Genomic DNA, 72,089 nt, shown 5'->3' with positions numbered 1-72,089 from the left:
CCGCCCAGCCAATCGAATTCCGCCATTGGTGCCCTGCTGACCGTAGACCTAAGCTGTGATGACCAGAACCTGACGGTCCAATCTTAATTTACAGTGGACTGTAAGTAGCAATAAGAATCCTAGTGAACTAGAGAATATTTGCCTTGTCCAAACCCTTCTCTCAACCTATCCCATCTTTAATTTAAGAACCTCTAATATTGTCAGATCCATTTTTGCAACCCTGTTTGTAATCCCGAGTGTTAGCGCTGATTTTTCTCATTTGTTTTGCAAGACCATAAGCCATTAGTGATTTGGATTAAATAAAGTAATTCCCATAAAGAAAATGTAGTATCAGCCACTTGAAGAGTTACAAGCGGCGATGCGTAACTGTGGAGATTCACGGGTGGCATTCTCTTTTTCTTAGTCATTCATATAGTTTAAATAAAACCAATCTGTCATTTAAAAAAACAGATTTTCTGTTTTTCTCTGTTGTATTATTTTCAAAAATGGCTCACATTAAAACTTACATAACTTCTTCAATTTTATAGCTAGAGACTCAATTTAAACCTAAGACCTGTAGCTACATCCACAACCAAAAACAGTGTATTTGACCAGTTTTTATTAAAAATCGCATTGTGAAATTTAGGTGCGAATTTCCATTTTTGCACACGTTTTACACAGGTCTTTTCCCCTTCAAAGTGTTTCTTAACTTCCATTCTGACTTCTAGTGTGTTCTGTTGCTCATCTTGTAGCTCATATTTGTTAGAACCTGTTCAGTGTTGCTCCCATAGGAATTGATCTCAATTTAAGGATTTTTGCACACTTTTCATTGTTTTTCAAAGCTATTTTCAACTGTCATTTTAAAAAGTGTCAATTTCCAAAAGCGCTTTTCTCTCTTGTTTGGGGAGGGAAGACTACATTCAAACCCTATACACTGTTCTTAATTTCTAAATACCTGCTGCTTATTTACATCTGTTTAGAATTACTCATTTGTGAATTGAGAACTTTGCAGGGGGAACCTTTAACCGAAGCGCTATCTTTTCACAAGCCAAAACTGTTTTTTTTTTCCTGTGTTTTCTATTCTGCATTGCTATACATGAATTCAATTGATTTACTTACTTTCTGGGTTGTTTTGTCACCACATTGGTGATTGCTGCCCCATATAAATATATTAATTTGTGTTTTATTTGAATTCTAAATCAATAAATACATATTTACCTTTGCCAAGCAGCCTGAGTCCTGGTCCACTGTGACCTTGGGGGTATTTTGAGAAGGGTGTGATATGAGTGGTATATCACTCAGAATATTTAACCTATAGACATAATAAATAAATGTTTCATCTGTGCATTACATGCTAGGCAAGACCCGGGTGTGTGCCTGATTGTAATCCTTAACAGTCTGCCCGGTGAATCCCTGATGCTGTGCTGAAACTCCAAATTCGTTTTGACTAGAGAAGCCCTGCAAGGATGACTTCTCCCCTTGAGCTGGTGGGACCAATCAACTCCAAAGTGAACTCATTGGCCATCCTCTCAGAGCTGGCTGTACTTCCACTGATGCTGCTGCTGAATCAGAAGTGCCAGGAAGTGCCTCACTTTTAAGTCAGACCCCAGCTTGTGGAAGATCCACCGGACTCCCAGTAAGCAGGACTGACCAAGCCTGAGCCACCTCAACAGAGTCCTGGACCCCAGATGCAAGGAAAATCCAGAGTGGTATCAGAGAGTCCACAGTTGTGCTATTTGCTGAGACGCGAGGAGCTGAAACCACAAAGTGCCGCTGAATTGAAGTTTGTTCTTTTCTGCTGATGACTGTCCCATTGCAGTGCAGGAGTCCCCAGACGTCCTCCCTCTTGTCACCACGACTGAGGCACAGGAACAACAGGATCTGCAGAGCTGCACAGGACCAGAAGTCATCTGCGACCATTTCTTCTAACCAAAGGTACTGTAGAGTTTGAGAGGACTTACCTCTTGTTGTTGTAGCCTTACTTGATCTCAGTTGAGACTGGTCTTGGTTGCTTCTGTAGAGTTGCTTGCATCTTCTACTTCTCACAAGCCTCCCAGCTTGTGGCCCTACATTGATTCTATTTTTTTTACAAAGACTTCTAAAACATTGTGCTAGACTTTTACTTTCCTGCAAGAAGTGCTTCAGCTCACCTAGACTTTTGATCAATTGAATTTGGCTGGCCTTGCTCCCTGAATGACTCTTCTCTCCTCTTTTTCTGTCTTACCGTCCCTCCAAGAAAGGGTTAACTTACTTTGCATTGGAGGTTCAAAAGTACTTACCGGCTTCAGAATATTTCTGTGATCTCTTGTGTTATTCTGAAACCTCTTGACTTTAACACTCACCTCAGTATTGCTCTAAATGTACGAGTGATATATTAATGTCCACAGTGTCCTAGCTATTTAATTCACCTGAGGGTGTAGAAAGTGTCTGTATGCCATCCATATGGGCACTTGCTGATTAAGAGAAACTAAGAGTGTGTACTTTTAAGTGTATTTGTGTGTTACTGTTATATTACTCCTTCTGAAGAAGGCTTATTCAAACTGACTGTTAAATAAATTAATAATTGTTTAATCAAGAAACCTTGAGTATAAGTGTTTATTTGGATACTTGTCACTGTGAATCTCTTTGTAACCACCCTACTGCTCACATTGACCCTCTTGAGATAGGCCTGGCTGCTCAGCCACACTACCGACCTGTGTGGTACGGACTTATAGCAAAGGTTGGCTTCCTATTGCCAGGAGGTCAAGGTTGTTGTGCACCCAAAGGGAACTGCACACAATCTTGCCTAACACTTAATGTGTGTCCTTTTACATTTGTTGGGACTGATGGGCTACTTTGTGTTACTTCCAAACTAGTGGGTTACTGCTGTTGACTAGTTACCAGCGGTATGTTACCACCCTTAAGGTGTGGCTTAACTTGCCCCAACCGGTTAATCACCAAGTTTAATTGGCACAAGCAAATGTACTTCCAAAAACGGTTTCAAGAGCGCTCAAGCACAATCCCTGATGTGTGACCACAACTCCGCCCCTCACTCTCTTTTCTGTGTTCAATTGATAATGTTTCTCAGGCTCTGTATGGCTAATCAACCAGAAAGAAAAAAAGAAAAAAATCTGTTTGAAGGTCTTAGCTGTATTTTAGAGGGGAGCAGTTAACAATCACTCTCAGGGTCGAATACTCTCTGACCCACACAGTCACCAGTACCTATTAAATAGGAAGAGGCATATCCATATTCCAAATAAGTAATAACTAAATCACACTCCTAAGCTATTATACATTAAATCAATAGTGCTTTGGGTTCAAAGGCTTTTACCCGCAGTCACCTGAGCACCTATTACAGGAAGGTGAGCACTCCTACACTATATCCCCAAAAGACATTTGAGGTTCAATTGTAAACACTTTTGCCTGCAGTCAATGGAACGCCTTGTATTTGAACAGGCAATAGCTAGTAACCATTTTGCACAATAAATCAATTAAGCATGGAGTTCAAAGGCTTTTACCCAAGGTCACTCCAGCACATTTCATCTGATGGAACACAACACCCGTTCCAAGCTAATAAATGAGCAGACACAATTTAGTGCTTAAGGATTCAACTTAGCTTTTGAGTTCAAGGGCTAGTAGCCCACAGTTACTCAAATACTTTTTGATCGAAAGAGGATGTGCCGACCATGTAAAGTAATCTGTTCCTCCTAAAGTGTATGATGGGAGGTCCTTTTGACATTCAAGTTCCGAGACTTTTGCCCACCAATCTGCAGAAAGTCCACAACGGTCCATACAGCAACAAAAAAAAAAGATCAGTTTAGAGCTATTACTTACAGCAAGAAATGGCTCTACTTCACAGAAAATAGTATGTATGTCTTTCAAATATGTTTCCGGGGCAGGGAGCTTAGACAATATACCCACAGTCGCTCCACCGCCAAAGTATTCCACGGCTTACTGGAGTGATTCCTTTTCCCCAGGAGGCAGTGAAAGGCAGTGTGCTGTGCTATAAGCCACAAACACCAAACATTGAGTGTGCACTCTGCACCGCGATGCAATGTCCTCTGCACAGCACTGGCGGCTTCTCATTTCATCTCTTAAACTCAAGACATCCTGTCCTCTATCTCTTTCTCTCCCCTTAATCCCTCTTCTCCTTGCTCTTCCTCTGGCCCTTCCTGGGCCACCTCTCCTCCCTCCTTCTCTGCCTTTCCCCTGTTCCCCCAGACGTGGTTTCTAGACAAGTCTGATCTATGAAAGTCTTGTCAAAACAGGTTCATCCCTATTCCTCCCAAACCCGGGAGCATCAAAGAACACATTGACTCCCTGGCTCCTGCTCTGTCCGATGTCTGCAACCATTCAATTTGCCACTGGAGTCTTCCCTTCCCCCCTGAAGCACTCCTTTGTGCATCCTCTTCTTAAGAAACCCTCTGCTGACCCTTCCTGTCGGCTAACTATCGCTCAATCTCTATCACTCCTTTCCTGGGCAAACTGTTAGAAAAGCTGTTCTTCTCCCAGCTCAGTCTTCACACTGAATCTGTTGGCTGTCTCCATGATCATCAGTCTGGCTTCAGAGTTGCCAGAAGCATGGAAACTACTCTCCAGAACATCCATGAAGATCTGCTCTCCAACCTTGATTCCAACACCCCCTGTGTCCTCATCTTAATGTAACGCTCACCTGATATCCACAGGGACGCCTCCCAATTTGGTTGGACTGCCTTCGACCTGGATCCTCCTCCCCTGGATTCTCACTCTGCCAAGGATCTGATCAGAAACACAGAAGTTTGGATTTAGCCCACAGTCTCCTCCTCTCTGGACCCACCTCCCTTGTGACCCCACCGATTCCCTGAGAGCCTTCCTCACCTTGGATTTGGATATGGTGCGCTCTCCGTCCTGCAGTTCCGTGCAGAAGTGCGTTGTGGTTGGGGCGCTTTGCCGCCGAGTTGCTTCACTGGCGCAGGCCTGTGAGTCCAGACCTGCTGCGACTAAGTTCTTCAGGTAAGTCTTTGTTTTGCTTGTTTGTCCTTATTTGTTATTGTCCCTGTTAATGTCTTTTACCTCCCTCAGGTGTGGGAGGAATGGCAAATTCACCGAGTTGGCTGGAGCTGTGCCTGAAATGGTAGGTGAATGCACTGAGCGCAGGCTATGTGCGCTTTTATGATGTGCTACCCTGTTATTCTTCTTTACATGTCGTCTTGATGTTCCGGATGGTTGCTACCAAAAGGATGCGGAGCAGTGAGAGGAAGATGTCCGAAATCACCGTCGAGTAGTCTGCGGCAGATTGATGGAAGACCGGAATGAGAATAAGCCAACCGCGACTTCCACTCAGGTAAGCGTGCTTCTGAATTACTGTTTAAATGCGAAATGCGAACGCTTACCAATGCCGTCTTTCGTTTCCTTCCTTCCAGGTTGATTTCCAGAAGGAGCATCCACCTTGAAGCCGGAGATTCAGGATACTGGAGTGAACAACGGACACTAGAGTACTCGTAGGCAAGGCTGAATAATGATGTCTCCTTCTTCTTTCCACAGGTGCAGGCCCGGAATGCAGAGAACAGACATCTGTAAACGTCACGCTGCGAGTGCAGAGCAACGTGAAGCGTGTTCTGCAGCTCGGGCGTGGCTTTTATAGTCTGTAGGTATCCCAGGTGTCTTCAGGCCTGACGACACCCAAAGAGCTAGACCGCATGGACCATGCGGGGGCATCCATGTTGTGCTATTCCCATTGAAGGTTACAGCCCCTCTTTCTGCAACATGAGTCTGGCACCAAAGGTGCCAGGCCTGACTCCAAGAGTGTCTTTGGAAGCATGATTGGGCCCTTGGGGCCATGCAGCAATACTGCGATGTGGTCCAGAGGCCCCGAATGCCAGGGCCAGGGGCTATGGTCGTGACAGCACTCCCCCCCAAGGCCCCTCTCAGGGTGGTTCTTCTGTCTTGTCCTGGCTTGGTGGGGTAATCACAATGAAAATGTTGTATTAAAAGTGGTGCATGGATGTACTCGCTAGGTTCTCATGTTCTGTCCTACGGACCATATCCCTTCCAGTAGACTAGATAGTATAGTTTTGCTCTGACGTACTTTGAGTCCAGAATGTCCTTGACTTTGAATTCCTGTTCTCCATTGACCATTACAGGTTCAGGTGGTGTGGTCACCTGTGTTCCAGGTTTGACTGGTTTGAAGAGGGATACATGGAACACAGGATGAATATGCATGTTGGGTGGCAGGGCCAGTTTAACTGCAGCTGGATTTATGATGGATTCAATGGTAAATGGTCCTAGATATCGTGATCGGAATGTCTGAGTCCCTTTTAGAGGTACATGCTTTGATGTTAGCCACACTCTGTCTCCGAATTGGTAGTTGGGGGCCTTTTCACGACGTAGGTCTGCGTATGTCTTCTGGCGAACCTTGGCTTGACGTAACTGCTCTTGGGCACTTGTGAAGGCTTGAGAGATTATGGTGTGTAAGGTCTCGACGGCTGGCATTTCCAGAGTCGTAGGGATGTCCAGTTCAGACGTACGTGGGTGCCTCTCTTACATAGTATAAAATTAAGTCTGTCCAGTACTGCTGTGTTGGGAATTATTATAGGCATACTCGCAATCCACAATAAGTCTTTTCAATTCCCTTCCACTTGGTGGAGCATACAGCACAGGTACTGTTCGAGTGTTTGGTTTGTTCTTTCCGTTTGGCCATCCGTTTGGGGATGGTGACTAGTGGATAGTCTAATGTCGATTTGGGCCATTGAACAACATTTTCTCCAAAAGTTGGATACAAATTGGGTACCTCAATCTCAAATCAGTACTGATGGGAACCCATGGAGTCGTACGATGTGTTCCAGGAATGTTTTCCCAGGCTGGATGCATTTGGGAGACCTTTAAATGGCAAGAAGTGGGCCATTTTAGAAAACAAGTCTATGACCACTAGGATGGTATTGTATCCTTGACTAGAAGGTAGGTTGTGATAAAGTCAAGAGATAAGGTATGCCAATGAGCCGGTGGAATGTCCAATGGTCTAAGGTGCCCAGCTGATTTCTTTTTCGATTACTTATTCTGTGCGCAAATACTGCAGGAGAGAATTAACTGAATGATGTCCGTGCACCACGTTGGCCACCAGTAGCTCCGTTTTACCTTGGCCAGAGTTTTGGTGATTCCAGGGTGGACTTCCATGAGGGAGTCATGATATGCCGAGATGACTGGTTCCTGAAGCTCTTACTTGGGCAAGAATAGACGGTTCCTGAAGTACAGTAGTTGGTCCTTGACTGCATGGTGTGCTCCCGCGACCCCATTCTCGTAATGATTCAGGCGTCATTGCACATCAAATTTCTTGCAGCAATTTGTCTTGTGTCATGGCGGTTGTAATGCCTAAGAGTTTGTTGCTCGGGATGATAGCCACAGGATCCGGGGCCGTGTATACCTGTTCATTTATACCCATGCGGGAAAGGGCATCGGCTTTGCCATTTTTGACGCCAGGTCGAAACGTAATTACGTAGTCATACTCCGCAAAGAAGAGGGCCCACCGTAGTTGTGAAGATTGAGCCTTCGCACTCTTTAGGTATTGTAGATTTTGATGGTCTGTTATCACAGTGATTGTATGCCTAGTGCCTAGCAGATAATGTCGCCAGGCCTTAAAGGCTGATTTTATGTCCAGAAGCTCTTTGTCCGTGATGGCATAATTGAGTTCAGGTGGTGAAAACATACACGACCAGGAGGCTACCGGATGTAACTGGCCGGAGTGGGTCTCTTTGCAACAGAACTGCGCCCATAGCCATACTGGAGGCATCCATTTCTACCACATACGGAAGATCGGGATGGGGGTGTCGCAGAATTGGAGCAGAAGTGAATCTCGCCTTGAGTTCCTGAAAAGCCTTTTCAGCCTCCTCTGTCCACTGGAATTTCTTGTTGCACTTTCTCAATAACGACATGATTGGGTGTACTATTTGGGAGAATCCTGGGATGAATCGGCGGTAAAAGTTTGCAAAGCCCAACATGCTCTGGACTCCTTTGAACAAATTTGGGGCTGGCCAATTTAGAATGGCATCAACCTTGTTCACGTCCATTCGGATTCCCTTTGGAGTGAGGATAAATCCAAGGCAATCTACCTCGGTAACGTGAATGGAACATTTTTCAAGTTTGGCGTAAAGGTGATGTTGGCGAAGCATGGCAAGGACGGAACAAACATGTTTGACATGGTCCTGTTTTGAGGCCGAATATACTAGAATATCGTCTATATAGATGAGGGCACAGACATCAATCAGTTCTCTTAAGACATCGTTCATGAAATACTGAAATGCGGCGGGGGCATTGCAAAGGCCAACTGGCATCACTTGGTATTCATACAAACCATATTTGGTATGAAACGCGGTTTTCCACTCGTCCCCCTTTTTGATTTAAACAAGTTGGTATGCCCCCTAAGGTCCAGTTTCATGTAGATTTGGGCTTCTTTGACTTGGTCTAACAATTCCAGGGTAAGGGGTAACGGTTTTTAATAGTGAATTGATTCAGTGAGCGATAGGTCCTCAAATCACCTTTCATCTTCGACACAAAGAACAGGGGAGACGCTGCAGGTTACTTCGAGGGGCGGATGAAACCATTGGCCAGCTATTGTTCTAAGTAGGACTTCAGATTTTGATTCTCTGGTTCTGTAAGCTCATAGATTCGACCACAAGGGATTTGTGCACCGGGTATCAGGTTGATCTGGCAATCGTAGGACCTGTGGCGAGGCAAGGTATTAGCTTGTTCCTTTTTAAACACATCTTGAAAGTCCTGATATTGGCGTGGTAGGGTACCAACCACGCCTAAGGTATTTGCCGCCCCTTCCTGGACAGACATGCCTGTGTTCATTGGTTTCCTTCCGTTATAATAGCAAGTGTGTGTACAATCTTTGGAAAAGGTCACTTATCTTGTACGCCAGTGGATTCGTAGATTGTGTGCGACCAGCCATGGCATTCCTAAGATCAACCAGAACTGGGGTGCCTTGATGAGATCAAAAGCGATTGATTCCCGGTGACCGTCCTGACATAAGAGGGTTAAATCAGTGGTACATTCAGATACTGGGCCGGAGGCAATTTCAGTACCGTCTACGGTGGTTACAGTCTCTGTGTTTGACTTAGGGCAAAGTGAGAGCCCCATCTTTGCTTCAAGATCCTGGTCCATGTAATTCCCCACGGCTCCACTGTCAATGTTGCTTCAACGGAATGCATCCTTAACGGCTGTTGGTGGCTGATCAGGATCATGGCAACGCAAAATGGGATGTCTGGAGTTGAGTTTCTTCGCTCGACAAATGGACCACTACATTTGCCGGGCCTGGTAGTTTTCCGACTCCACACTTGGTTTCTCCTTATCCGTGGCTCCTATGGTCCTTCTTGGTGGCTTTACTGGGCACTCTTTGAGAAAATGACCTGCTTTTCCGCAGTATAAGCATAAACGCTGTTCTCTCCTCTTGTCCCTTTCAGATTTGGTTAAAGGGGGTCGGACCCCTCCCAATTGCATTGGTTCCGTGGAACTATCCGTCCCTCGTTGAACATGGTCCTTGGAGCTCACGAACATGGGGCGTACATCCAATCTACTTCAATCTGCTCTTCGATCTTGCAACCTATGATCAAGTTGAACTACCATTCACATTCCTGCACTACCTGCACATTCTTTGGGTGGATCCACTACCTGGGCAAGAACGTCCTTTAGCTCTCCCCTTAAGCCCTGATGGAATAATGTGGTCCTTTTGTCCTCCGGCCACTCTGTTTTGACCACTAACCTGTTGAAGGTCGCTATATAAGTCAATAGGTCTTGGTTTCCCTGAGGGAGGGACAAGAGTTCATTTTCTAAGGCTTGCCCATGGGAACGGCGGGCAAAGAGCTTTTCCATCTCCTGCTGGAAACCCCCAAAATCGTGTAACAGTGTGTCACGACCACAGCCCCTGGCCTGAACTACCTAACCAGATGGGCTGCATCTAGTACACCCATCAAGGCCTCAGGGGCCTTAACATTTGCTCCCAGACTCACTTGGAGTCAGTCCTGGCGCCTTTGGCGCCAGGCTCATGTGATAAGGCAGTAGTCTGGGCCTATAGAGCTTTGCGCAACAACATGGAAGCTTCCACATGGCTCAGTTCCTGAACTGAACCATGCGGTTTAGAATTTTGGGTGTGGCAGGCCCAGGGATACCTGGGATACCTGAAGGTTATATACTCCAGCACACGCATCGCGTTGCTCTGCCTGTGGCAGCATGATGTTCACCACGGTCAGCTAGCATCTTTATCCACACGCCGGCCCTGATCACCTGCGAGAACAAAAGGAGACATCATTTGAGTTTGCTTACCTCCTGGGAGCAGCCCCAGCATTCCGCTCTAGGATCTTGAACAGACAACATCTCTGCGGATCTCGTACATCAGAAAGCTGCTACTCTGGAAGGAAAAGACAGAGAAAAGCAACTTAGTAAGCATTTACTTGGACATTCAGAAAACATCTCTTACCTGCATTGAGTGTAAGGCCCGGTCCCGAATCCAGAGTACCAGCAAGCGGTCCACTCTTTTCTACTTACCGCTCTTCATCTGCTCAAAACACGCATTCCGGACAGCATTGCTACCTGCAGAAAGACAAAAAGGTTAGCACAAAGTAGCACATAGTGCCGCGCTTTGCGCTAATTTACCATCTTCTGCACAAACCTGCGCGACATCATAAGAACAGCATCCACACCTACAATATAAGGAAGCGAGAGAAGGTGACAATTATAAAACAAGAACAGCATCCACACCTACCATTTAAGGAAAGGAGAGAAGGGACAATTACAAAACAAGAACACATTCACAAGACAGACTTACCTGAAGAAACTGGAGTCGCAGATGGCCTGGACACGTAGTGTTGCTGCAGTGAAGTAACTAGGCAGCGACAACTAACCCAATGCGCCCTTGCTCAGAGAGGCAGGACGGAGAGCGCTCCAAATCAAGAAGCAAGGTGAGAAAAGCGCCAAGGGGAATCTAGGGTCCTGGGCCACCAGAGACAATTAAGCAAAGTTGTACTCCTGTATTTCAGACCTGGGCTTCAGCCACATGAGGGTCAAAGGGGAAAGGTCCAAGAGTGCAACAGTCCAGACTGGGTGACGCCCCCGTGGATACCAGGTGAGCGTTACACAGTAGGTCATCCCGGCTAACAAAAGGTACAGACCAATCTGCAGCACTACCACTCAGATTAGACAGTACAAAGGCCACTCGTGATTGGTCATTAGGAAATGCCCCAGTCCTGCAAAGGAAATCTAGGCAACACTGATTCATAAAAGTTACGTACTTCCTAGGGTCCTCCGAGAAACGCTCTGGTGGGGCTAAAGGAACTGCTCTAGGAAGGGTGATCTGCACCAGATTAACTGATGGTGCTGGCATAGATGGAATGGCCCCGGCCTGTGCTTGAAGGGGTTGTCTACTTAGATCATCAGTGCGTTCCTTGGCCACCATTAGTTCTCTCCGCAATGCATTGGTCTCTTGTCTGGCTGAATGCGCTTTGGCACATAATTGCACCAGCACCTGGGCTAACTGGTCAGTTTCCGAGATTTCCATACTGGACGCCCGGGTGGATTATGATTTTTGAGGCTTTGCGTTCTGTAACGCTCACCTGGTATCCATAGGGACGCTGCCCGATCTGATTTGATTGCCTTCCACCTGGATCCTCCTCCCCTGGATTGAGGATCTGATCTGAAACACAGGAGTTTGGATTTAGCCCACAGTCTCCTCCTCTCTAGGCCCACCTCCCTCATGACCCCACTGATTCCCTGAGAGCCTTCCTCACCTTGGATTTGGATATGGTGCACTCGCCGTCCTGCAGTTCGTGAAGTTGTGGTTGGGGCGCTTTGCCACCGAGTTGCTTTTCACTGGCACGGGCCGGTGAGTCCAGACCTGCTGCGACTCCGTTCTTCAGGTAAGTATTTGTTTTGCTTGTTTGTCCTTATTTGTTATTGCCCCTGTTAATGTCTTTTACCTCCCTCAGGTGGATGGTGAATTCGCTGAGTCGGCTGGAGCTGTGCCTGAGATGGTAGGTGACTGCGATGAGCACAGCGCTATGTGCGCTTTTTTGATGTGTTAACCTGTATTATTCTTCTTTACTGGTCGTCTTGATGTTCCGGATGGTTGCTGCCAAAAGGATGCAGAGCGGTGAGAGGAAGATGTCCGAAATCACCGTCGAGTAGTCTGCGGCAGATTGATGGAAGACCGGGATGAGAATAAGCCAACCGCAACTTCCACTCAGGTAATCGTGCTTCTGAATTACTGTTTAAATGCGAAATGCGAACGCTTACTAATGCCGTCTTTTGTTTCTTTCCTTCCTTCCAGGTTGATTTCCAGAAGGAGCGTCCGCCTTGATGCCAGAGATTCAGGACACTGGAGTGAACAACGGATGCTGGAGTACTCGCAGGTAAGGATGAATAATGATGTCTCCTTCTTTCCACAGGTGCAGGCCCAGAATGCAGAGAACAGACCACGGTGAACGTCACGCTGCGAGTGCAGAGCAACGCGAAGCGTGTTCTGCAGCTCGGGCATGGCTTTTATAGTCTGTAGGTATCCCAGGTGTCTTCAGGCCTGACCACACCCAAAGAGCTAAACCACATGGTTAAGTTCTGGAACTGAACCATGCAGGGGCATCCATGTTGTGCTATTCCCATTGAAGGTTACAGCCCCTCTTTCTGCAACATGAGCCTGGTGCCAAAGGTGCCAGGCCTGACTCCAAGAGAGTCTTTGGGAGCATGATTGGGCCCTTGGGACCACGCAGGAATTCTGCGATGTGGTCCAGAGGCCCCGAATTCCTGGGCCAGGGGCTTAGGTTGTGACACTTACTTGATCTCTCTTCTGCCTTTGACAAAGTCAACCGTTCCATCCTGCTCAACCCTCTCTGTGATACCCTGGGGATTACCGGTTAGGCCCTAGCATGGCTGACTTCTTTCTACTCTGTTCGAGCCTCCCAGGTTCAACTTGGGCCCTTCCTCTCCTCTATCTCTATCTCTAGCTGTGGTGTTCCCCAGGGGTCTAACCTCTATCCCTGGCTGTTCAACCAATACCTGGCACTTCTTGCCCACTGCATTGCCGCGCTCTGCTCCAACTTCCAGTGCTACGCAGAAGACGCTCAGTTCATGTTCAGGCTACCCTCAGCCACCTCTTCTCTCTCTCTCATCTCTGACTCTCTGTCCTCCATCCAGGAGTGGTGTGCCACCAATGATCTCTGCCTTAATGCCAGCAAGACCGAGATTCTCCTCATCGGCACACCCACACCCTCCTTTCCTGTCACTGTCTGGCCGGCCTCTCTTGGCCATCTTCCTGCTTCCCCCCGTGAGGCTGAAAACCTCAGGGTCATCTTCGACTCCACACTCTCCTTCGCTCCTCACATCTCCGATGTCTCTAAAAAGTCACAATAGCAGCTGCACCTCTTCAGAGGTATTCTCCCTTTCCTCTCCTTCCCCCAGCAGCTTATTGTCTCCAGAGCTCTGTTTCTCTTTAGGCTGGACTATTGCAACAGCCTCTTTCTAAATCTGCCTGCTTCTACTCCCTGCCCTCTGCAACTCATCCAGAACAGGACTGCGAGACTTGTACTTGGCCTCAAACCCAGGGATCGTATCTCTCCAGGACTGAAATCTCTGCACTGGCTCCCAGTGGCTGCAAAGATTAAGCACAAAACCCTCTGCATTGTCCACAAGGCCTTCTGGGGCTTGGGGCCTCAATACCTTCAACTCTCTCTTCCTAAATACCTTCCTTCACGAGCTCTTTGCTCATCTGCCTTCAACGCCCTCAGGGTCAGTCGCTTCTCTAAGCAACGAGTTGGTGGTAGTTTTCTGCCTTCAGCTGTGGCCTCTCTCTGGAACAGCCTCCCTGCGACTTGAGGAGAATCATCTCCGGTTCTGGAAGCACCTCACAACCTTTCTCTTTGCTTCTGCATTTTCTCCTCCCCTCCCCTGCTGAATTCCTGACAGAAACGGAAACTGTACTGGTTACATGGCCACCCTCAGATCTCGGGCCCAGGTCCTTTCCCCCGCCAGACACACAACTGCACTGCAAGCATGATCATCACAAACAAATTCTTTGAAAACAGTATCATGCAGAAATCATAATGAAATCAAATCAGTAACCCACAAAAGATGGAATATTGGACGACTGCACAGCCAGGACACAATTTCTTTTGAACTGGTTCAGAGCCTAGAATATAATGCACAGATGACAGGAATGCATGCCCCCCTCATTTGACTACATTAGGCTCCATCTTTTGTGGGTTACTGATTTGATTTCTGCATGATACTGTTTTCGAAGACAAGTGGCACTCAAATCAATGCCTGAATATGATATCTGGGGCCACACTGGAAGATGTGGATTGACCGACTGGATATGTACTTTAGAGCTATGAAGAGTATCGATAATGACAGCAGGGAGGCGATGCTGCTTTCTTCAGTTGGGCCTTAGGTGCTTGAGGGGTTCCGGCCTCTGCAACCTCTCAATACCTCTTATGATGCAGCTAAGCCTGCTCTATGGGAATATTTCTTGCCACTGGCGAACACTGAATATGAACATTTTGTCATGGGCTCCTCTCGTCAGAGGATGATGAGACCTTTGACACTTTCTATGGCAGGCTGTGCCGGCTGGCTCTACCGTGTGCTTGGGACAATCCAGACATAATGATCCATTACCAACTGATCCAAGGGTCCGTGTCAGGCAAGTTAAGCAGGGAGATGCTGCTTGAGCCAGGTATTCCGCTGCCTCGCATCTTGGAGCAAGGATGGTGTCAGGAAATTTCAGAGGTGAAAGTGTCCACAATGGAGGCAGGGGTGTGCCCAGGGAAGTCGGAAGATGTTTGTGCAGTGGGCCGTGGCCAGGGCAGCAGAGGCACTAGACGCCCAGGTCTTAACCAACGTGACCGGGGCACTAGAACAATGGACTCATGCATGAAGTGCAGTTATGACCTCCTGTACACTGCAGAGTGCCCTACACAGGGGAAGTCATGTGGCCGCTGTGGGGTGTCAGACCATTATTCCTGCATGTGCAGCAGTGCTCCAATGCCCGTTGTAGTCCCAAGGGGGCCCATCACAGTGGGATTCTTCTGGAAATAATGCCCACCCAACGTTTCCCAAGTTGATCTGGAGGACGATGACGAGGAAGAGGAGGAGAATGTGTTCTTTGTGTCAAGCGTGGGTGTTCTGCGGTCCAAGACCAGGAGGCAGCCACAGTGCCTGGTGAATGTGAATGGGTCATCAGTTCTGGTGCTGGTCGACACAGTGGTTTTGGTGAATGTCATGGCGCGGGAACACTATGACGCCATGGAATGCCCACCGAAGCTGTTGACTCCCAAAGCTTGCATCTTTACATTCGGTGGGGCAAAACCCATCCTGTTGGATTGGGCATTTTTGGCCAGTGTGAGACATGGTGAGGCATTGATCGGAGACTATTTCTACGTGACGACTGTCAGAAGTAACACCATGCTGAGCTTTGCGGCGGCAGAGGCGCTGCACATTGTCAGTTTCGCCTACTCTGTGTACGTGGAGGATGCGCAAGAGCTACTGGCGAAATACAGCCATCTGTTCGAGGGCATTGGATGCATGGCAGGTGACACGGTGAGGCTCCACATCGACAAGTCCATTCAACCGATTGTGAGGAAGCATCGCCGAGTCCTATTTGATCTGCGGGACTTGTTTGACAAAGAGTTGGACAACCTAGTCACATTGGACATCATCGAGAAGGTGGAAGGCCCGACACCTTGGGTCTCTCCTATTGTCATCGCCCGGAAGCCGAAATACCCAGACTCTTTGCGGATATGTGTGGACATGAGGCTTCCAAGCAAAGCCATTATTAGGCAACACCATCTGACCCCCACCATAGATGACAGCATCACTGAACTGCAAGGAGCCAGGTTCTTCTCAAAACTGGACTTGAGAGCTGGATACCATCAGGTGGTGCTGCACCCCGAGTCACGGTATATCACAACGTTTACCAGGCACCGTGGTCGCTATCACTATAAATGCCTGAGTTTTGGAGTGTCATCAGCGGCTGAGGTCTTCCAAAATATCATCCATAGGGCCCTTGCTGATCTGGACAGAGAAATAAACATTAGTGATGACATCTTAGTGTTTGCACACTCTGAGGCGGAACATCGGGGCAGACTGGAGAAGACCTTCGAGCTGCTCCAAGCTCTTGGCCTGACACTACATAGGGACAAGTGTGACTTCCTGAAAACGAAAATCGAGTTCTTCGGTTTTGTCTTCAAAGAAGATGGTGTGTCACCAGACCCTAGGAAGGTGAAGGACATTATTGAGGCATGTCCTCCTGAGAACGTGTCCGATGTTCTACGTTTTCTAGGAATGATCACGTATTGTTCATCAAGAACCTTGCGTCCCGATTGGAGATGTTGTGAGCGCTGATGAAGAATGATGTCACCTGCCATTGGGGGCCACTGGAGCAGGCCGCTTTTGAGGACATAAAAGGGGCTCTGACAGCCGAGTACACCATGGCCTTCTTTGATCTGTCTCTTTAATCCGTGATTCTGGTGGATGCCAGCCCATTTGGACTGGGTGATGTGCTCACTCAGATCATTGACAACTCAGAAGTCCGGCCAGTTGCGTACGCCAGCAAGGCCCCAAAGGAAACAGAGCGGAGGTACTCTCAGATCGAGAGAGGCCTTGGCGGTTTTGTTGGGCTGTTGTCATTTCCGGCTGTACATCTGGGGAGGCCAGTAATGGTGGTCACTGATCACAAGCCCCTGTTGCCCATACTGGCAGGGTCACCCTCGAAGCCGCCAGCCAGGATTGAGTGGTGGATGCTGGCCCTACTGGAATATGGGGTATGCCTCATGTACAGGCCCGGCAACAACAATGCAGCCGACTACCTATCCAGACACCTGAGGGGGGAACCATGGGGGCCACAGAACATCAGTGTGGAGGAGGCTGATAAGCATGTCTGGCTGGTGGTGGAGGCGCCCACACCCAACTCAGTGCTGATTGGTGAACTGGAGCAAGCGGCAGCGCAGGATGAGTGCTTCATCATCCTGAAAGCAGCCCTACAACAGGGCTTGTGGAGGGCTGTCGTGGACACGTGACCCTGATGACCCAGGAAGTAAAGGCAGCATTGTAACAGCTATGGATGGTCAGGGATGAAGTGGCATTCTCCGAAGCCAGACTGTTGCTCAGGGGTGACTGGATTGTGATCCGGAAGTAAAGGTCTCGCAGGTGATTGAGCGGGCACTCACAGGACATCAGGGCATCACCAAGACTAAGGGCTGCCTGCGCCAATAGGTGTGGTTCCCAGACCTGGAGAAGTGGGTTGAGGAGTTTGTGGCGGCCTGTGTGTGGTGCCAGGCAGCATCCCCAGCTCGGAGGGAACCGGTCAAAGAGACCATGCAGGGAGGCAGCAAGCCATGGGAAGTGGTCCACGCTGACTTCCGGTCCACAGACTGGGACACCCATTTTCTTGTGATCGTAGATGAGTGGTCGAGATACCCGGAGGTAGAGTTTGATGGTGGCTTTGGAGAACATTGCTGTCGCGGTCAAGAAAATCTTCAAGATCCACGGACTGCCTCAAGTACTATGCTCGGAGAATGGTCAGCCTTTTATGGGGATTGTTATGCCCACATGATGGAGGAATACAGGGCCCACCACTGAATGATCACGCTGCTGTGGCCCAGGGTAAAAGGTGAAGTAGAACGCATGATGAGGACCCTGAACAAGGTCTCTCGCATTGCTCAGGGCCAGGATCAAAGTCTGAGGAGGGCCGTTTACCAAGAGTACTGTGCCACCCCACACACTTCCATGGGTGTGGGGCCGGCTGAAACAATGTTCAGGAGGTGCCTGAGGGGCCTCATCCTGGAAGTGGGCAAACGTGAGCCAGTAGTCATCACTGATGAGTAGGTGAAAAGGGAGAGCAAAGTAAGGACTGAGCAGGAGAACATACAAAAGGGACTTCACCCCCAGCAGTTCATACCAGAGGATGAGTGCTGGTCAGGAACCATCATCCACAAGGAAAGATGTTGTTGACCTATGAGCCGGGTCCCTTGGACGTGGTAGCAGTGCACGGCTCAATGATAACAGCATTGGATGAAACTGCTTCTGTGACCCGCCATGCTAGTTTCTTTAAGAGACTGGGAGAACTCAGGCCGAAGGCAGCTCATAGAAGACACATGACGGAGATCCCGGACAAGGGCAGTGGCCTGGTCAATCCGCCAAGCTCCCCAGCACAGGTGAGCTCAGGTGAGGAGGGCCCGATTCGGGAGGCTGGCAGGAGGTATCCCCAGAGGGTAGGGAAGGGGAAGCCTGCCCACCTGAGTGGCTATGTTTTGGACCCCTGAAATGGCGGGAACAACCCGTGGACTGGAATTTACATGCAGGACAGGGGTGGCTGTGATTAAAGGGGTCTGTTATTTGATGTTTAGTGTGTTTGGATGTTTTGTAAGTAGCCATCCTTTCTTCTTTGTTTTGTTATAAAAAAGGACTCACACACTCAGCAGAGTGATGTTGCACTCCACCACGTGCACTATAAAGAAAGTGGGCATTCCCAGCTGCGGCAGTGCGACTGGGGAGCCCAACCAAGCAACAAGTGTGTCCATGTGCCTTTGTTAGCGGGGGGAGGGGCATTGAGGAATAGGTGCACAAGAGGGCTTGGGAAGGTACAGCAGAGGTAGAGACTGTGGCAGGATTGGCCAGTTCATTGCTGATTTTAACAAGTTCAGCCGAGTTGTTAGATGCCACAGAGATGCGCGCTTGGATGTGAGCTCTCTTCTAGGTGAGGACAGAGAGCCGTTATTGCCTTTGGAGCAGGCGGCAGGCCAGTTTGTCAGGGCATGTACATGAAGCACTCCATTTCCTCTCAGCTGCCCTGCACTTGCATTTAAGGGTGACAAGGTCAGAGTCGTAACAGGAGTTGCACTTGGCTTTGGGCTTCAGGTGGAACCTCATGACGGGGGAAAGAACATCGAGAGTATCAGATATAGCAGAGTGGAGCATGGAGAGGGCAGTGTCAGGGTGTGAGTAAGCCAAAGGGGAAAGAGGGGGTGAGAAAGTGGCAGCAAAAGCCTCAATTGACACGCGATTCATGGGTCGGATGACTGAGAAGGTGGGTGGTAGTGATGGAGTTGGCTTGGCCTGAGGTGTAGAGATGGTGAGCTGGGAGGAGAGGAGAAAGTGATCATTCCAGGATAGAGGAGTGGCGAGAGGAATGGAAAGGGGAAGGTCTGAGGAGATCAGCACATCAAGAGTATTCCCTGCAGAGTGAGTCAGGCCAGAGGGGAGAATAGAGTGTGAGAGAGAGTGAGAGAGAGTCACAAATGTCACAAAAGAGTCCAGAGGAAGGACAGGAAGCATCTAGGTGGATGTTGAAGTCTCCAAGAAGGAGGAGTTGAGTGGCCGAGACCAGGAGGGAAGAGGAGAGGTCTGCCCACTCAGATAGGAAGGAGAAGATCTGACCCGGGGGCCGGTAGATAGTAGCCACAGTAAGGGAATGGCTAGGAGAGCGAGAGAGAGCCTGCAGACAAGGCATTCGAAAGAGAAGTAGGCCTGCGTAGGAATGACAGAGGCAGGAATCCACTCTGGGAAGATCGGGCTACACCTCCTCCTACAGGTCGGTTGGACCTGGGTGCAGAGAGGGTCTTGTAGCCGTCAGGGACGAGAGTGTCAAAGCTTGTGACATAGCTGGCGGTGAACCATGTCTTGGTGAGACAGAGGACAACAAGGACAAGCTCCTCCAGAAGGTGGCAGATGTCGGAGGAGTGTTTGACAGCTGAGTGAGAGTTAAGAATGGCAATATGGAGAAGATTGCCGTCCTTGAAAGACTCCCGTGGAGGGGTACAAATCAGTGGTACGCCCTGCGGAGGTGTAGAAGAAGCCTGAGGAGGGGCAGAAAGGGAAGGAGGAGAGGGCAAGGTAGCCAAGGAGGAGGCAGCAGGGGGAGGCGAGGAAGCTGTGGAGTGAGGAGAGGGGACAGCAGCAGATGAAAGGAAAGGAAATTGATGAGGCGCGGGAATCGTCTATCGAAGAGGAGAAGGTTGGCCTGAGGGCCTTGGACCAGGACGGTACCATTCACATAAAAATTAATGATGGCCTCCCACCGGGTGCCACCATTAATGGGAGAAGAAGAGAAAGGAGGGAGCACAGAGACCATATGTAGGGTCCACAGGTCTGATGAGGGAACGACAAAGAGGATGTCAGTGAAAGATTGCCTGGAAGAGACACTGGTATAGGTGTCAGCGATAGGGAGGCCTGGGTTGCTGACCAGGATATCCTTTTTAAACTTCTTCCTACCAGATTTAGTGAGGAGAGCAGGACAGTCAATAGAGAAACAGTTAGAGAAAATAGGAGAGACAGAGAGCACCATAGAGTAGGTAAGGAGAGGAGAGAAGAGGAAAGGAGAGGGAAGGGAAGGGGCGAACACTAGGGAAGGACACAGGACAGGGTGCAAGCAGAGGAGACAGAGAGGCGACACAAGTGGTACAATTGGACAAGAGGGGTCTAATGCAGGGAGGGCCTTTTTGCCATCTACTGTGCCAAACAGGAACGGAACATGGGAAGCAGCCAGAAATTACTGCCAAATAATGTCATGTTTCTGATTGGCTGAGTCATCACAAAAGTTCTGAAAACAGTGCTAACAACAGCAAATCCAGTTGATTTTATGCAACAAGATTACGAGCCCAGATGAGGGGTCCGTTAAAGTGCAATAAATGTGCCAACTTTGTCTATGTCAATAAGGTTGCATGATCCTGATGTCTATTTATTAAAAAAGTTATAGATGTTAACTCGTCAACCATACCTGTTACATAACTAAAATGCAATATTTTGTAAAAATTCTCAATCTAGACCTCTACATTCCTCTGGAAACAACTCTGTGTATATGAAGCGTTTCGCTAAACAGAGGGCCGGAGACTGATCTCTAGCTTCTGCCTGCTTCCTCTTGTGGAACAACCTTCCCCTTCCTCTTCGTCTTGAGCTGGACCACCTCAAATTCCTGAAGCTCAAGACTTTCCTTTTCATTTCCTTCTTCCCCTTCTTCTCTCCTCTGTTAATCTCACAGTTGTTGTAATTTGTGACCAGGGTCTTATGTGTCCTTCGGGGCCCTGGCCTCCCACACCCATTCGCCTCAGCTTCTGCCTATGCACAGCACTTGCCTCGGCACCGACTGGCTTACACCTACGCTAATGCAGGGCTGAACTTACCTGTATATGTCAGCTCAATGCTCCCTAGCATTTACTCTACTTGGCACTTACATCTGCTACTCACCCACAACACTTCAGCACTTCTCTCGCTGCTCTTGCACGTTTTGAATACTCACAAGGCATAGTATGTTCGTTTTTAACCTCCAGTGAATATATTGTTTTTCAATCCCATGTTCCCTCCCTGTTGCCATGTGGGCGCTTTGAAACACAATTTAATTGTTGTATACACACCTAACAAATGCACAGTAAATACAAAAATAACAATGTGAAAACCAAGTGCAAGACAGCACATATCTACTAATGAATGTAATTTAAATCATTCTTTTGACGTAGTGGTTCATAATACTCTGATATATTGTATAATGAGAACAATGGGGATCTATTCATAAATGCATGGTGGCACTAAATAACTAAAATACATCTCTGATATGAAATGGTTTTAGCAATTTATAAAGACCCCCGCCAACTTAAAGGGATTTATTGTTAACGCGTTGACGTGGTACGTGGTACTCAACAGAAGGCCAACTTGCACTCAGTTAACTTCATTTGTATATATGTAGCCATGGTTACCAGACATTTGGTCGAAAAAAATTGGTCGACCAGACAAATGGTCGAACCAATTTGGTCGAAAACCAAATGGTCGAATTTTTTTTTTTTTTATTTTCACCTTTTTTTTTTTTTTGGGGGGGGGGGCCCCCCCAACCCCCTTTTTTTTCTAAAAACCCATTTTTGTAAAAAACGAAAACCCGAAAAATAAATATATAATCAAAAAAAATAATTCGACCATTTGGTTTTCGACCAAATTGCGTCGACCAAATGTCATTCGACCAGTTTTAGGTCGACCAAATGTCTGGACACCTGTAGCCATTAGTGCACCAGAAATGTTATGGTGGATTTATAACGGTTTTGAAAAAAAGAAATCACCAGATAATTGAAAATACACTAAGCTAATTCCGCCAGGTCACACATACCACAGCACTGCTTTTATGTATGAAGATTTGTATACATTTCCATACCTCCTATTCCTGTAATCCTGTATTCCTGAATATTTTTTCTCAGGAGTACCTGCCTCTAACAGCCCTGTACATATTTGTATATCTGTATATTTACCCTTGCATAGATATTGACTTTGTATGTATGAAGATTTGTACACTTCTTATTCTGTAATTTTGGTTATCTCTATCACTACCTCAATGTGTATATTTCTGCAACATTGTAAGCTTCGAATTATCTTCTGCCTGCGCCCTGTTGCCCCTGGGTAAGGTGTGCCATATAAATAAATAAACAAACAAACAAACAAACAAACAAACAAACTGCTTAGTAGCCATCAGTGGAAGTGTACCTCCAATTGAGCGCCACATGAGCAATGCGTTGGGGGAATGCAAATTAGCTCAAATGCAACCTTTTCACTGCAGAAAGCTGTATTTGTCTTAGTGGCATTGTATGCAGATTGGGGCTGATTTACAAATGTGTTTTAAAATGGGTCACTCCTATTAAAAAAAAAAACGGGTTGTAAATCAGGCCCATTTTGTTTCAACCTAAGATAGACAGGTCTCAAGAATTCAAACATCTGTGTGCATATGTCAAGCTCATTCTAGATCAATGCAGTATAGTCCGACGCACTTGAGTTTGGAGCATTGGGGTATTACATTTCTAGAAACCCCATTATGAACTGTATATATCTTGCAACGTGGCACCCCCTTTAAACTCCTCGTTTTTCAGACTGATATACCAGAATACCACTTTACATTAGAACATTATAGTGGATATATGCAGCAATTTTCTTTGCATTTCTTTGATGCTATGTAGGGCAAAGTGAATGAACAAAGCTTCATTATTATGTGCAGCGTATTACTATTTCGACGCTATTACACATTTTTGTTATCAGTTATGAGATAACATATTTGCATTTAAAGCAGCTCATTATACTCATTTATCTCTATAGAATGGTAACAAAGAGTTTTTGTTGGTTCAGTCTCATACATGAAGAAATGAACTGTATACATTTAGAAAAAGAACTGTATTACGGTTTTACAAGAAAACTATATGTTGCATACTTATAGTTTAGCAGTGTGGGTATTGTTTGTTGAATTATTTTTTTAAGATAAATTAGTGTAATCCCTACTTCATTTCTCAATGTTTCCCATTAACAATCAGTGTAAAACATTTAGGGCCTAATTTACAAAAAAAGTGCTAAATCTGCACTAACTACTTTGTGCGAGAAAGAACATTGCACAGACGAAAAGATTGATATGAAATGATATGGAATTTATAACGCGCCTGTACACAAGTGTTTCTAGGTGTGACAAGACAAGGAGGGGGAAACAAAGGGAGGACAAAACAACTATCTTACTAGACCTTGTGTCATTCAGATTGCACAAGAGCAGGGAAGTGGGAAGGGGAGAAGTGCAAAAAGGGGAGTTGGAGAATTGCAGGTAAAAGAGTGCAGCCAGCATGTGGCTAAGTGCCGTTAGTCCGAGGGTGCAGCGAGCAGATGGTTCATAAGTACGCATGTAGGGGACTCTAGGGTTACAGATAAAGACCTCAAGTGCTGGCAGGTGGCAAAGGCAGTGTGAGGTGCAACTGGACAGGCAGGAACCTGGGCCCACATTCATAGGGTGGCCAGGTGACCAGTGCGTGGAACAGACAGGTCATCAGCAGGGTAGAGGAAGAGAGAAAGTGGAAGCAAAGAGGAAGGTCTTGTGTTGCTTCCAGAACTGGAGATGGTTCTGCTCAAGTTTGAGAGAGGCAGTGAGTCTGTTCCAGAGGGAGCCCCCAGTCGAAGAAAGAGGACTGCCCCAACTCTCTGCTTGGAAAAGCAGCTGACCCTCAGGGAGTTGGAGGTGGATGAGCGGAGAGCTCGCAAAGTTAGATACTTAGGAAGAGAGAATGGAGGTAGTGCTTGCCCAGGCCCCAGCAAGCCTTGTGGACAATGCAGAGGGTCTTGAACTTGTTCCTTGCTGCCCCTAGGAGCCAATGAAGATATTTCAGAGATGGAGAGATATGATCCCTGGGCTTGAAGCCAAGGACAAGTCTTGCCGTCCTGTTCTGGATACGTGTAGAAGACAGAGTAGAGGCAAGAACATTTAGAAAGATGCTATTGCAGTAGTCCATCCTTGAGAGGACCAGAATTCTGGAGACAGTGAGCTTCTGGGGGAAAGTGAGGAAGGGAAGAATACCTCTGAGGAGGTGCACATGATAGTTTGACTTCTTAGAGACATCAGAAATGTGACGAAATAAGGAGAAGTTGGAGTCGAAGATGACCACCAATGATCTTAGCTGGTGTTCCGATAAGGAGGGTCTCCATTTTACTGGTATTGAGGCAGAGAACATTAACGGCACACCACTCCTGAATTGCAGATAGTCAGGAATGAGAGAGGGAGTAGAAGCGGCTTAGGGGAGCCGGAAAGAGAGCTGAAAGTTGGAGCAGAGAGCAGCTATGCAGTGGGCAAGAAGAGCCAGGTATTGGTTGAACAGCCAGGGAGAGAGGGAGCAGATTCATAGACTCAAACAATGCGGAGAACCAATTCATAGAATCAAAAGTACAAAGAAACCTGCTGTGCAAAAAATAACGAGTTGCATTCGGAATGCTCACAACACGCCACTATGGCAAACAAAAATGTGCGTTGTCAATCTTTGCGCCGGACCCCTGTAAAAAGAAATCATGGATTACTCACAAGTAATCACTCCACTAATCCTCTGAAACTGCACCCCAAACTCTAAGCAGTACCCACAAATCCAGGCACAATTGCGCCTCATTCCCCTAAACCAAAGCAGCACCCACGAGCCCTGGGAAAACTGTGCCTCGTCACCATAAGCCAAAGTATCACCCACGAATCACAGAAAAAAACTGTGCTTCCTCCCCTAAACCAAAGCAGCACCTGTGAACCCCAGTGAAATTGGACCCCATCCCATTAACCAAAGCACCACCTGCAAAACCCAGTGAAACTGCACCTCATCCGCCTAAACCAAAGCAGCACCCACAAACCCAGGCAAAACTGTGCCTCATCCCCCTAAAATATAGTAGCACACAAGAACTATAGCAAAACTGTGCTTCATCCCCCTAAACCAAAGCAGCACCTGCAAACCTCAGAGAAATTGCGCCCCATCCCCTAAAACAAAGCAGCACCCGCAAAAAGCAGCAAAAACTGCACCTCGTCCCCCTAAAATAAAGCAGCACCGGCAAACACCAGTGCAACTGCACCCCTAAACGTACCCATGAACCAGAGGAGCAAACGTGTACCCCAGGAAAACTGTGCTTGATCCCCCTAAACTAAAGCAGCAGCCGCAAACTCTGGCAAAATTGTGCCCTGGCCCTCTAAACTAAAGCCGTACCTGTAAAAAAACCTGTGTTTTTTTTTTCTTTTTGGATCATTGCCCCTGCCCCCTGCCGAAGGTGGACCCTTTTATTTTGTTGTCTTCATTCAGGGTGGACTTTTTTTGATTTGTATACCTATCATAGGTGGACTATTTTGTGTTATTTGGTTTTATGGCAGGACCATTATCCGGTTGTCCTCTTGTGCTCTTGAGTGCTTTTGGAATTGGATGACTGCCAATGCGGCCATGCGCAGTGGAGTAAACAGATATGTTGTGGACAGCTAAAGTCTGGCACATACAGCTGTGCATCCCCTTCTACTTTGATTCTCATATGCGCAGTCTGTATGACTGACCACTTTAGCTGGTCCAAACAATGTTATTATAGGTTTTTTGGTTCATCCAGTGCCTTCAATCCCTCAGAGGACCACCAAGCTTCCTATTTCCACCCTAGTCCCCATTCCCTCTGCCGGACACAGGCCCTCTTTGCACCAATGCAGAGGCCAAGTGTTAGTGAGGTAGTGAGGGATTCACAGCACCATAGCAGTACCAACACGCAAGGTTGTGCACCATCAATCTTCTTCATGGCTGGTGATGTTTGTACCCCAATAGAGGCATGCAGTGACACATGTTGGGTTTGCATGGATATGTGTTTTGTTGATGTTTGGGTGATGGTCACTGTTGCTATAGTTGTGAGTTTCCTTACATGTCTGTGTGTGTTCATATCTCCTTGATCAGCCATGCATGTGCTTTGGTTTTCTGGTTGCACATCCCTGACTTGCTGCTTACAGCCAGTCTCCTTGGGATGTTCCTTGCAAATGCTTCTTGTGGGCTTATCCAGTAACTCAATTTCATGTGTGTCTTTCCATTTGCACTTCTGTAATGTCAGCCGTGCATGCTGTTTCCTGTCATGTGTCATGTTCAGTGGCAACTCCATGATCAGCTGTGGACTGGCCTATTGGGTACTCTGGTGAATTCAGAGTCAGCCTCTGCACCCGGGGCCTTGTTTGTGTGGTGCATGCATATTTTCTTATTGAAATAGGGTTGGCCTTGTAGTTGAAGTGTGACATGGGGTCATTTTGTGTATCATTTTTATGGCCTCTTTTGGTTCCCAGTGCACCCCTGTCCATGTTGCATAGGCATGCATAACACCTGACTGTCTCATTACACATATGTGGATGATCCAGTTTACATGTGTGCATTTGGGTGATGTGTGTAGTGTGCGTTGCATTGCTTCTGAGGTGCAGGTGTTGGATGCTGGTATGTCCTTTTCAAGGGTCATGTGTCATGTTTTTGGTGTGTTCCCATTAATATGGTCATGGAATCTTGAGGGAGAGGGGTGTGCCCCCTTAATATTTCATGTATTTTTGTGTATCCTGTGGTTGGCTAGTTTGCTTTCTGGTATTCCTGGAGAGCATCTTCATGATTGGATGGGGGACATGTTCAGGTCATTAGAGACATGCATGTGGAGGTGGTATGTGGGCAGCTGTTGATTTTCCCCATTTCATGAGCATGTACATGACTGTGATGTTTGAAGATGAGCAGGTCCCTCAGCAATGGTACAGAGGGAGACATCATGAACAGGGCTTGTGAAACCTTCTCAACCTCTCAAATAGGCATGCATTGTGGAATGAAAGAAGGACTGGCTGGAGGAGTCCTGCATGGAACTTGAACACTTGACAGCTATGGTCTCCCCAGCAGCACACTCGGGCCCCAGCCCTGCAAAGCTCACAGGAGTTTGGCCATTGCCCACTCTGACAAGGGCCTCATGGTCTCCACGCCCCCAAACCGCCTAGTTGTTACCTCCTGGTGCCAAACAGCAAGGGAGGTAGTATTACAAGGGCACCAGGGGCCCTTCCTGGGCCCATTGGAATGCATTGCACTACCATATGCAAATGTACAAGCCCGACCATCTGGTAATAGGCCATTTGTATGGATAGAAGGACCAGATGGCTTGCCAACTCTGGAAGTCCAGATGTTCAACAATTAGTACTTTACTCAATGTGTGCCTATAAGGAGGCTGGACACTTTTACCAATGCCTCCCCTCTGTCACCCAGGGTACACAGACAACGAAAAAGCTTAGTCGCCGTGCCTCAGAGTACAGTAGACATTGTATATGGGTCCTATCTGTGCTCCACTTGGTTCTCGCAGCCCAAACCAGTCCCTGTGGCAAAACCACAGTACGCCCCAAGCCAGACAAGGGCCATGCCCCAAGCGATGTCCCAGCAGAGCTTAGCCTCTTGGGGGCACCCTGCTGGCCCAAGGCAATGGGAATAAAAAGCATAAAAAGCCTGTCTGCTTCTTTTCCGAGAGTCCATCATTTATCAGGCCAGCAGGTTGCCCGGCGGAACGAAGAACCTCAGCTGACTGCATGCTGACAGCAGGGTGGCCTGCCCTTGTGCCTCCCTGCCCTTCAAGGGATCGATTTGGTGCACTTGGACTGTCTAAGATTGGACTGCTTGGCCGGCCTCAGCTGCTGTTTTGAGCGGCTCCCACCCGCCTTGGGACCTTGTCAAGGGCATGTCTCCTACGGGAGTGTCCCCTAATGTGGGTGACTACCCCCTCCAACAGAGAAAAGGCAGAGCAACCTGGAAGCTCATTAGTGGTCAGATCAGAGTAAATGCTGTCAGGTAATGTTAGCCCCAGTGTGGGCCCCTTAAGTCATGCTGTTACCTCTTCTCTGCCATGCATGTTTCTACAGCAATTTCAAAAGACTGTTCCATTGGGTACCAACCCCCCCTGTCTCCACACCAGTGGTGGCGCTTGGAGAAACCCCTCGTTCTTTAAATTGCACCTGGGCCCAGCCTCTCCTCAGTGCAAGCTAGGCCACCGGTGCCCATGTGGTTGACTTTTCCACCACCCCAAGCTTTGGTGGGGGCACACTCTGTTGCTTGTGTCCCGCAGATGACCCTGAAGGCATGAAAGTTCATCCGAGGCAGGTGCAAGGGTGCACGCATTGCCACTCTTCAGCATATGTGGCTACCGGGTTGATCCTGCCGATGGCATATGCGTGTCCCAAAGATTGAACAGTACAAGCGTGAGTATATACGGGCACAGTGACACTACAAATAGCTCATTGAATAAGTGATGGTTCCTTTGATGGGCCCATCTATTATTTTGATAACTATGGTAAATCTACAGAAAATATATGCCAACCATTACTGATCTACCTGGATGTGTATATTTATCAGACCACAACTAATACGACCTTGCAAGCCCTATTTGGTGACTTGAGCTAAACTTGGTCAGATCACACACCCCAGTGACAGAAACAATCCATTCTGATATCTGCCCTATACACTTCCATTGGTATTTCCTGTGTATACCATGGTGATCACAGGTAAGGGGGATTTCATTTCAGCAATGGAGCCTGAGAAACGAAGGCAGCAGGAGTGCAAATTACCCACTCCCCTTGTGGGGAGGTAGTGATGGGAAATTAATAATAGAGGACACTTTTGAAGCCCTTTAATTGGAATGTGTACACTTTAAATCATTTAACGAGGATTCATCGGAGGGCATGCCCGGTGCCAGCAGACGCAGCATGTCCAGATCCAATTGCATATGTTAAAGTTGCTGAACTTAAAACAGCTTGTAGTTGGATCTTGTGATCCGGTGGTCTGGCTCAAGGTGCTCTAACACCTTTCCCCTGATTCAAACTCCTTGGGAAACTATGCACTTTACCACAGAGGACAGTGGGTGGGCTTCACAAGCTGAGCACCTGGAAGCTGTTTGTTGTAAACCACAATGGTCGTTGCCGACTACCAAGTGGGGAAGCTAGACAGGGCAAAGGCCTGCCTCACCATGCAAGCAGGATGGGTGGTGTTGCCTCCCCCCAGCCTCTCCTGCACCGGCAGGTTCAGGCTGACGTCTGGATAAATGAAAGTTCTTGTGACTCTTGTTTTTGGATCACTCAGCTTCTGCGTTAATGAAGAACGCAGGTTGCTGCCATGCTTAGTGTGATTTGCAGGACACATTGATCATTGAAACTCCAAACTCAACTTGCAGCCCCAGGTTCTTCCAGGGGCTACAACTTTGTTAAGCTGGCTTGAACATCAATCACCCCGGGCACAATCCCCTCATATGTGCCCGGGGCGATTGATGTTCACATCTGCTATGCCACATCTGGCTGTCTATGGTGTTCCATGGCTGTCTGGATGGGGCAGCCATTCGTACAGGCCTTGCAACCACGTCCATCAGGCAACCTCTCTCAGACAAGCTTTGATGCAGATCGGGAAAGCGCACACTCGACCGCACCGGAGGCACCATGCTGTGGCAGCCCCCCAACTTGGCTAGCCACCCAAGCTTCGGCTCCTGAACTACAGCCTCAGATCAGATGTGACAACCTGCTGAATGTATGCATCTCACTAAGCAGAGTTATAGAAACTAACTAGGATTCCCTCAGTAACAGTTAGTGAAGAGGGAAGAGTCCAGTGCTGAATCCACATCCAGCAGCAGGTGCAAGAAATGTGGCAAACAGAAGACCGACTCCCAGCAAAAATCAGGTGGCCCAAGTCCTTCTGTTCGTGGTCCATCAAGTAGATGGTGTGAGGCTGGTAGCAGACCCTGCATGCTGGGATTGGATCTCATCTGAGTCTGGCGCTTGGAAATTCAGCCCAAATTGGGTGATAGGCTCCATCTAAGTCTATGTATGGGTGCCAAACCGATAGCCAAAAAGTACCTTAAGGGAAAGTTGAAAAATTGAGAAGTACTTTAAAGAGAGATTACAAGAGGGCTTGAAACCAACGAGATGTAAACGGTTGGGGATTCAACATGGTGTGGAGTTTGGACACCTGGAACATGGGATGCCCTTGCAGGACTGCCACCAGGGCACACCAGACCCTGCAGGTCACATTTACTCCTTGGCGCCCTGGGGTGCATTCTGTTTTTTTTTTTTTTTTTGTGTCGGGCAGGGCACCTTGGAAATGGTTTTCCCCTAGAGAAGCGCATGAGCCTTGGAAATCATTGAGATGCAGGTGGCATAAAGGGAGCTCTTGCTGGTCCTTGTTAATACAGGAGATATGGTGTAAATCTCACACAGGCCGTACCCATAGCCACACCAGTGCTCCAGCAGTGAACACCTCTGGCATGCTCAAACAATGTAGGTAAGGCTGGTGCACCAAGCAGGGCTGGCCACACACCACAGCTGGACAAGACATCTCCACCCACTAGGGCCCCATCAACTCTAGATGCGAGTGGGGCCTTTTCGGTGTTATGTCATCTCATTTATGGCACAAATGAATGGATGATCAGGAGTACCTCTGTCCCTACCTACTATATAGTAAACCATAGCAAAGGGAATGGGCTTGGCCGAATTAGCAGAGATAGGAGATCCTGTTGAGCTGGGTTCTAGTCTGGCACTTTGAGGAGACTTGAGAGGTGTAGGATAGGTGATAGGTACAAAACCAGCGATGAAATACAGCTACTGTTATTATATTTCACTTAACCAGTGAGGCAGTGTGGGCAAGCCTTGTGGAGCTATCACTTCTTTCTCCAAGTACCCAGCTCCATTCTGGCACGACCAGCTACAGGGACATTGTCAGAAATGTCCTGCGGAGAGGAAGGGCTTGCTGGATCTCAATTTCACAAATGAAGTCAGACCGTGTAAGCAGGGCCTCACAATCCTTCTGACATTTTGGGCCTCATTACACGGACGGCGGTAAGGGTTTACCGGTACCGGTATTTTACCGGTACCGGTAAAACCTTACTGCCTTACTACGAGGTCCCTTTGCGGGTTGGGGAATTTAACGCCTGCTTTTTGCAGGCGTTAAAAACAAACCCGCAAAGGGACCAGGGAGCTAATTACGGTACCGCAATTTGCGGTGCGGTAATTAGCACCTTCCCCATTCCCATTATGCCCTATGGGGCAAAAATGGGAATGGGGAAGGGCAATGGGGGAAGAGGGAATTACCGCCCCACCAACCTTGGAATAGGGCAGTAATTCCCCTTTCCACCAAGGCGGTGCCGGTATTTTACCGGCATGGACCAAGGTGCTAATAGCACCTTGGTCCACCGCCGTCCGTGTAATGAGGCCCTTTGTGTTATGAAGGCATGTACCCTTTAAATGCACACTACAGATGGAATACAACCCTCTAGGAAAAGAGGCCCAGAGATAGCTTGCAAGGATAACACGGCTTTAATTGTATAGAATTCAAAATATCAGCAAAGGAACCTATTGCTCGAGAGTTCTCTGGTTCTCCTAGTACAAACAGAAGCTTAAAAAGCCAAAAAGCGTCATCACATACAGTACAAATTGGTGCCACTGATTGGTGAGACCTTACACATGGGCCTGCTCCATAGGGGATGCCAGGCTACAATTGGTTGGTTCTTCCCCATCAGTCAGGATTCACGTGGGTCAGCTGGGCTCATCTTTGCGGCGAAGGTCGAGGCACTCATAAAATACAATGTTGCTGCAAAACTAAACATGCCAATCCTACTTACTATATCTCTGTGGCATGCTCCTGGTCAGCTTGTGGAGTTGGTAAAATACAGTCATGCTGACCCAGACATTCAGTGCTTTGTTAATACCGCACCTCCCGCACTCAAGGTCTCCACCCAGGGCTTGATCTTTATTTTATCCCTCCCTGTACCTCGTGTTACAAAGGATGTGTTTTATGCTGGAAGAAAAACAGACGTGCATGTTTAGATCTTTTATGGACAATTGATTTGTGTTGGGACAGGAGCGTCGCTTACATATCATGGAATGCAGAGTTGTGGAGGTTGGGTCCACGGTGTGGGGCTGACTCTGGACTGGCTGTGTGGGGTTAGAGGCTTGCTGACAGTTTAACGGTGATGAATGGAAGTAGCCCGGAGCCTGATGTCTCACGCTCTTGCAGTGCATAGTTCTCTGAACGATACTGAATGATTGCAGCAGTAAAGGGACATGGGGGAAGTGGACTTGCGTGGGAACTGGCGGTGTGCAATCAGTCTGCCATGAGGGAGTTAGGCCTAGTGAAACTGTCCATGGACCTCGGCTGGTACAGTGCAGACACACATGGCTGTGTTCTCATCATACCTGCTAAATGGCTTTTCTTTCTATGTGTTTCCCAATTCCATACATCTGCTGTTCACAGAATATTGTTTTCGCACCAAGTTGCATATCGTGGTTTTCTCCTCCTTATACACTACACTGTCTTGTAGGGGATTCGCCTCACCTGAAAGCTCTTAGTGGGGTGGGATATACTCATTTGCATCCCAACATTCCCCCCTTTTGTTACTTCTACAGTAACAAATTCCCCTCCCCTATATTTACATTCATTGGCACTTCTTTCTGTGTCCTCCCATGCAGGTGTTCCTTTTATTGGCATCCAGGTCTGATACACATGTCTTAAGCTTTTCCCTGCTTGCGCATACTGCTCAGGTGTACAGGTCATGTATATGCATCCCCACCATCCGCCAAATCCACCCATCCTTCTTTATAATTTTCAAACAATGGCTGTATAGTAAAAGTTATCAACTATATCTCCAATGGGTTTTGGGACCATGTTGTGAACTGGGCTGTCAGTTTGGTCAGCCAGTATTTCCACTTCCTTGGTAGTATGAGGTATTTTAGTATTCCCAATAGTAACCATCATCATTGCGCTATTAGGCTCAGCTTTGGCACATCACCAGAGACCCAATTGGCACATGCAGAAGATCACCAAAATAACCACTATGATGGGGACCAACATTTTCACCAATGTTCCAAGCCAGAATGGAACCCAGTTGAAGGCCATGGTAAAACAGTCCTCTTTTTGAACCCCAGCTTCTTTCTTCATTCTTTCTCCTAGTTCATGCACTGCTGCAATCACATGTGACAATGTCGCACTTTCAACAACTTCACAAGGTAGCAATGTGCAAAATGAAATCCCAATTGTTTAGCAAACTCCTCCTTCCATGGCTGTCAGGTGATCCAGTACTTACCGGTTCTACATTGTCATTAGTTTTAGGGCTCTGAGTTTCCACTTTTATGACATTAAACCCCTGTCCAGTGTCATTTGCCAGCTGGATCAACTCCCGCCGTACAATTGTAAGCCATTTTGCATTTGCTCATGTCTGGATATTGGGTACTAACAATGCAAAACATGTCTCTGCTGAGCTTATATTCCTCAGTTATCTGCGCAAGCAGTTAGGAGAAATCTTCTGATATGTAATTCGATGATCTTGTTTTCCTTCACAGCTGGTCATAGTGCCCTTTTTGAGAGAGGATACTTGGTGGTGGCATTGTGTGTTGTACTACGATTGTTGGGGGCAAGGTGGGTGCTTCGAGCTGGGGTCCCCCCTTTGGGTGTTCTTCTGGTACCACTAGCAGGGCAGAGAGCAGCATGGCTAGTGAACAGGAGCCCCTCCAAGAAGGTGGGAGGTTCAACTGCACCTGCTGGCCGCAAATCCAGTAATGCTCCATCAGCGCAATAGTACCTTTCGTGAGGTCGGGTACTATGACAGCTTGGTTACATTGTTCGTTCGACCTGACAGAAACAATTCCTTCATTGTAAAAACAAAGTTCATATGATTTTTGTTGGTGCACTTTTACTGGTTTCTCGAGAGCTGTAATCCACGTGAATTTGGTGATGGGCTCTGCCCATATTTGTGCGCATGTCTGCTCCACAGGTGCTGCAATTTTCTCAAATAATCCTAAAAGTCCTTCAGCCTTGCACGCATGTGGTATTTTTTACCACTAGTTGTTGACATATCTTGCCCCTTTGATTACTAGATGCAGTTCTTTCAGACAGTTGGGGTTAGCAGAACTGGTTTTGCATTTTAGGGGGTCATGATCGATGAGTTCTAGGTGGACATTGCGTTCCTGGAAATTGCCTTTGATCCTAGCGCAAGATGAATTAGGCATTGGGTCTCAATCAAGGGCACTTCACTTGGGTGCCCCAGATGCGTGCATTATTAAGGAACAGATGGCAGTAGCAACTCCCATTAGTCGTTCGCCTTCCCATTGCACTCATGTTGGAGTGCCAACTGTTCGAGTGTTCAGGACGATAATAGCTTCTACAGCATCTAGTTCTAAACCATCATATGCATCACATGTATGTTGGCATGCTTGTCCTTCTGTTGTTACGTTTCGCATGCTTGCCAGTACTATTTACATTACTGCTTCCATTACACAAAGAATTTTTTACATTCAGCATTAGTATTTGAAACATTTTGCTATTACATGTAGTGGTTTCCGAGCTGCTACTATTTACTAAATGGAACTTGGGGTTGTTTCATTTTCACACAAAGCTCCTGACACATACCAGTTCCCCAGGCAACAATGGTTGTGCGGGGGTGGTGTCAGTTTGTGGGGCAGTTGTGTTTGTGCTTCTTCTGAGTGTAGCAGAGCCATTTGTTTTCACAATACATCTTATCACACATGTCAGTTGGGATGAATATTTTTTGAAACCTTCTCCTAGGATTGCTGCTTCTCTGTTAGAGTCTGATGCTCTCCTCACAAATGATAGAGGTGTCTGCATGCGTCTGCCAGTTACTGTTTCATGGGGGGACAGGTGATGGTCCTTGATGGGCTGTGTGTGCAGATGAAACAGGGACAGGGGCAGGCAATACACCCAATTCTTTTTTTAGGGTGTTACACAGTTCAGAGAGGCTATTTTTAGGGAGGCATTTGATCCGTTCTACCACCCCATTGGCTTGTAGGTGGTAAATGAACACATGCAATGGTGTGCACAGGGACTGGCCTCAATCCACCTGAGAATGGGCATAGCACCACAATCAGATGTCGTGCCCCGTTGCATCGTTCTCCCATGTCTGTGTAGTCAATGTGCAGCTCACGTAAGGGACCGATGGGGCCGGCAAAATCCCTCTTAATGTTCTTAAGGTCATGCCTGTGCTAAACACTTGGCAGGTTGTACATTGGAGTACCATTGTTGAGAGATGATCCTGTAGATTCGGAATAAACCAGTCTTCTTGGATGTTTGCTACAATATGTTGCTTACAGGTAAAGCAATTGCTCAAAGGTCATATGCAACAATTCCACAGGCATTACTACTTTCCCTGTGCTTTGTTGTCTCCGTAAGAGATCCGTGGGTGACTGTATGCACCCACGCTTGAACCATATGTCCTGTAATTCTGGGGGTGCTCTATACTGTAGCTCAATCACCTGCCCGATAGGGAGGGCTGTGTATGCATCTGTGTCCGGCCTGGTGTTTACTGTGGTGACAACAGATTCAGGAGATATTCTGCAGCTTTTTCTGCCGCTTCGGTGGCTGCATTTCCCAGCAAGATTTCATATGTGTTGTATGTATGTGCTATGCATTTGACAACCACCACCGTAAAGGGTTCTTCTAGGGCAGAAATCAATGTGTTGAGCAGCGCGCCATGTTCTACTGGTGATCCATATGCTCTTCTGAAACCCCTCCTTCTCCAACGCGACAGTCCAGCGTGCACAATGGTGGTGACATAGGCAGAGTATGAATAGATGTTGGCATAGCACCCCTTAGAGGCTTGCAAGGCTTCTATGAGCAATACAAGTTCAGCTGCTTGTGCTGAATAATGCGTGGGTAGTCTCCTCATCACCAACATTTCATATTCTCCCTCCTCCAGGCATATCACAGCTGCCCCAACATGTCTTTCACCTGTGTCCTGATCAATTGATGCTGACCTGTCAATGAAGCCAATTTCTCCCTCCTCTACGGGGCTGTCTTTTCCTTTTGGGATGTCATCAACTTCCCCTTCATAAGATGCACTGTCATTCTGTTGCAAATCTTCGGCAGTGCATGGCTGAGTGAGGAACGTGGTAGATTTACTATTTTGCACATTATGACATGGATGTGGGGTATTGACAATATTATTTCATATGCTGATGCTATCTCTGTGGTGAGTGTGGACTTTGAACGATCTAGAATTGCAAAAAAGTGAACTCTCCATATACAACATGACTGAGCACCCCATGACAATTGTGAAGCTATTTTCAATCACAAAGGCTGTGGATGCAAGAGCTTGTTTGCAGGCGAATCGTCCCTGTATGGTGCAGTCAAGTGTGCCACTGTAATGGGCCAATGGCTTATGACCCATTGTGCTCTTCTGCGTCAGTACTGCTGTCATGAGCGTGCCATTGGAATGTGAGAAAATATAAAATCCTTATGTGTAATCTAGGGTGGAGGGAACAGGTGCTGATAAAATTACTCCTTTTAAGTCATTCAAACAAGTGATCATCTCTGGGGTCCATACTATTGTGTTGCTCTCCTTTTGTGCCTCCTTGAGGCCCTGTATGAGCAGCCTTGTGTATGCTGCATAGTCTAGAATCCATGCCCTACAATAGTTGCATAATCCTAGGAACTTGTGCATGTCTTTCACTGTGAGTGGTTTGGGCGTGGCATACACTGTTGCCGGCCTGTCAGGAATTCTTCTATTTCCGTCCTTGGAAATGAGTTGCTCTAGGTAAAGCACCTCCAGTTGACAGCATTGGAGTTTCAAAGTCACAAAAGGGTGCCTCAAAGTTAAGTATGCAGGGTTGATCATGACTGGTAATATGTTTTCACAAAAAGGGGAACAACACACCAATTATTAACACTTGCAACAATGTTCAAACCATTTTAAAAATGAAAAAGCAGGAGGTGCCCCAAGATTGAACTGCACAAAAAGTGGTCACAGGGATTGCATGAAGGTCGGTCTATGACTGCCTGAGTCCTGCTAATACTAGGTATCTCTGGTGTGCCGCTTATCTAACAGCAGACAGGATAAGAAATGGAGAAAAAAAACAATAAACAATCTTAGCATTATGCAGCTCAATAGAGTACTCTGGGTCAACCTACTGCCAATAGTCGTCACACACAATGAATTGTTTCTACAGTGTCTGACGAAACAGGCAGTTTAAACACATGTTCAGTTAGTCAGTGACAGTAACACAATTTTTATAACCTATAGACCAAACTGAATGTATCAGATTACTATGTGGAGTGTAACAGAAAATATTTAAAAACATGTTTTTTTTATTGGTTTCTAAAAAAGAACACATAGGTTGCTCAATATGACATTTCTGTCAAAAAATGTAATGAAGACCAACATGGCTATCACTCTCTGGAGTCAGCCACTAACATTAGCAAAACTCTGTAGCTTTGGTAGTACCTTCACCCTTCTTACAGTTTTCTAGTCTACCGGTTTCAGTGTTTTTTTTAATTTTTACCCTCTTTCTTCAGGACAGTCTTCGAAACCTGACATGGTTAATTCTCTATTGTAGGGAATGTTATGGACAGGTACCTGGGATCCTTGCCAGGACTTCCTTTACTGCTGTGTGTGAGTTAAAAGCTGGTAGCCCTGTAATAGATCAATCAGGTACAGGATCACAATTACATTGCAAGTCTAATTTAATTAGATCAGGAATATGTGTTTTATCACATTTCTAAAAAACACATTTCAAAATAATCAATACATATCACTTCCTCCAATCATTATTCCACCAAGTACGTGGTTGTTCCAATATATTCTCGGCACCTCTATACAAAGGTATCAGAATTTCTTGTCAAGAGGGCTGGCTGAGGGGAATATGCAGAAAGTCTATGCTCAGTATGAGCAGAAGGGTCCCTGCCCTTAGTCACAATGTAGATATTAAGAATTCAGCGCACTGAGCTCAATGGACACGCCTTGTGGTGTCAGTTGTACACTTCCCCCATGGTTCTGTGTACTATTCAGATGGCTGTCTGTACGGCAGAATGTGTGGCAGGCATGGTGCTTCCAGTCTTTACAGATACAGTATTGTTCTATATATAACAGAAAAGGGCCATGTTAGAGAAAGCATGCATATTTTGTGCCGTTCCGATTCCCGTTATGACATTTGTAAATTCAAGTTAGCTGCAGGCTCTTAAAGTTAGTCCCAGTGATTACTGCTGACCATAGTCAAGTTTGGATTCTGTGTGCGGTTGATTTCATCTTCTATTTTTTCTTTGTTTTCAAGTGCACTGCGGTCGGACCAAGTCATGTGATATTGCTCTTCGCGTAGGCGTTAATCACCTATGGTCTATAACGCTTAGTCAGGAAGATCAGGCAATGCAAGCCTAATTTCTGTCAGTTTTACTCTTAGTACGTGAACCCGGACAACTATATTTATCCTCACCTATCACACTAAATGCCTCACAGTTAACCTCTGCAAAGAGGTGGTGCACAGTTTTAATGTCTGGATCTCATACTATGAAGGTAGTTTTTACAGGAACCCAGACAGCTGCATCTCTTCGCGTTGGTCACATTTACTTACTCGCAGTGAGTCCCTGCCTGGTAATATCACGCAGTCTTAGTATTGGTCTCATACTATACCCGTAGTTACCATAAGGTAACTTGTGTGTAGAATTTTCATATTGTTGCGTTACTACTAGACAGTTGTGACCAAACCAATACATTCTATTGCAATTGGGACATCAATCTAATAGATAATTAGAACATTATCTTCAGTGCTTCGAGCTGTAGTTGAATAGGCTGTTGCCTCACCAAAGTAAGGGTCCCATAACAAGCGGTTGTAGGCAATTGTGCTACTCAAGAATCCTCCGGTAAATATGGAATCCGCTAATTTGGACTGTTAAATCATTTGGTTCAAATGCACTGACAGGGGAGTTAAAGGGTCGCTCCCATATGGCTTTGTTACAACATTGGAGTTTCACCCTGTCCACTTTGTAACGTTTTCTTGCTAGCAGATGTAGTAAAGCAATAGAGCCCCTTTGACAGACTTGCTCGCTGTCGCTGCAGACATGTAGGTTGAATTAACATGGTGGATACTTGGACGTTCCCTAGATCTTCATGTAATATCCTGCTAAAGATGCTGGGGCTCTCACAGTACCCCTTGGGTAAATGACAGTGTTCATATCGTTGTCCCCTCAGGATGAATGCTGTAAGGTACTGTGAGTCTTGGCGAAGAGGTACCGAGAAGAATGCATTCTTCAAATCTACCATAGTGAAGGGGGTAGCTTCCTTGGGGATGCTGCACTAAACAGATGCCTGGTTGGGGACAAGTGGAAACACTTTCTGCACTACGTCATTAAGGGGTTGCAAATCCAGGATCATTGTCCAATTGCCCCCCATTGCCTTCTTAATGGTGTATATAGCCGTATTGCATGGTGAGGTAGAGAGTACTATGATCCCTTGGTGCAACAGGGCCTGTAGTGTTTCTTGAATCCCTCCCTCCGCTTCCTTGGACAATAGGTACTGTTTCACCCATGGAAGTACTGCTCCTGGTTTAAGTGTGATTTTCACAGGGGTTACTTCTTTCAGCATCCCTAAATCATGTGGGTTTGTTGTTGTAAAGACTGGAGGGGGGTTTATGTACTGTTGCCCTCTATATGGCAGAGTAGAAGCACAGAGCACCCCAGCCAAGATTCTCTATATGCTAACGAGGGTTGAGCAATCAAGGCTTAAGCCCTCAGGAGGTGATGCGGGCTGGTTCTTAAGTAACGTCTAGTACCTAAGCCCCCACAAAGGAATGTCCATACACTATGTTAATGATAACACAGTTCTTTATATAAATAAGGTTCAGAATATATGCATGCACAATAACACACTTTGTCCTTTGCCAATATTACTATTACAATATTTACAATATCTATGTGGTACCACAGTTTACTCTTGACTACTTTGAAATGCACTAATTGCTGAGAGTTTAAATGACATAAAGGTCTAATAGCAATGTGAACTAACACCGGATATGGGAGGAAAGCAAGTTGGGGTAAACAATTGGCAGAATACTTTGTCTTTACCACCAGACACAGTTCTGTATGAGAATCCCCCCACCTGGGCAACCTCTAAATGAAGTATATTAACAAGCCCAGTCCATATATTGTTTAAAAGAATCTTGTTTCCTTCTAAAAATGTTCTACTACCCCAATGTACCTAGTTTAGCAGATTTCTTTGATGGGTCATCGACGGATCCTTCTTGAGTGAACTCCCTTTAAGGCAGGAGCCAGGGATCGTCGAGATTCCTTGAGGAAAGGGTGAAAGATGTCGATGAGGCAGCAGCTTTGGTACTTGTGGTGCTTATCGATGATCGGTTGTGGAATTTCCTGAGAAGATAAGGCATGCAGTACACCTCAATGACGAGAGTCCATTGCTGCAAAGCAGGTCGATGAAGAACGTAGGCCAAGAAAGGGTGTCAGGTCATCATCGTTTGGCATCGGCAATCGGAACTCAACCACGGCTGGCTTTCAGATCTTCATCTGTGTCTTTGTGGACTTTGGGTGGCGGGAAACCCACCAGCGGATAATTCTGGACATTCTCCAGCGGGTCAAAGCGGTCGACGGTGATGAGCAAGCGAGTCCTTGATTTCAAAGTGTCTTAAGCAATGGAGTGTTGCGGCTCGGTCGACAAGGTTACAGCGGCCCTTTGAACCTCGGTCAACAATGATGGTCGTCAAGGGCCTCGACATCCTGGCATTTCACTTCAGATTCCTCGGCAGTCCCTGTCTTTGGTCAGCTGCTTTTCGAGGACTGACTTCCAGGGAGCCTTGGTTAAGGTTAGCTGGTGCACGATGATCCCTCGTAGCTCGGGAAGAAGTCGCCTAGCCAGGTCCTCTCTTGGATCAGTCCTTGAAGGCACAGCTGCTTTCAGATTGCATGAAAGGAAAGCAGCAGCAATTCTTCTTTTTCCAGCTTGGCTTCAAGGTTAAGCATCAAGTTTCAACTTCTGAATGATTCTAGTCAGAGAGAGGTCCCTAGATATACTGCTCTGTCTCTCATTCACACTGCTGAGCCAGGCTCAGGAAGCCAATCTCTCAGAAGGGAATTCAGCAGGCAGGCAGCCAATCAGTCTCACAGTGCATTCAGGCCATTCTTCTACATCCAGACACTCACAACCAGGAATGTGGATTGGGGCAAGCACCCAGCCATTCTGTACTCCACAATGCATTCATACCAGTTTCGGGCAGGGCTGTGTCATTCATTGTGTTACACACCAGTAATCAGACACCCATAACATGAAATATATATTGGTCACACACTCCATTCACCCAGGTCCCACCCCAAGGGTGCACCCACAACATACAGTTATTGGGAATGCTCCAGCCAGTCTGACCTGAACTTTCCCACAGTACCTTTTTTTTTGGAATCAATTTATTCAAAAGAATTACATATGTATATATATATATATATATATATATATATATATATATATATATATATATATATATTACATTATATATATTTGGCCATGCACCCAACACTCTATGCCCTGGCCACAACCACTGCAGCATATCACACTTATAGTTACTTATAACTTTGGGTCAAAAACAAATTTATACGGAACAAAGTTATAAGATACTATGGGTGTGATATGCTGCGATGGTTGTGGCCAGGGCATAGAGTGTATAATATACTTACTGTTTGGTTTAGTAACTGGAGTACATGTATTTCTTGTTCATTTCTGTGATAAAAGAAAATAGCATGTTAGTATTAGTATTTTGTAATGACTTATCACATTGTATAATCAACATTTTTTTTTTTTTTGGATCCTCATATTTAGTAGTTTGCAACCCAGAGTACTGTGCAGTTTGCTCAGTTTCTGTGTTCGTTGCTAAAATCCTTGGGTCTGTGGGAGAAAAAAAAATCCATGTTGGATTTAAAAAAAAACCTTTTTCTGTTATGCTACAGTTTATTTTTTTGTTAGTTTTCAGTGTTCACTTGTTGTTTCTGGCTAATGTTTATACATAGGCTTGTTGCATTTTTTTGGGGCAGTAACATATTATTAATTTGTTTGGATATTATAAAATTTTAGAGCAGTTAGATACCAGTAGGCGTATTCTAACTGTCTATTTTTTGATATATTTGAGTGGTATTGATGTATCTGTTTGGATATTGTTAAATTTTGGGACAGTTAGATGCCAATTGGCATATTCGAACTGTGTATTTTTTGATATATTTTAGTGGTATTGATTTATCTGTTTGGATATTGTTCAATTTTGGGACAGTTAGATACCAATTGGCATATTCTAACTGTCTTTTTTCTGCTATAATTTGTGGGTATTCATTTATCTGATTAGATGTTGTAGAATCTTTGGGCATTTAGATAGTTTTTGGAATATTCTAACAGTTTACATTTGTTTACTACAAGTTTACTTAGGGTTTAAGTACAGTTTAGTTATCAAATTTTGGTTTTAAGAACATTAAATAAGCATTTGTAAGATTTTCTGGTAATCTCTGCTTTAGAGTAGTGGTACTATCATTACATTGAAACCATCCACATTTCTTTTTTTATATATGCAGTGTAGTGCCCTGAATTGGTTGTGGCTCCTGCATGGTAGATTATACCTATTATTGTGAAGGTTTTCTTTCCAAGTGATATTTGACCATTTGTGAATCCAATCAGCTTGCAGTTGTTTTTGGTACCATCTGCATTGTAACATAGAAGCATTAATATTACGTATTTACATGTGTTTGTGGAGCGATTATCTGAAATGCAGGTAGAACATGATCTACCATGGTTTGCATTTTGTACAAGTTGTTGAAATGGAATGGATTCACAATTAGGTATTGATATATATACAAAGCGTTCATTGGGGATGTGTTCTTCTGTGACATTGTTGCAGAGAGTGCATGTATGTTTCCACATGTATGAAATCTGGAAGATTTCATTTATAGGAATGTTTTTGTTTTCCAGTACTTGTAGTAAGTACATTAGAAATTCTTGTGGATCTTCCTGTGAGTTAATAGTGAATTTCACCATTCCAGCACAGTAGTCCAATTGTTGTCTTATTCCATAAACACTATGGGGGGTAATTCATAGAATTTAGCGCACAAGTGGCGCACTTGGCTGGCGCACAGTGTGCGCATGCGAATCTCTGCGGCAGCCGCGTGCGCTAAAATCCATTTCCGCACACAGCGTATTCATGGATTTCAGCTACCAAAACCAGCCGTGGCACACAGTGGCGCAGCGACCCTGCAGCAGCGCCAGTTACGCCCCCAAGAACGCCCCTCGCGCAGGGAAAAGCCATCAAAATCCCCAATCTAGCACAAAGGGCTGCGCTAACCCTGTACCAGCACAGCAAGCGGGGTACGTGTATTACTGGGGTTTGCGGGAAGTGTCACACGTGATTGGCCCTGTGCGAGTGGGGTACGTGTATTTCAGGGGTGCGCGGGAAGTTTCACACGCGATTTCAGCAAGGTACGCGTATTTCATGGGTGCGTGGGAAGTTTCACCGCAATTCCAGCAGGGTACATGTATTTCAGGGGAGCGTGGGAAGTTTCACACGCGATTTCAGCAGGGTATGTGTATTTCAGGGGTGTGTGGGAAGTTCACACGCAATTCCAGCAGGGTATGTGTATTTCAGAGGTGCGCGGGAAGTTTCACACGCGATTTCAGCAGGGTACGTGTATTTCAGGGGTGTACGGGAAGATTCACACGCGATTTCAGCAGGGTACGTGTATTTCAGGGGTGCGTGGGAAGTTTCACACACAATTTCAGCAGGGTACGTGTATTTCGGGGGTGCCGGGGAGTCATACACGTGATATGGCCGTGTGGGTCCTCCCAGGTGTTCCCTGTACACCCTCCACAGCCCCTGCAGGCAGCCCACACCACAGGGAACTACCCTGCACCCCTGGTCATGTCCCGCAGGCAGCCCACCCAACATGGGCATGCCCCCCAGCAAAGCCACATGTCTCCTGCACTACTGATCACCAACTCATGTCCCCTTGCACCACCACCCCCCAGCAGTTCAGGGCACCTGCCAGCAGGCCCCCACTCATGACCCACTCATGTCCCCTTGCACCCCCAAGCCCCAGCAGTGTGGGGCACCTGCCAGCAGGCCCCCACTCATGTCCTCTTGCACCCCCACCCCCAGCAGTCTGGGGCACCTGCCAGTAGGCCCCCACTCATGCCCCACTGATGTCCCCTTGCACCCCCACGCCCCAGCAGTGCAGGGCACCTGCCATCAGGCCCCCACTCATGTTCCACTAATGTCCCCTTGCACCCACACCCCCCAGCAGTGTGGGGCACCTGCCAGCAGGCCCCCACTCATGTCCCCTTGCACCCCACCCCCCAGCGGTGTGGAGCACCTGCCAGCAGGCCCCCACTCATGCCCCACTCATGTCCCCTTGCACCCCCAACCCCCGGCAGTGCAGGGCACCTGCCAGCAGGCCCCCACTCATGTCCCACTCATGTCCCCTTGCACCCCCACCCCCAAGCAGTGCGGGGAACCTGCCAGCAGGCCCCCACTCATGTCCCCTTGCACCCCCACCACCCAGCAGTGTGGGGCACCTGCCAGCAGGCCCCCACTAAGTCTCACTCATGTCCCCTTGCACCCCCTCCCCCCAGCAGTGTGGGGCACCATGGCCCTTATGGGCAGCCTCCCCAGCCCAAAGACCCAACCAAGTATTTCATCTACCCACATAGGAAAGGCAATTACATGATACAACCCCAATGGCAAGTATGTAAATGAACTCATGTCCGTCACACACACACAATGGTTGCAAGTGAATGTGAAAACCCATATCATGACATGCATGAAACCAATGAGATAATACCACACATCGAAGTATGAAGAAACAAATGTATTAAAAGCAACATGAATGGAATTAAAATCAAACAAACAACAATGGAAATTAAAAAAGAAACGCTGCATGTCTGTAAAATAATGAAAAACAACAAATCATAATCCAAAGGAAAGGTGCCCAAAGTCACAGTTCCAAAAATGAAATCCAAGGGCAAAACAAAAGTGAAAACCATTGCTCCATGGGGAAATCCAAAGAAAAAAGTAGAATCCAACAGTGAACTACATACAGATGAACAATCCAGAGTCCATGATCCCAACTGAAGAAATGAAACCTATCAAAAACTCCTACCTAATAAAAAAAACTATATACAAAAATGTGGTCCATTGTCCTAAAGGTCCAAAATAAAGAAAAACCCAAAGGAAACCTAATACTATCCAACTATTTACAAGGGCAGCAGGCAAGTCCAACGGCTCACATTTTGATGTCCAGGGCCAAGGCATCATCGAACTCCTGCTCGATGTCCCGGAGGCGGTCCTCTTCCATGGCCCTGAGGGCTCGCAGGGACGATGACATCTGGAACTCCAGGTCCCTGCGAATAGCCTCGAGGCACTCGGCCCGCCTTAGGGCCCTATGCATGGAGTTCTCCACCCTGACCATCGTGAGCCTCTTCCACCCGCTGCCGCTCCGCATCTATTGCATGGGCCAACCGCTGCCTCACGGAAGACACTTCCCGTCCAGGGTCCTCCTGCCCTCTGGCCGATGCCTGCCCCTCCGATGATGAAGGCCCCGAGCCATCATGGCTCCCACCTTGTTGCTGCTGCTGCTGTGCTGCTGCCTGTGCCCTGGCTCCTGCTGCCTGCACATCCTCCTCCAGCTGGGGTGCAGTTGTGGAGGTGGCTACCCCTGCTGGACGTCCAACTCCCGACTGTGGCAGGGATCTGTTGTCCACCAGCCTGGCCGCAGGGTCAGAGGCAGCTCCACAGGGTACCCAGATGATACATGGGTGGGAAGATGGCATGGAGGACGACTGGGGCATAGGGGGTTCAGTTGAGGAGGGGGTCGGAACAAGGTCCAGGAAGCGGAGGAATCCGGCCCTGGTGAGCTGTCCCAGTGGGTCACTGCGGTCAACGAGCCATGCGAGAAGACGTGCAGTCTCCTCATGAAAAGACTGCAGGTCACCTCGCATGGCACCTTGATGCAACGCCACCCCACCCAGGACAGATTCAACTTGGGACCTGATAGGCACATCCGCAGGGAGAGGAAGGCCAGTTGGTCTAAGCCAATCTCCTCCCTGAGAACGGGTCTGGACGTAGGCATCCCTGCTGGTGCAAGATGATGCAGTGACAGGATCAGGGACAGGATTGCACACAGGCACCTCCGCGGCGACCTGTGCTGCCTCCTGTCCCTGGTCCTGCACTGCACCACTAGCACCAATGGAATCCCCACCACCAGACCCCATCTCTGTCCCACGCGCGTGAAAAACTGCACGTCCGCGTGTGAATGTGTGTAATCTGTGGAAAGGGCCCATGCGCGTAAGTGACGTGACGTGTGCAGGCGTTTCCCTCAGCACGGGTTAAAAGTGAGCGGGGGCAGCAGTTCGCTTTACGTGCCTTTCGTGGAGACCGACGTCTGTTGCTGCTTCCTGTTGTTTTGCGCTCCATCACAACTTCACAGCTATCAAGGACGTATCTCTTCTTTTGGCGGGGGTATTGGCTATGCGTGTTTTTCTGCATCACGCTAGTCAGACAGTGAGTCGCACACGCTATTTTTCCCACTGCGGGTGCCTCTGTGTATCGCACCCATTTTCGAGGTCATAGTAGCCTGCGTGTCCCACGCGTACGCGTTATTCATGTTACTGGGTGCCACCGCGTACTGCGGGAGGTTGATTCCACGCATGTAGGCTGCAGGGTTGCATGCACAGTTTTACTGCAGTTTTGGGGTGCCTGAGTTTTGCGTGACCCGTCACTACATCACCGCGGTCACATACAGCCTTGCAGGTGCAGGGGGGCTGTTAACATCTTGCTTCCCACCCCCTTCACCCCAATTGCCCAGGTCAATTGTGGTGTACACCCCCCATTGGCACTACTCCATCTGTGCCGGCACTACTACATCTGTGCCATGGTTGGGAGGCCAGCAAAGGTGAGGGGCGCCTCAGCTGGGCGTACTCCTCGTCGCGGGCGTGATCGGGGACGTGGGCATGGTGACCAGGGAGTAGGGGGACTCCAGGATGTCAAGGACGGCCACAGAAGGGGAAGAGGCAGGTGTGCGCCACTTGAGCACAATGTTGTGCCATGTGTCGGTGCAGTCATGCCACCACCCCCTGTGGTTCTGGGAGATGCAGCTTCTGCATCTGGCACTGGCGCCCGTGTGACCCGGCAGTCCGTTCCATCGACTGCCACGGACCCAAGGGTAGTGGTAGCTGCAGGTGCAGCTGTGGACACCGCCACCCAGGCTCAGGGTCTGCCAGCGCAGGCTGCGTTGGCACTTGAGGAGCCCTTGAAAGATTTCCAACAGGCCAGGCGGGAAACCGTAGGGGCATGCAGGGCTACTCTGACCAAGGCACGTGTCCCTGGGGCAGTTATGTCATCTGCTGCCCCGAACAGCCGGGTGTTGGCAAGTACAGGGGCAGATGCACCCAACAACACCCCGGTTGTGAGTCTGCCAACAAGGACCGTTGCGGTCAATGACCCTGCCACAGCAGATGTTGCTGCGCAGGGTCCATTAGCGGGCACCCAGCTGCCACTGACACAAGTCAGGCCTTTGGTCGTCCCTCCACCTGCCACTCCCTTGGCTCAATCCACCAAACCCACTGGCCATACTGGTCAGGGCGGCATTAGCCAGCCAAGGTCTGCGCCACAGTCCAAGAGGAGGAAGGTTGCACCAGCAGCACAGGCTGGGACCCCACACCCAGCCACGACCTCCTGCATGTCGAGGAAGAAGCCTTTCTGCAAGCAGAAACTGAACTTCCTCGTGGACTACGTGCGGGCCACAGCCGTGACTTGCTAGTGGGTGCCAATAGTCAGACTACGGCTGCCCACCGTGACACCCACTGGAAGCAAGTTGCGGAACATGTCAGTTAATTCGGCCATGAGGTGCGCACGGTGCAAGAGTGCAAAAAGCATTGGAATGACCTCAAATGCAGCGCCAAGGCTAAGTGTGCCTCAAATTATAACTTGACTCTGGTGACTGGAGGTGGGCATGCAGCAGAGGAGGAAGAGCTCACTCCGCATGAGTCACTCGTTGTGGAGTTCATACTACCTGAATCGTTCGAAGGAGTGGGAGAGATGCTGCACTTTGATGCCCAGTCCAATGAGTGTTGATGCGTGTTTGTTGAGGACGTGTGCGTTTTACTTGTGGGATGTGTTGTGCATGATTGCCACTACATGTGAAATTTACATAGTTCTGATGTGGAAGTAATGCAATGCTTCCGTGATGCATGTCTGCTCTGCTGGATGGTGGACATGTGGAGCAGACGGGGACTGTCCGCATCACCACTATTGCACCCTACTCACATGCTGGTTACCAGTATACCCCGCCGGTCCATGTTCCAGCTCACTGGCCCTTCTGCATGTGGCATGGGGTGACCTTCCTCTCAGCCCAGGCACAATGTCATAGCATGACTGACATGCATGTGTCCTCTGCCTGCATGCGGGTACTCCATGTAGGCATGCTCCCTTGCCCCTCCTCTGCCACTCTGCACCCCAGTTCGACTTTTGCACTGGTCTTCTTCAATCTTGCCATTGTGTACTTTCCTGTTCATGCGTCCTATGTACATGCTAACTTCCAGCGTACAATCTGCCAGACATATGCTGTGTGGTACAGCCTTAGTACTTGATGCAGGGTGTCTCAGTTGTACTGTGCATAGGTCAGATGCCCCACAGGGACATGAGTGCCCATTCATGCTCCATGTGCATTGCATGCATGCCCCTATGTGTCCTTGACTGGATGATCACTGTATTACAAGTCCTGGGTGACATACATTGCATGGCATCTCATCAGCCTTCCCATATCAACTGTGGCTCAGTACTGCGTTGCACACATGTTTAGGGTCTGACAATCTGTGTGGGTCACAGGCCTCAGCCTGTTTGATGGCCAATGACTCTGTCCGACTGTTGTAGTGTCTTCTTCACACGTGTGCGGCCTCCAGAGTTTTCCATCATGTGTCCTGCTTACTGTCCCATCATCATTTGCAGTTTTGTCACTTGAATCACATTAAGCTGTTGATGCCAGTCAACACTGCCAGTCAATACACAGGTCTATGGTCAGCCTTTTGATACCATGCTAGGCATCCCTGCTTTTGTACTTGGGTGGAGGGGTGCTTTGCTTGTAGATATGCAACCCATTGAATGCACAGTGCACGTGATGCCTGAATTTGACCTTGCAATGCCTTCACATTTCCTGACACACACCATGGAGTCCTTGTACATGTAGGTAGTGAGTGACATACACATTTGCTGCACTGCATAGACCCACTTCTATGCAAACTGCCACCTTTCAACAGTGGACCCAGCATGCATGCCAGGTTCTATTTTGTGTGTCACCTGTCTGCCTGATGTGTTTGTTGTCGGTGTGTTTGTGTGTTGTGTGCTTCTAACATGTGTAGTGACCTTTTTTCTCTCTATTTTGCAGGTGATGACGCAATGGAGGCGGAGGATGGTGTTGTCATGCCAGACACAGGGTTGTTACCACTACATCAACCCGGCACAAGTGGGGGTCGTGGGGTGGTAGGCCACGAAAACCCCCAAGTGCTACAGTCCATCTTGTCTCTGGCTGCCTATGAGTCCAGCCCTGATGACGACTCTGACGTCCATGTCGAGTTGGATGAGCATCAAGTCCATGTGTCAGGGGTGAGTGAATGTGATGTGGACATTCCTCTGTCCGCGACACCTGCACTGAGGGATCAGACAATCTTGGTTCCTCCCCCCGTGGTGGATCGGGACGCAGGGTCACCCTCCACACCAGTCACTGATGTGCCTGGGACATCACGTCGATGGGGGCATGTAGTCGTGCAGCCGCGGGCGGTGCCAACACAGCAAGGACACCCGGTCCTTGGGTCCCGCAGGGGTCAAGCCCAGCAGCGCGGTCACCGCGCGCAACCGCAGCATACTGAGTGGAAGCAAGACCTGACTGCCAATTCAGAACGGCAGGGGGCAGCAATGGAGAACATCGCTGAGAGCATGGAGCATGTGGCCCGATCTGTGCTCCCCCTGCTAGGCAGGTGCGTCTCCAGCAGCAGGTGGCACGGTCCACGGCCCGCTCGCTCAGGCTGGGCATGGCGGCCTCAGACAGGGCACGCCAGGCTGAAATGTTGTCTCTGCGTCAAGCAATTGCTGCTCACGCAGAGGCGCACATGGATGCCCTGAGGGAGGAGTATGCTTCCCTCAAATCCACTCTCGGTGTCCTTATGATGTCCCAGAGGCAGCGGGCAGAGGAGAGGTTTGCACAGCTTGAGCGTACGATCTCGGCTGAGCTACAGGCTTGCCAGGAGGTGCAGCGGTTGTCCAGCCAGGCCTTGCAGGAGGAACTCTGTGTTACACGTGCTACCTTGCAAGAGGAAGCACGTGTATCACGTGAGGTTCTGCATGCAGACCTACATCACATCGCCACACAGAACCAGGCTCACCCATCCGGCAGACTTGCTGCCGTCGAGGGGCAAGCTGCGGCTAGGCGTGGCCAGGCTACTGTGCCACGTCCTCCTTTCCAGGATGAGCCAGACTCGGACGACCATCTATCTCCCACATGGTCGTCCTGTGCAGGCGTTGAGCCCATGGAGTTTTTTTTTTTTCGCTCAGCATCATTGCATGTGGGTGTTGAGCAGCACCCTGTACCTCCCCCTCCTAGGTGCCTTCCCTCCCCCCCAGGTCGTATGTGGCCATTTTTGATTTTTCTTTTAGTTTAGTTAGTTAAGTTTCGGTTTGATAGTTAGTTTAATTCGGAATGTAGGTTTTTCATAGTTAGTGTAATTAGTTAATATAGTTTAAAATTGCTTGTCTATTGTGCTTTCATGTGACAGTGCGGTGCTTTGTGGCTTTTGAAAGCATCCACTGTCTGTTCCAGGTGGGCCCTTCAGGCTTGTCTTGTGTATGTGTTTGCTGCTTGGGGTCCTTGACTCACATATGCCACTCCTGCCTCCCTTATCCATGGGCTCGCAAGGATGGTTTCGTGTAACAGCCTATTATACAAGGGCTTTGGACTGTCATATCTGTGGCATGTCTGGTGCTGTGTAACTTGTGTTAACACCCCTAGTGGGGATGATTGCGGTGTTATTGACCACTGTTCTGCTTTTGCTAGATGGGGTGCTTCATGATTAATGTGTAAATTCATTGCTATGCATTGTGTAGTATGTTTCTTATCTTTACTGTACACGTGCTTGTTGCAACTCATGCCGTAGATAGTATGTTCCACACTTTGGATGTGAAAGACGGACTGATGGTGTGATTTCTGATGTACGTCTCTGACAAGGTCCAGTAATGAGATGCCTGAAGAGACACACACAGATGACTCTGAAGCATTAATCATGTGTTTCATGCCCTTTCTGCAGGGGGATGAGTCTCCAGACCACCTTTGCCAGCAGACATGGCCCATTGGACGTCTGGATTCTGGACACGTTTGTTGGTGCCCACATGTACATGTGTGCGCAAGCAGAGGCACAGAGATTGCAGACATAAATCCTAGGACTGCTGACGTGTTCCAAGGAACTCCAGGCAAGGTGAGCAGCACAGGGGGGCCACAACACAGCAAAGCTTCCACTAGGCCAGTTGCACATGCAGGCTTAGTAGCAGCACTGAGGGTGAGCTTGGACGAATATTGGTGTTGAAGCACACAATACAGCTCAGATGTGTTGGTGGACTGATGGCTAGTTGATTGTAAGGTTGTCTGGGGCACCTGCAGGGGCAGTGGCACATACCCTCCAGTCCACCATGGGCCATTGAGGCACTTGTATCACCCATGCTGCCTTCCGAGACATGGAAAGGAGCAGCTCACAGGTACATACAGCAAGGGTGCAGTGCATTTCATTTCCATGTACATTTTGAAACATGCACTGCCTATTTTTTACGGTCATGGTGGGACACGACTTTTTCTGAAGTCATACCTTGCTATATGCGTCTGTCTTCTTACCCAGGGAACATTGCATGTTGTGTGAATCGTGACACATTGGTGTTCCATTTGCCGCGCTCCCACCGGCGCCTGACTTACTGCATTGACTGTGTATGAACCATCACAGGGGTAATGTTACGTATGGGTACGAAGCATCCACACCAGATTGTCTGTTTGTAGAGTAGTTTGTTGCTATGGGGCATATTTGGTGGTGTGTTTGTGTGTTATGGGCACGCACAGATTATTAACTGCGGCTCTCTTTGCAGCATTGAAGTGCTCCTGTAACCGGACCTGAGAGTGCGCAGGCAGGAGGCCAGCACTCAAAACCAGAGTTGAGTGTCTTGTTGTTTTTCTTTCAAACTGCTCTACATAGGCTTGCTGGGGGGTGCACTGTTGCATGGATGAATGTGTAATTCAATTTGGTATGTTTTTTTTCCATAATCACCCCGAGTCCTATCCAATTCTAAACCCTGTACCCTCTACCCGGTGTTCCTGCTTCCCGTACCTATCCAACCAACATTCCCTAACCCTCTTTCCCCGCTGGGGTTGTGGATGCCTGTGTAAGCCCCAAGCTTGCAGGCGCCAAAACCCTAGAGGGGGTGGTTGGTTCGTGCCACTCCTGCGCCTGGACTCCAGAAGGCCCTGACAATGATGTACAAGTTTGTTATGATTGTGTATGTGTTAATGCAAGTACTCCATTTTAGTAGATTCCCTACTTTCACGTGTCATTCATACTCCCCTCTCCTGCCCCTCATTCCAGTTATCCAGTATGCCAATGGCTGTCCCAACTGCATATCCCTGAACCTCCTTCCCTACCAGGGTCTCAGAGGCCTGTGAGAGTTTGACCTTGCCACGGTGGGGTTGGTTGTTTCGTGCCACTCAAGCGCCTGTACACGGGAGCTGTGACAGTACACATCCGTTCATGGTGCATCATCCTATGTTATGTACCACACATGGTTCACATCCTGTTGTGACATTGTTTTACTGTGCTACCTTGGTTGTTACATCATTGTGGTAGTACTTGGACTTTGTGAGGTACTGCTACTTCAAGTCATCTACTGGAGGCTGTTCAGGTTCGTTTTTCTGCCTTGGATGTTGTGTCTTTGCAAATGAAGGTGGACTCTGAGGGTGCAGGCAACTTTTGACACACAAGGTGGGAGATGGTGATGAAGGGGAATGGTGATCCTGTGGCCAGGTGAAATTGAGGGTTGAAGGCTCCATGACCCAGGTGCAGTTGTTCAGTGGGTCATGGTTGTTTGTGGGGGGGGGGTGTTTTGTTGTTGATAGTTGCCTTGCCCTGCAGTATGATGGGAACCCTGACATTGTAATTGTGGTATCCTATGTACATGATGTGTTCTGCTGATCAATGCATGTTCATGTGTTGTATTTACCTTTCAGGTGTGAGGGGATAGTTGTGGTTTGCTATGCTGGGGTGTACACATGGTGAATGTTCACATGTGATGTGAAGAGGACACTGATGGTCAATTGATTGCACATGCATATGTTGAGTGCATGTCCTTGCTGACCCGCACACTCGCACTATGATGCACTACATGTACAACCACCCTTTGATATCCACATGTACACTCTGTTTGCCTTCTGCTGCCCACTGTGTCCCTGTAGCACATGTTCTGTGACCAATTATGGATCCTGTACATGCCTGTTTTGCTTTTTGATGTGGTTTGTCGCTTAGATGTGGTGCCCAGAGAGTGTATCACACACAATGGCTGTTCACTGTGCTGTGCGCTGAGAAGTGTGTTGCAGGAGTTGGACACAGCACACAGAAGCTGCAGTGTTGATTTTGCAATGCACAATGTGCATGTAGACAGGCATTCTTTGTTATTTTGCGGCTACTAATTTTGTGATGCATTTGGGAATGACTTATTTTGGGTGGGGGGTTGTTGGTCAGTCATTTCATCTGATTCCATGTCAGGCATCATTGTCTGATGCCAATTTACATTTTTCACATGGCAATGTGTACCTTATTGGTTATTGGTACTGTGTTGGTGTATGGCTATTGCTTGCCATGTCATGTTGTGGTTTGGGAGGGTTTGAGTGACATAACAGTGATGGTCATGGCCTGTTTTGTTTTGATTCACACCTTTCATGTCAGGGTCAGCCGCTTCTTGAAGCAACAAGCTGGGGGTAGGTCTCTCTCCGCGGCAGGGGCCTCCCTCTGGAACGTCCTTGCTGCCTCCCTGTAACTTGAGGAGAACCATCTCCACTTCAGGAAGCTCCTCAGCACCTTCCTCTTTGCTTCTGCTTTCTCTCTCCCTCTCCCTTGCTAATTTCTTCACTGAAACTGCACTGAATCTGCAACTGGGCCACTCTCACCACCTCGGTCACTGGCCCAGCCACTCTCCACTTGCACTGCCTCCCTGGCAACCCCTGCACTGCGGGACTGTCTCTGTATCCCTACAGCCCCCCCTTCACAGCACTTGTCTGCACTTACCTTTGCACTTGCCACCAGCTGGCCTATTTGTTTATTTATTATTCTACTTACCCTGTACTGCACTCCCCCGTCCCCTTCCCCTTGCACTTTTCCCTTCCACCTACCCCTGCACTTGCGCAATCTAAATGACACCTGGCCTAGTAGGATCGTTGGCTGTCTTCACTTGTTCCCCCCTCTCTGCCTCGTTGCGCCTTGCAACACTTGTGTATATGTGTGTTACAAATGCCATATCATATCATATATCATATGTGTGCCTTTTGGTCACACAGGATAGCTTGTGTTTAAGTAGCTAGGGATGCACACAATGTGGCACTTCCATGGCAACAATCTCAGGGTGGTAAGGTTGTGACAGTTGACTGTCTCTTTGTCATCATCGATTGTCATCTGGTATGTGCCAGGCCTGTGTGCACTCCACAGGGGTGGGAGGTTAGGTGAAAAATGTGGCCACAAGCTGGGTCCGGGTTTCCTCGCCACGTGCCCAATCCCCTCCCATGGGCAGCGCCTGTGCCTATGGTTGGAGATGTGGGATCACCACCATGTCCACCGGTACGCCCTGCCGTGTTGCAACATTGTGCAGGACACATGCTGCCACAATGATCCTGCACACTACTGGTGGTGCATAGAGTAGCTGCCCGCCAGAGCGGTCAAGGGAGCGGAAGCGTGACTTGAGCACTCCGAATGAGCGCTCCACTGTGGCCCTGGTTGCAATATGGGCCCCGTTGTATCTTACCTGGGGTGGTGTGGTGGGGTTCCGGATTGGCGTCATCATATGGTTGCTCAGAGGGTAGGCACTGTCCCCTGGGTAGGTGATAATAGTTGAGATTATTAGGGTTTGGGTATTTGTCTGTGTGTGACTTGCATGCATGTGCACAGGCAAATACGTAACATTACCCCTGTGATGGTTCATACACAGTCAATGCAGTAAGTCAGGCGCCTGTGGGTGCGCGGCAAATGGAACACCAATGTGTCACGATTCACACAACATGCAATGTTCCCTGGGTAAGCTTGAGCTTTGTACTCACCTAGGAGCCATGTGTCACCATGCTGCCCAGCTTCCAGGGCCCGGCTCAGGGCCGACATTCTGTATATGAAACTGTCATGGGTGGAGCCAGGATAGTTTGCATAGACAGAGGTGATGATTCGCTTTGCATCGCATACCACCTGTACGTTGATGGAATGCCATTGCTTGCGGTTTTGGTAGATGTGCTCAGTGGCCCAAGGTGGACGTAGGGCCACATGGGTGAAATCTATGGCACTAAGCACTTTGGGGAAGTGTGCCACCCTGTAAAAATCCAGGACCACGGCCTGCCTTTCTGCGGGTGTTCTGGGCATGTCTATGTGCCTGCGGACTGAGGGGCACGCTGTCATGATTGCCAAGACCTGGTGTAGGCAGCGTGACTGCGTGGCCTGAGAGACCCCCCCACTATGGCAGTGGTCCGCTGAAATGACTCAGTGGCCAAAAAATGCAGGACATTGAGCACCTTCTCCAAGGGGCTCAATGCTTGGGAGCAAAGTGTGGGGGATGTAAGGTCATCTTCCCACTCCCTGACCAGGTCTAGGATTATGTGGGGTGGAAACCTATACCTGCTGTAGACCTGGTAATCAGGAATCCCAAAAAGGCTTGTCCGTGGTGAGAAAATGCGTGCCCTGGCTATTCTCCTCCTCCTGCGGTGTCCCACGATCAGTGCTGCGACAAATGGGGCATTCATCGTAGCTGTATATACGTGTTTGTAGTTTGCGTGCACTTTTGTACTGTGCACGGGGATGCTTCCGCCTGCCTTCGTGTGGCAGACGCGTTGACGCCTGTGCGTGTCTTTTGCCATGCGCGAGTTTCCTGTATTCGAATCCATGAATACGGGTTGTTCGAGTGCATGTGTGCGTTCCGTGTAGTTCCCTGCAGTACTTCCCCAGTTACGCCTTCTTTTTCACGCGTTGTTCCCCATTCCGCATGCTACGCCCACTGTTTCGCCCACTTTTGTTGTGTGCGCCGCGCTATATGCGCTTTTGCTGTGCGCATAGCGCACGCCGTTTGTTGACGTGTGTGCCCGTGTGCGACATGCATGGATTAAGCATTACTCTGCAATTTAAGGATAATTTTAATATCTTTTCTAAGCCTGCTGTGTTTGAGAATGATTTTTCTAAACTATTTAGTCTTAATGTGGCTTGGTCACACATAGGTAGTGTCATACCATGTACATCTAGCTTGTCTGTGGCGCTAATTTCCATTATTGGTTGCATTTCATTACTTAACATTATTTAATTGAATTTGAAACAGCTTGCAAGAGTTGGCATTAAGGCCATACAATTGACAATTTTGTGGGCTTATTGTTCCATAACATCTGTAGCACATGCATTATCGCCATAAAGTGCATTAATGTGTCAGGTTTTCAATATTGCTTCTTCTTCTTTAGAAAGTAGACCAACTCTGATACTTTTTAAGATGTTGGCATAATTGAGATCTGCAGATTGCCGCATGTTTTCTGTTAATTCTCTGTATTGGAAATGTTGCCAAAGGTTGACATTTCCAATGCTGCAAACAGTTTTACGGCAGAGTTTGTGTCCTAATGTTTTAAAAATAGGCTCACCTTTTACTGGTGTCAATTGAAGAAGATCTCTGAAAACAATCATGTGTTTTCCTGCAAAGCGCTCTTTATAGTTTGTTATGAGTACTTCTTGTAATCTGAGATGATTCAAAGCCAACATTAGGTTGGAGACCATGCTCACTTCATCTATTAGTAGCATTTTCATTTGTTTCAATACTCTGCGTAGTTCCATTGCAGCTTCTGCAGAAAGTTTGTAATAGTCTAATTTGTTCTGGTGTTCTACTGGCAATAGTAGTAATCGGTGTAACGTGACACCACTTATGTTGTAGGCAGCTAAACCTGTGGGGGCACTGACAACAACTGACAGTTTGTTGTTTGTCAATTGTTGAAGGAACTTACTGATGATTTTGATTAGGAATGTTTTGCCAGAACCAGCTTCACCACTGACGTACAGTAGTATAGGTTTATAATTATGGCAGGAAAATTCTTTATTTTCATGTTGTACACCATGTGCAATTCGTTTTGTTACTTCTTCTACGTTACTTCTTCTTCTAAATGCTACATTGCTCGTTGTTCAGTTTTGATTGTAGTATAGTTAAGTCTTCTTTATCTTCATACTGACACATGGTGTTTTCTACTTCTATTATAGCTAATTCTGCCTCATTTATTATTAGTGGTTCTCCCAGTGGTTCTTGGCTTCCTGTTACAGAAGGTTGACTACTGTCAGGAGTGTCTTTATCTAGTTGGGCCTGGAGTTCTTCTTCGTGTTGCTGTTCATCGAGCAACATTGTTTTGTATTGTGTAAAGTTTACATCAGTCATAGTGCTTTCATTTGCTTTGAAAGCATCTTCATATGAGTCATAGTTTTTTAGTATTTCTTCTTCTTTTCTCCATGGTTTAAAGAGTTGTAGCAGGGACATGTAATATACTTCTTTATGTTGAGTTGTCTTCAATGACAATTTGATATGATTAATTAAATTTGGTTTAGTGAGTTTAACTAAGCTGCCTTCACAGTTTGTCACTCTGTATTTCACTTTTTTTTCATCAGGTTTTATATTATTTTTGTAATTGTAGTTTTGGGCTATGTGGTATAGACACATGGTTTCCAAAGTATTACTTCTGTTTGGGTAGTATGTGTCCAATAAATTGTTTTTTAAAATGTCTTGGCTGTTGGGATCACGTTTAGCTATTGTTTCTATATCTTCGTAGGATTTTAGAACTCTTTTGCTACATTTAGCTGGACCAAGACTTAGCCATACTATATTTTCAGATTTACCATACAATCTAGTACCAGGTAAACGATCAGCTGCTTCATATGATCCACAGTCTCTATGGGAGAGCATTTTTATGCCCAAGCTGTATCATTTCTGAGACACTGTTTTATCTGATGACAGGTCATTCCAGAGGTCTTGGAGCTCTGTTTTTTCTGCTTTGGTCAAGTTTGCTGTGACATATCGTGCAACTGCAGTAGAATTGCCTGCAATGTACTGCATATCTATGTTTGCATTCCATAAGTGGGAAATGATTGCATTGTAATCATTGATATATTTTTCTTCTTCTTTTCTTTTTATGTAATATGTATTTTTAGGTGACTTACCTTTAACACTGGGGGCCTCATCACGACTTGGGCGGTAACGGTAACGCTATTAGCGTGGGCGGTTTTAGCCCTACCGCCGAACTCCCCGGCGCTAATAGTGCCGGATCACGAGTTTGGCGGTAATGTAAGTCCCCATTCCCCTCTGAGCCCATTCGGGAATGTCCCATTCCCCATTGGGCTCAATGGGGAATCTTCGCGCTAATACCGCCGGTGGATTTCCCGCCGGTGGTAATAGCGCAAATTTTCAGCGGATTTGCCCCCAGCTCAGAGCTGGGGCGAAATCTGCCGAAGCCCTGATTCGGCGGACCCTTAAATCCGGCGGTAATAGCGCTACCGCCAGATTTAAGGGTTACCGCCGAAGTCGTGATGAGGCCCTATGTCTAACTGAAGACATGAGGTTGTTCACTTGACCTGTATTTGTAACTGGTCTAGGGAAACCAAATCGGCATTTGGTGTAGTATTTCCCTTTGTTTTTGTATTTGCAACGACAATATTTGCCACATTTATGTCTTTGAAATTGTAAAATCTGTGCATGAAGTTCACTATTTGTGGATTCTGACGGAATTTCACAAGTGACATATTTTTCAATAAACTGTAAAACAGTGGCATCACTGTCTTGACCAAATTTAGGAGCATCTTTAATCCATAAAAGCATGTGGATATGTGTTGCTCCTTTGGCTTGGTATTCTTTTCTCCAAAAGAAGTGTTGCACTTCTCCAGGGGGAGTAACAGTTTTATTACAAATAAAATGTAGCATAGCAATGAAGCGATGGTGAAAATATCTTGAAACATTAGCAGGATCCAAAGAACAAAGTTCTCCTGGTGTTAGTATATCTATGTTTGCTTTGTTTTTATTTAATATGCGCAGGAAATCATGTAAATCTCCCCATGCATATTCTGCACAACTTAATGTAACAAACCAAGTGAGTGGGCCAAGGTTTCTGATCATACAACTTACATCTCCATGACGTCAAAACCAGTACTCTTTAGTACCACGCATATTTGCCAATAGATTTGTAATATTTGATTGTAAAACCTCATCCTTTTGTTGCACTTTTTGTAATAATTGTGTAGCTGTCATATTTTGAAAGTGTGATCCTGATTTTAATATGTGTGCAACTCCGTATCATAAAGTTGCTAGTTCACTTTCAAAGAGTAGGTGGAATATGTATTCCACATTTTGTCTAAATCTGGGATCTTCAGAATACATCCGTAATGAGCGGTATTCTGAAGCTGATATTTGAATAGTTCTATCATCGTACCTTCCTCCTTTGCCAGTAGGAAAGAGTAGAGGAAAAACATGTGCTTCTATTCTTTTTTCCCATACGCTGATTGGTGATCCTTTTATTTGACGCATTTGGTACATTTCCAGTGCATCTTCTATGGTGTCATTAGAGTGCAGAGGATGAATCGTGTAATCGTCTAAAGTATTTGATATTGTAGCAGGATCTAGGAGCTCAAATGGACCAGCTTTTTGTGTTTCTTGAATTATTTCAGTTGTATCCTTCAAGTTTTCTTCAATATTAATGTCTTTGTAATATTCATTATTCTCTTTAAGATATTGCAAGGCATGTCTTACTTTATGTAAATCTACCAGCTTTTGCCATTTTTTTTGTCTTTTGTAGGTACTCCATTTACTAAGATAATTAAAGATTGCTGCATTGGACATTGCACTCCTAGAGTATGCACATGTTCTTTTAAATCTAATGGTAAATGAACTACTTTTCCACGAATGACTTTTATCAATTCAGAGGGAGGTAATTTTGCTGTTTTTGGTTGAAGGTGTATTATTGCTTGAAATGGGTGCACTGTTTGAATTATGATGCTCTCATATACATTAAGTTGTTGTAGGGGTTTTTGTAGTGGGTATAATTCCAAATTATTTGTGATGGAGTTTGGTTGTTGTCAAGTTTTGTAGTGCAGTAACTGCAAAGTATTAAGGGGTCAGTTATTTCGTATTTGTTTTCTGCTACAAGGTAGAGAGCTAATTCAAACCATTTAGAATCTTCATTGTCTTCTATTGTGTATGATAAGTCTACAGTTTTTGTGTTACTTTTATAAAAAAGTTCTGTGGCAACATACACACACATGGTTTGGTACTTCAGCTGATGTACTTTTAAATTTTAGTATTTCTTTTTTGTATGTGTTTAGTAAAAGGTTGCCATGTGTAGAATTGTTGCTAATTTGGTTTAAAGCCATTTCATTCTGTAAGTGGCTTTCACTTCCAAAATAATTTTTCTGGATATAGTCAATTTGTTCAAGTAGGTCTTTTGCTGTACCATGTAGAAGAATGTTATTTAAATTGGCTAGAGCTAAATCAGGACTTTTAGCATAGTACAGTTTATAAACTAGATTTCTTATAGTTCAATGATGTGTTGATATCCTTTTGATATCATGGAAGGTGGTTTTAGTCCTGTGTACTTGCGCATTGGACAGGTATCCATATTTTGCTGTATTTTAATTTTGATTTTGTCTTTGCTTTTTACATATTGATTGAGGAATTGGCCTAAAGACTTGAAACATTGTTTGGGAATGTTACACATTGACGTGCATAGCCATTTGTACACTAGATGTTCTGATTCAGTTGAATGGAGTGGTAAGTTTTCAGGGCATATTTTTGTAAGGAGTACTTCTTGTTCCATCATGGTATTATTTACTTTTTCATAACCTCGACCACTGCTATGTATGGCAATTGTATTTGTTCGCTTTTGTTTGTACGCTTCTTCATTATAGTATGGTTCTGTGCTCGTAGTGTGATTCCATTCACCTCGGCAGATACTTAAGAAGTTCTTTCTGTTTACATTTCGTTTATTGAGAAGTCTTTTTTGTAATTTAGTTATTAGTTTTGTTAGTGGTTTCATTTTGTTTAACACTAAAATACATAACTTTCTTTTGAGAAGAATTGCACTATCTATCAATGCTTCTAAGATTAATTTTCTACGATAAATTTCAAGGGTTGAACTTTGTTTCTCTCCTGTTATTATAAGATTTTGAAGGACTCTGTGATGGAACATTTTGGCTAAAATACTTCTCTTGGTATGCTTACTTTGAACTTTATCAAGATTTATAGAAGCAGTTTTATCTGTAGTGATAGCTGATTTTTTGTTAATTGTTTTCTGGTTTGTTTTACATTTTGTTAGAGGAGGCAAAGTTTTTCCACTTAACACTTCTTTTGTTTCACTAAATGGCTGTATTAGCTGTTTGTTTTCAACTTCTTTTACAAATTGAGCTAGATATGGATGCTTATGTTGGACACTTTTATTTTCATTTGCTCTACTTCTGTGTTGCTTTCTACGCACTTGACTTTTGGTAGGCATTCTTTAGGGTCTGTTGAAAATAATAGAGAAGGTATGGGTTGGGGTGTTCTGCAATGTGTGTGTGCTGTGTGCATGAGTGTTTGAGTAAGATGATAAAGATGTATGTAATGGTGTGTGATTGTGCATTGGGAACTACAACTAGTAGGGATGGGTATTCTTGAATTTTTATGCTACTAAACTGGGGTTCAGATGACAGAAAAAAGTAAGCTAGTGATGTGGAGAAGTACAAATAGTAAATCTAATGTATACAATTAAAACAGTTGTTTGTTCTATAATATCCAAATTGTAGCGGTTTAGTTGGGTTATTTGTGTGTCCAAGAATAGGAATTTGTGGGCCATTCTGTCTGTAAATCGTTGTTTAAGACATGGGGATTTTTGGACAGAATGGTGCACACTGTCTATTTTTAGGCACAGAAATAGCATGAATTAACTTTACAGTGTGTTTCAGTAATAATACAAATATTATTGTGATATTCTACATACTTTTTTTCTAAAATGAACAGGTTAATTCTTAGTTCTTCTTTGTTCTTCAAATTCGGTTGCTTCTTTTCAGGAGAATGGTCTTCACTGTAATTGTAAAAGTCACAAATTAGTAATTTTGTTTGTATATAGCACTGTTTTTAATTTAGACATTGATTTTTTTAATTGAAATCCTCAGTGCTTTCCTCAAAGCCATTAAAACTATCTTATTTACATAAGATACGTCTAACAAGTTCAATACATAAGATATGTTCTTAATGAACAAATTGTATTGTAATGACTGACTTTAGCAAACAAAATATCTTTACTATGTGTGTGAAATTCATAATGTACCAATGAATGCCACTATTTCTGTAAGTAAGCTCTTCCAGGTAATAGTGCCGCAATGTCATGCTTAAATTAAAGTAATTGAATAAATAAAGAAATAAAACAAAAATATTAAGTCAATTTGAAAATGTGTTCATGTATTGTTCAGAAAATATGCATACCTGTAGTTTGTGTTCATTCATTTGGATATGCATGGAACTGCAAGTAGAAATCTTGGAGACTTGTACAGTATTTGTTGTAGACGGTGCTTGCCAATGATATGACACTTGTACTCAGAGAGATTCACAGTACATTTGCAGTGCTGATCTATGATGATGCAGTTAGATGTAGAGGTCTTGAATGTGATTGGTGGATGGTCATGTGACTTCTTAGCTATATCCAATGAGGGAATGGCACAGAAAGTGAAGTGGAAATGGTAGAAGGACTGTTCATATTACAATATGTCTGCGGACATGGCGGTAGTTCGCGGACATCGGGTGTTACATCCAGGGATTTTATGGGTTCAGAAGTCATGCACATGAGAATGAGCACTGAAAGGGATTGGTCAGGAAAGTTTAGTGGGTGTGTTGTGCCAGGAGAGAGTTTCTCAGATACTCTTTTGCTGAGAGAACAACAGATAGCTATGGCTGTGTGTTTCAGAAAACAGATTGTTTGGATTTTGGGAGATTCATGGATACATTGGTTGAAAGGTGCATGCAGAAAGCTGTGGAGTAGCTGTAGATCTTGGATTTCCACATGTGGAAGTACACTGGCATGGAGTACGTGGAATGAAGTGGTTGGACTTGCTACCTCTTAGTGCTACTTTGGAGACAGAGCAACATCCAGACATAATTGTAATTCATTGTTGAGGGAACAGTTTAGGACATGTGTCTGGAATTTCTTTGCAATTTTCTATGAAGGAAGGACTTGGAAAGGTCATGGACATGTTTCCTAATTCTCAATTAATATTTTCACGGATTGCACAGAGACAAATGTGGCTTCGGTCTTCTTCATTTCGTCCACAAATGGAAAAAGCAAGGCACAATGTTAATAAGGCTGTTTGTGCCTTTCTAAGAGATTTTGGCATGTCCTATTTTCATAATGAAAATATTATGTTTCGTAGTACATACATTTTTCGCAGAGATGGCGTCCATCTTACTTATGCTGACAATCAGATTTTTTTGACAAACATACAAAAGGCATTATAACCTTTTTTAGATTTACAGCATCCATTTTGAAGTAGGTGTTAAGTATTTATAATTTTTGACATACAAACACCTCCCAAAGGCTCTTTTAAGAGCCACCACTTCCTACCAGAGAAATTTGCAATGGTTATGATAGGGTATCAACCCAATTTTTTTGATGTCCGCGAACTGTCCGCGGACTTCTCAAAAATACAAAGGGCCCTGCTTCATTTATTTTTACTTCTATTTTTTAACTGTGAAAGGCGGCTCTGAAAAGAGCCTTATTTTTTTTTGATTGTTGTAATTTTGTATTTTTTTTGGTTTTTTAGACACGACACACTAGGAGAGGAGGGGAAAGGAGGGTAAGGGGGGGACACCAACCACAGGGATAAGAAAGGGTGGGCTGAGAGAGGAAGATGTAGAGTGGGTTTTATTTGGGTTGTGAGCAGGTCTTCTCATGCTCTGAGACAATAGTCTCAAAAGCACTGCGAAGTTGCTCCCCCCTGCAGAGTACTGTGTCACAGTACATACATACAACTGTGACCCTCGAAAGGTAAGGGTCATCAGAATTCTGTATGGCCTGTGAGGCCGCTTGAGGAAGACGCTGTCCCACAGAGGTGGTCCTTGTGGTGACAGGATCAGAAACAGAGGATGAAGTAGAGGAAATCAACCTACTACGTTCTTCGCAAGGTACAACTTTGCAAATAGCCCCAGAGTGAAATGACCTCAGGTGTCGCTTCATGGTCGTGGTCCCAAAGCTGTACGAACCGTGCCTCCCGCGACTGAGTATCATTTTACACTCATTGCAGGTGACACGGATCGCATGAGCCTTAGGACCATTCCCATGAATGGTAAACAACCGCCACACACAAGACTCACGCCTAGTGTGGGTAGTAGGGATTTCCTCTACCTCATTCTCATCATCCTCTTCTTCCTCCTCTGCATCCTCACTCCTGTTCCCCACTTCAGGCCCTTGGGAAGGTGGTGGTGGTGGAGGGGGTGAGGTGGTGCTGAAGCAGGTGCAGCACCAGGTGGCAGTACTGCAGCCAGGGATGCCATCTCGATGGTGTAATCTGCAAGTTGCAGGAGAAATAGCTGTGCTCTGAAGAATAGCCAGAAACACAATGAGAATAAGCTCTAGGGCGTGGTCTTTTATAGGGGTGCTTGTATGTGGTTCGCGGACATGCGCGCTATCCGCGGACAGATCAAACACAAAAAAGGGTTCAAAAAGTTTCAAAAGGTATGTAGAAACTCAGGATTACTATATAGGACTTGTGCCATGATGAGTTTTTATGGAAAAATATTGTGGATTACTCAAAAATGTACTTTTAATTTGTTCGGGGACACGAACAGTGTCCGCATTCAGAACACGCGATTAGCGTTGGCGCGGTCACATGATCCCTTCGCGAACATGTCCGCGAAGGAAGCTCCTGTCCGCAGGACACCAAATGCACGGACATTGGTTTGCGCATGCGTGTTGATGTTCTACGGACACTGTTCAGGTCCTGAATTAATTAAAAGTGTGTCACACATCAAACAAACATTTCTAGACATCGCGTGTGTTCTAGAACAGTTTACACTTGCTTGCGAACACTACGGATAGATATAGTGTTCTTTAGGACACTTCAATTTTCGTTTGATTACGAACATTTCAGGACATCAATTGTGTTCTTAGAACAGTTTCAACTTGCTAGCGAACAGTACGGACAGGTATAGTGTTCTTTAGGACACCTCCATTTTTGTTTAATTACGAACATTTCAGGACACCAAGTGGGTTCTTAGAACAGTTTCAACTTGCTAGCGAACAGTACGGACAGGTATAGTGTTCTTTAGGACACCTCCATTTTCGTTTATTTACGAACATTTCAGGATACCAATTGGGTTCTTAGAACAGTTTCAACTTACTAGCGAACAGTACGGACAGGTATAGTGTTCTTTAGGACACCTCCATTTTCATTTAATTACGAACATTTCAGGACCATGCGTGTGTTCTTAGAACAGTTTCAACTTGCTAGCGAACACCATGGACAGGTATAGTGTTCTTCAGGACGCCTCCATTTTCGTTTATTTACGAACATTTCAGGACATCGCGTGTGTTCTAGAACAGTTTCAACTTGCTAGCGAACAGTACAGACAGGAATAGTGTTCTTCAGGACACCTCCATTTTCGGTTAATTATGAAAATTTCAGGACACCGAGTGTGTTCTTAGAACAGTTTCAAATTGCTAGCGAACACCAGGGACAGGTATAGTGTTCTTCAAGACACCTCCATTTTCGTTTATTTACGAACATTTCAGAACACCTGCGCTGTCTGCGGACACCTACATTGTTTTTAAAAAAATAAAAAACGGGAACTAATTACAACACAATATAAACATTTTACTTTATTTAACATATATTAATAATTTATGACAGAGAAGGTGAGGCAGAAACAGAAACAAAAACAGGAGAATTAGGGGTTTCAACATGATTGGTATCAGGTGAAGAAGGGATGGAAGTCTCATCAAAACATTTTGGGTTATGGACAGGGTTTGGGGATAATTGACTGGGATATGGTGAGGGGGACAAGTACATGTGGGACAATGGTATGAGGCTTTTGTTTTAAAATGATCCTCAACAAAAGTTTTCAAATTATTAAAATTGGTCAATAATACATCCATTTTTTCTTTTATGCTGTCAAGCGTGTTTTCCATAACAGTTTCTTCAGAGATATTTTCTATTTTGGTATGCTCTGTACAAAAAGAAATATATATGTTATATCTATATAAAATAATAACAATTAAATGTTAGCTTCACTATCTTCTGACATTTCGTCATGTGGGAAGTGCTCTTCTAGCCATTCCAGAGTACTAGACATTTCTGTGAGAAAAAAAAATATATATAATATTTTTTTTTATCTAATACGGAAAGTTTATAAATATATGAGTAAAATGAAGTACACTTACTATTTCAGGTAAGATATGTTCTAAGTACTCTGTAGGTCTGGTCTTGGTCTTAGTTGTGGAGTGTCTGTGAGGTAATTATGTTGAAAGCCAATTTATCTTCTCTTGGTATATTCCATTTTATAACATATTGTATTTAAATGAATGGTTAGTGTGGTACATATATGGGTTACATTTCTTATGTATTACTACATATAATATGTATGTGTACTACTTTGTGCATTTTTTTAATGTTATCATGTTGTAATATAACAATTAAACATACCCCCCCAGACTTTTTACGTAGTAGTACTGTTGTCCGAACATGTCCGCGGACATCAAAAATGTTTGCGGACATCACATTCAGTAGAAGTGGTTCAGTATGTTCCATATTACATGTACATAAAGTCAAAGTTACTATTGTTAAGCTTTGCTACTAAAAACCTATGAAATTCAGTGAAAAAACTTTGTTAAAGGGACGTTATGGTTAAGTTGTGCTACTAAAAACCTATGAAATTCATTGAAAAAATGTTGTTAAAGGGACGTTATGGTTAAGTTGCGCTACTAAAAACCTATGAAATTCAGTGAAAAAACTTTGTTAAAGGGACGTTATGGTTCCAAGTAAAACCGAAAAAACCCTTGAAATTCACCAGTTATTGTAAGCTAAGCAACCATAACTCGTGCCACCACCGTGCACTGCTAAGACTAACACCCAGGACATCAAAGATGACATCACAAATGGTTGTGTTCAGTCTTACTGGGCTCACTACAAAGGAACTCACCATCTCCCCAATAGATTTTGAATGACCTAGGCACTTCACCTTGTGCCTGGGCCAGGGCCTGATTTCTTAGTCTCTCGAGAGAGTGGCATTCTCTCTGACCCTTACAGAAGTCACCCCTAGAGGGCCCCCCTTCAACAAGCAGACATTGAAGGTCCGGGTGATCCTCTGGGTTGAGCAATTCTTCCGCAGGCGGGTCTTCCGGCTCTTCTCCCTCAGGAGTTGGGTCATGGGTTACCACTAGACCCAGCCCATCGGAGCATGAATCCCAGTGGCTGCGGCTGAAGCAGCAGCAAGAGAACGAGCACCCTTCACATAGGTGAACTTCTTGCTCTTCCTTCTTGCCTTGGGTCTTCCCTTTGGCTTAGATTCCTATAGAGGAGGGGAGGACAGTGGCCTCCACCTCAGTCATGAAGCAAGGGTAGGTCAAGGCTGACAGCCTGGACTCCAAGTGCCTTACCTCTACCTCTGACACTGTGGGTCACCCTTCTTGTGGTCCAGTGCCCCACAGTCCCAACAAGTGCCAGGAATGAGGGGTACGGTACCGGAGTCACTGGGAGCCTGCTTTGCTGCAGGAAGTCCACTATCTTTGCTCCCACCCACATAGGACTTATCCCCACTGGATCTTTGGGTCTTAGGAGAGGACGGTTTTGATTTACCCGACTGTGATTGCTTTTGGGACTCCTCAGATTTCTGAGAGGCCCCCTTTTCTTTGTCCTTGTCCTTCCCACTGGGTTCCTTAGGGGACACCCGGTGGGAGACTCATTTGTCAGCCAGCCTGGCTAGCTTAAAGGGATCTAAAATGTTCTGGTCAGCAACATACTGACACAGCTCTGGTGAACAGGCTTACAAAAAATGTAAAAAAACTAAAGGTGGGACAATTCAACAAAGGTTTTCACCTGGTAACCATCAGTCCATCCCATCATGTTCATATGTGCAGCACTCACCCAGTCAATCCAAGACACATTCTCTCTTTTCCTATATTCCCTGAATCGCTTAAGTTGTTGCCAAACTTGGCAATCGAAGAGGATTTCATGCACTCATACTGACCCCTTTCTTCCACACTCAGTTACAGAATACAGTCATAGCCAGTCTGACGCACTCTACTTAACAAACACTTAGCCCAATCTCTTTTATCAACATCATGGATTGCACAAGCCATTTCAAACGCTTTAATCCATTGGAGGATATGAGAACCCTCCACACACACACACTAACCAAATCTTTCATAAACTTGGTGGCAGGGGACCTGACACTCTCAACTGGTTTGTCTGAAGTCTCCACTCTAGCTTTCTCTAGCTGGATTCTCTGACATTCAGTGTCCTTGTTTTTAAGTTAAAGATGCCTGTCTTTGGGCATCACTTGCTGTGCAAACTACTCCTTAAATTCAGCTTCACTTCCCAACCTTTTATATTGAAATGCCAATTTCTTCCTCAATAATGAAAGTTCCAAGGAATCCCCTGAAGAAACAATACTGGGTTTCGGAATAGAGGCAGCAGAAGTAGTGGCATTCCCAGAAACAGATTCAATTACAACACCAGAGGCAGGGTCCTCAATGGTTATATCCCCCTTCAATAAGAGCTTCACAATCAATCTGGTAGTCGACCAGGGCAGCTATCGGCTCAGCCCTAGATGTATCCAAAAGGTCTAGCTCCCTGGCTTTACAAGTACTCTGGAGATCCTCTAAGCTCATTATAGTCAATTTACAATTTGCAATAGATTCCATTGGCTTGTAATGTAGTTATCTAGTACACACACAAACCTCAAATTAGTGTGGATATTTTGTAAGTGGCAAGGTTACACACTGATTCTTAAAACCATTAACATCCCACCACTGCCATCAGTGTAAATACTGGAGGGGTGTTTCTGTACTCCTGCCCTCTATATGGCAGAGTAGAAGCATAGAGCACCCGAGCCAAGATTCTCTATAAGGAATGAAGGTCGAGCAATCAAGGCTTAAGCTCTCCGGAGGTGATTCGGGCTGGTTCTTAAGTACAGTGAAGTCACCAAGCCCCCACAAAGGAATGTCCACACACTATGTTAGTGATAACACAGTTCTTTGTATAAATAAGGTTCAGAATACATACATATACAAAAACAACCTTTGTGCATTGGCAATACTACTATGATAAATATGTACAATACCTATGTGGTACCACAGTTTACTCTTGACTCCTTTGAAATGCACTGCTGACAGGTTTAATGACATACAGTTCTAATAGCAATGTGAACCAACACCAGATATGGGAGGAAAGATGGGTTAAATAGTTGGCAGAATACTTTGTCTTTACCACCAGACAAAGTTCTGTATGAGCATCCCCCCACCTGGGAAACCTGTAAATAAAATATATTTGCAAGCCCAGTCCATATATTGTTTAAAAGACTTTGTTTCCTTCTAAAAGTGTTCTACTACCCCAATGTACCTAATTGTGCAGATTTCTTCGATGGGTCGTCGACGGATCCTTCTTGAATGAACTCCCTTTAAGGCAGAATCCATGGATCGTTGATATTCCTTGAGGAAAGGGTAAACAATGGTGACGAGGCAGCTGCTTCGGTCCTTGCAGTGCTTGTTGGTGATTGGTCGTGGATGTCCTGTGAAGATGAGGTGTGCGGTACACCTCGATGACGAGAGTTCGTTGTCAGAAAGCAGATAGATGAAGAACGTAGGTCCAGCATGATCATCAGGTCATCAACATTTGTAATCAGCAATCGGGACTCGACCATTGCTGGCTTTTGTAACTTTGTTGGTGTCTTTGTGGAATTCGGGTGGCAGGAAACCCACTGGTGGATTCTCTTCGGTTCATCAGCGACCTCGACTTTCTCTGGCAGGACAAAGCAGTCGACGCAGATGAACAAGGGAGTCCTTGATATTAAAGTGTCTTAGGCAATGGAGTATTGCGGCTTCGGTCGACAAGGTTACAATCTGTCCTCCAAAACTCGGTCGACGGTGATGCTCGGAGAGGGCCTCAACATGCTGGCACTTCACTTCAGATTCCTCTGCAGTCCCCGTCTCTGGTCGGGAGACTTTCGAGGACTGACTTCCAGGGAGCCTTGGTGAAGGTTAGCTGGTGCACGATGTTCCCTCGTAGCTCGTGAAAAGGTTGCCTAGCAAAGTCCTCTGTTGGATCAGTCCTTAAAGGCACAGCTGCTTTCAGATTAATTCGAAGGAAAGCAGAAGCAATTCTTCTTCTTCTGGCTTGGCTTCATGGTTAAGCATCAAGTTTCAACTTCAGCTTCTGAATGATTCTAGTCAGAGAGAGGTCCCCGATATACTGTTCTGTCTCTCATTCACACTGTTGAGCCAGGCCCAGGAAGTCAATCACTCAGAAGGGCATTCAGCAGGCAGACAGCCAATCAGGCTCACAGTGCATTCAGGCCATTCTTCTCCATCCAGACACTAACAACAAGGAATGTGGATTGGGGCAAGCACCCAACTATTAAGCACTCCACAATGCATTCATACCATTTTTGGGCAGGGCTGTCCCATTCATTGTCTTACACACCAAAAATCAGACACCCATAACATGAAATATATATTGGTCACACACTCCATTCACCCAGGTCCCACCCCAAGGGAGTACCCACAACATACAGTCATTGGGAAGGCTTCAGCCAGTCTGAACTGGACATTCCCACAATAGCATAAATGGAATTTCCACCCAACAGCCAGTCAGGGGAAGGGACAGAGTCGGGGCTTCCCAGGACTATGGGAAAACAAGGTTACAGGCAATAGAAAGCAAGAGGCCACAGGGGCCATCTTGTCTCCTATCAGGAATCAACTGATTCTAATGTCAGGGCCTGGGTATCCCAAAATGAAGGATACTCAGAGCACCTGTCAAATTTAGTATGGAGCTGCCACCAGTCCATACCCTTCTCTGTAGGCCACACACAGGTGCCCAAAAACATTCACTATGGGTACAGGGTTGTACCCCCACCCACGGGTACCATAAGGGCATCCCAAGTGTCTGTTCACCACAAAAAAAGAGGAAGAGCTGCACTGCCAGGAGTCCCACATGCTCCTGTGCAGAAAATAACACAGAACACACATGATACAAGGAGTACAGGACAAGGAAGCCACATCCCTCCAATGCATGTCCAGCATCACAGTTTTCCATAAATGTGTGGGGACATATTGCCACTACAGCCATCAGGGGTCTCTGAACTTTCCTATATTCCACCATGATCTCACAAGGTATTCAGATCTCAAGGATGATTTACCATCCTCGAAGAGCTCTTCATCTGACAATTGTCGTAGGGGCACACTGGGATCAATGCATAGTACAGTGTGTCATTGGCCCCATGAGGATCAGTATCCAGCACTACAATCCTTTTAGCAGACTCCACTAGGCCTTCCAAATCTAATGATAAGATTGTGCCAGCAACCAATTTGGGGAGCACTGCTGGCCGAAAAATGAAGTCAGTGGGTACTCTCCACTCCTTTCTGGTAATCGGGGGACTGCTCGGGCAAGTACCTTGTTGCCATAAACAAACATGTCAAGGTTGACAGGGATACCGCTCACTGCCACTTCACTTGCCACGGCATGGATCACCAGCATTGCTCTTAGGGAGCACATGCCAGGTGTTACACAGCCAATACATCTGTCTGTGAATGAAATCATCATATTCA

The sequence above is a fragment of the Ambystoma mexicanum genome, chromosome 5p (assembly GCF_040938575.1).
Source record: "Ambystoma mexicanum isolate Mex_15411 chromosome 5p, UKY_AmexF1_1, whole genome shotgun sequence".
Lineage (NCBI taxonomy): Eukaryota > Metazoa > Chordata > Amphibia > Caudata > Ambystomatidae > Ambystoma > Ambystoma mexicanum.
This window is presented reverse-complemented; position numbering follows the sequence as displayed.